Raw genomic sequence first — 72,089 nt, 5'->3', positions numbered from 1 at the left:
CATTTACAGGGGCCAGTTTAGAATTGCAGTCTCCCATAGGTGTTCTTTGAGAGTGGTTTTGAAAGTGGGCAGTGATTCACATTCCTTTACAGCTGTGGGTAGGGCGTTCCACATTGATGTGGCATAATTGCTAAACGTGTTTAGTCCCTTGTTTGAGCCGAATCTGGGTTTAACATGATTTGTGGAGCTCCCTCTGGTGTTGTGATCGTGGTATTCACTGACCTTTGGGAAGTATTTTGACATGTACATGGGTACCTTGGTCGTGTAGTGTATCTTGTACACCAGGCCCATTGCAAGTTGCTGTACTCTGTCGTCTACTCTAAGCCATCCTAGGTTGTCAAAGTGGGCAGGGGTGAGGTGGGTTCTAGGAGTCAGGTCAAGCAGTAGTCTGACCAGTTTGTTTTGAGATGTTTGTAATTTTGTTTTTAGCGCCTTTGAGGTGCTTTGGTACCATGAGGTGCAAGCATAGTCGTAGTACCCTTGAATGAGTGCTCCTGCCAGAGTCTTCAGGGTATTCTTGTTTACCAGAGAGGAGATCCGGTACAAGAATCTAGTTAGTTGGTTGACTTTTTTTATTACATTGGTTGCCATTTTGTCACAGGAAAGATTAGCCTCTAGGATGGAACCCAGGTAGGTAATTTCATCTTTCCTTGTGACAATATTGTCACCCACTGTAACTGAGAAGCCGTCGGTCTTGTTGAGTTTGTTATTTGAACCGAAGAGAATGGACTCTGTTTTGCCCATGTGTAATGATAGTTTGTTGTCGGCGAGCCATATGCAGATTTTGCCTAGTTCTGAGCTGAGGGTTTTTTCAACCTGTAACTTGTTCTTGTCAGAGACCAGCAGGGCTGAGTCGTCCGCAAACAGGAACAAGTTGCAGTCACAAGCTGACGACATGTCATTTGCATAAATTAGGAAATTAGATTAATAGGAAACAGGCACTGGAGGAAATCAGAATGTTGATGCAACATTCTGATCTCCTCCAGTGCCTGTTTCCTATAAATGTTGTGCTCAGTCAGGGGGGTTAGATCATTGGTCTCTCTCTAAGACAGTGGTTCTCAAACCTGTTCTGTCAGGCCCCCCTTTGGAGGACCAAAATGTTTTGGGCCCCCCCTCGCCCCAACAAAATAGTCATGAAATGGACCAAGTTTAAATTGATTGAAATAACATCAATATCATTAGCTTTCAAATTGTGCGACCACTTAACAATAACATTCAGTAACAATAACCAAAAACTGAGGGGAAAAAATTATGAAATGTGTAATCCCTTTGTTCGAATAATAACATATATAACATACGGTTATCCTATAACTATAGTTATATGAGTATAGCGAGCGCTCTGCACTCTAGTGGAACTATCCCTTTATCAATCTAATACTGAATAATTTTTCTACACATGTACACACCCATCCGCCTGGCCACACCCACATCCGCTCCTCTACATAAGCGGGGTCGTGGCCATACTAACAGCTCCTTCCCTATTTTCACCACCGTAGAAGTGACTGTATACACCACTTTGAGTTTAGTGCCGAAATAGTTGTTGGAAAGGAGCTACGTTGACATTGTATCTTTGTTTTTCTCTCTCTCGCAATTTTACGAGAAAAACTAAAGAGATAATGTTTAGACCTTCGGAGGGTTTAGACGCTCGCAACGTCACCCTTCACCAGCGCTTCACCATCGCCGCGTCCTACGTGTGTCGTGGGGCGTCTCTGGCTCCGCGGTCGTGGCAGCCAGATATGCCTGGGCGGCGCCCGGTGGTGAGTTTGCCTCGCCGAGGGGCTTTTGAGCCTCCATCTCCTGTGAGATGGCCTGGTTCCGGCCCTGGTTCCCCCGCCAGTGGACAGTCGGCCGATAGGCCGACAGCTCCTCTGGTGGCAGGGGATTTGCGACGCAGACTCTTCGCCTCGGGGTCGTGGCCAGCCATACTAACAGCTCCTTCCCAAGTCTTTCACCACAGAAGGCGAAGACCACAGGGTCCTCAGTGAGTCAGTGCAGAGCGCTCGCTATACTCATATAACTATGGTTATAGGATAACCGTATGTTATATTATCGTATAGCTTACGCTCTGCACTCTAGTGGAACACAGGAGTTGAGCAGAGCGGAAGCTCGACAAATGTACCCACTGAGGCCCCCCACAACCATCAGAACTGGGGAGGACCCCAGCCCCCGGACCCCCCTAGAGGGGGACGGGAGGGAATCGGATCCGACTGTGTGAAGAGGGGTTAGCACCTCAACGCACAGGGTGAGCAGATCGTGGGACTTACCTTCACACAGAAGGACCCGCGACCACTCAGGCGCGCATCCCACATGCCACTAGGGAACGAACGGGAAGGGAAAAAAACCTGTTACAGCCCCTAACATCACGGGGTCAAAGGTCAAGAACCCAACCCTGTGGCAAGGCCATAGCAGCGGAGCGCGGAGGAGGACCCAGCCCCAGGAACAGCCTGAGGGCCAGGACCCCCCGGAAAGGGGGCCTGGTGAGGCCAACGATGCTGTAGCATCGAGACCCCACCAGACGGTCACTAGTAGTGACACCACCCCCCACATCGCCAGTGTATCGGACAGGGCCCAATCCAAGAGCAGGCCCTTCCCCCCTACAGCACGCCGCCCTGAAGCACTCCACAGAGGCTACACCCCCACAACACTGTGGGGCCAGTCGGCGCACTGGGGAGACAACCCCCAAGAGGTTGATCCCTCAATCCCGGCAACAGGCCAAGAGCATAACTTGACCTGCGCCCGGAGCACTGCGGACTAGACAGGCGCCTAAGGGGTCTACTGTGAAACAGTACCCCGGCGGAAGGGGCGTTCGGTATGCTGTGCACCATGTCACAGCCTCCACAAAACCCGACCCCCTAGAGAGGTCGAGGTCCATGAGAAGGCTGACACGATTGGCAGACGTCATGAAAAGTGCGGGGGCACACTCGCAGGCAGACAGGGTCAAGCCCGGCCTAAACCCGAGAGTCGACTCTGCTACCAACACACCGGGGAATCAACCACCCCCCTATGTTTAGTTTAACAGGAGGCGGCTGTCGGCGGTTAGGTGGTGTAGCGGAGATTGCGTTCATCACCAACCCCGGAGCTGTGAGCTGGATTCGCCTGTTCGAATCCAGCTCACAGCTCCGGGGTTGTCACCAGCTTGGCTGGCCGTTCACACTAATACAATTGGCTGTATTAGAGGGTGGGAGAAGCTGGCGGGGTGGGTCCGGGTCGTTGTAAACAGCGACTCCTACAGTTCGGTCGGGGCGCCTGCTAAGCGTGGATAGGACCTGAGTGGGATAGTGTGATCCTTCCACACGCTACGCCCTCTCAGGGAGGATCCGCGCTGCCAGGTGAAAAGAAGCGGTTGATTGGCTGGACGTGTGTCGGAGGAAGCACGTGATAGCCTCCACTCTCCCAGATGATCTGACTGTGGGGGGTAAGTGCGCAGCGACCAGGAAGGGGTTGGGAATTGGCATACGACTAACATTGGGATGGGAGAAAAGCGGAGGAAAATGGAGGGGGAAAAAGATCAATACAAAAAAAAAAAAATTACCATTGATGTGTTTTGGGTCTCGACGTGTACATGGCGCTGGCCCTGGGTGCTTACAGTATGGAACCACGCATGGGCTGGCACGCCTTGGTTGCTCATTATAAAAACTGCGTTTCGAACAGGCGAATCCAGCTCACAGCTCCGGGGTTGGTGACGAACGCAATCTCCGCTATGGCACCTAACCGCCCTATCAATGGTAGTGATGCACCGATGTGAAAATTGTGGCCGATACCGATAACCGATATTAATATTGCTGTTCTGGCCGATACCGATATTTACCGATGTCGATATCTCTGTATAGAAAACACTTTTTTATGATAATCAAATAAAGAGCTATTTTCCAAAACGCATAATTTTTTTACCTTTGTAACTTATTTTCAGAAATGACTGATATTTTGAAACTATTTAAGGCCAAAACATGTAAAAAGAAAAAAAAAAGATTAAATTTTTTTTTTTTTTTTTTTTAATATCGGCCCTATCTTGATATCGGTCCGATACCGATGTGTAAAAAAACTGCCATATCGGCCGATATTATATCGGCGGCCGATATATCGTGCATCACTAATCAATGGTAATTCTAACAAGAAACCAGATAACGTTCCCTCCAACGCCGCCTGGGACGAGCGGCAGGAAGCTGGCCAAAAGACACAGATATGGGTCCCATATGACACGTCTGAGGGAAAAAACCCTGTCAACACTGCTCTGTATAAAAGAGAGGAGACCGGGAACCCCCAGAGAGACCTCCCACATGAGTAAAATTGAAAAGATATATGTAAACATTGAGCCACGTGACCAAAAGCTCAACACATATGCAATAGAGAGCAGAGCAGAAAACAACAGTTTTCAACGCACCGCATAACTCAATCTTGACAATGACAGTGGTCCACAACATGGAGCCTGAAAAGAACTCACGGAAGTCTCATGACCAATAGAAACGCGCCCAGTGACGTATTCTATGGCCGGGGAAATTCCGTGACCCACCTGCCCAAATATGGCGTGGGACCAGGGAACTCCCTCCCCCCCCCCTCTCCCCACCCTGTGACTCGCTGACCCGACAGCGTGACAGGAAAACCGAAGAACAGGAGGTCCAACCCCCTGGCCAATCAGTAAAAAGGGGGGGAGGGGTTTATCAGTTCACCCCCTCATGACCCCATACCCCGGATACGATGAGCGCATGATACCAGTTATCTAGCATGCTACATGAAAAAGCGTATATCCTCTGGGATAAGCTCAACCATTGCACGCCAGCCACAGACGATAAACTCGTTTGTGAAAAAACTGGTTTTTATACAAGGCTTTAGGCTCATGTGCGAAAACGTCACCCGTGTTTTCATACTTCACCAAGTAAAGAGAAACAACAGACGTTTAAAGAGAGGGTCAAAGACCTCGGTACAAGCTACATATGTGATTACTTCTGTAGGCTAACACTCTAACCTAGTTGTGGACTCAATGCCATGTTTCCCAAACGTAACAGAATACACACAACCCCCTCAGATAAAAAAGGTAAAGTTCACTCTTACTACTGCAAGAAGAACGCCGTCTTCTTCATGATGAGGCAAGACAAGTCTTTCGACCGAGTGCTAGCCACAGGCCTTGCTAAGCACACATGTATAGCGACCAGAACAGAATTTTCAAGAAAACTGTCCTACTCCCTAAGCCAGGGGTCAGCAACCTTTTTGACATGAAGTGCCAGTTTGAAATATAGTTGTAACTAGTGTGCCACCAAAAAACTAACCGGGAGGTTTAGACAGACAAACACACAAATCCGTGACAAACAAGGACGACTGCTCACCACCAAGGAAGAACAACACCAAAGGTGGACTGAGCACTTTAGGGAGCTCCTCAACAGAGAGCCCCCTGTCCAAGAGGTGGAGATTCCGCCAGCTGCACACATGCTGGAGATCAACTGTGCCCCCCCAACAAGATATGAGGTGAAAAAGGCTATCAATGCATTGCGACGTGACAAGGCAGCAGGGCCAGATGACATTCCAGCAGAAGCTTTAAAGCAGGGGTGTACAGTGCGACATATATATCGCACGTGCTACAGCAACAGCTGTCTGTGCGATGGATGGATTTACTTCAGTAGCACTGGTGCGATAGGGATTTGGTTCATATAGATACTCTTATTTTGAAAATCCTGTAGCGGGTCTCATTTCTGCCCACGCGCAGCTCCAGCTAGGCTCCGAAAGCTAGCAACGTTCAGGTGCATATGATACTCTTATTTTGAAAAAACTCTTGTGACAACTCAACGAGTCGTATCCGCCCTATCCGTGCTTCTGCAAGGAGCAGCGCGTTGGTCGGTTGGTGCGCACTGCTGCGTTAACACAGCAGTGCGCCTACACGTCCCGAAATAAGTCCGTGGTGTTTTTTCTTTCTCGCAACGGGTCAAATGCATCTACATGTTTTGCACCGTCGCCATTCCTTTATGCGCACATCGCCCGAAATTAACGTTTATGTACCATTACAATCACTACAACGTTAGCAAGCTAACAAGCTAATCCTGATCAGAGGCGCAGAGCCAGCAGACACAGTGTGGAAAGGGAAATGGGGGGGCACTCTCTCCCCTTCCCTGTGTGTGTGTGTTCGTGCGTGCGTTTGGAAAGACGATGAAGTCACTAGTCAGGACTCAGGACAGGAGTATATTATAGTAAACTGAGGATGGACAGATAATGATGATATTCAAATATAAACAAGTTTCGAGAGGAGTGGAAGTTTGAAGACAGACTAGACTACAATATGATGCGGGGGTGGTGAGTTGAAACAGTGTGTGTGAATGAATGAATGAAAACTTTATTTAACAGATTGCAGAATGGGTACAGTACGGCTCAATACACACAATTGTTAAGGGGATGCAGACCAGAGAAAGACGTTTGTCTTGTTTACATCAGGGTCCCCCATTGTGTGTGTGTGTGTGTGTGTCCCAACCGACCCCACTTCTATGTTTCAATAAATTATTTGCATTTAAAACTATTAACGCTGACTCATTCCTTCAGTCCACTCAAAATTATGCTAATATTCCTTATGTTGTTTATGATATTAATTGAAAATAGCATATGAGAGTATCATAGTAATAATAACACATGGCGATATACTAAATGACAGCCAAACATGGCACTGCAACTAAATAACACAAATACAATAGGCACATTTGTGACTGTTACAAATATAACACGTTTTATACTTGTGCTACAAGATTTTGGCCTGTGCTACAAAACTATCAACCTCTGTAGCACCAGTGCTATGTGCAAAAAAAGTTAACGTACAGCCCTGCTTTAAAGGCAGACGTTGAAACCTCAGCCACCATGCTACACCAGCTGATCAAAAGGATCTGGGAGAAAGAAGGAAATGTACCAACAGACTGGAAGGACGGCTCATTGCTATTATACCCAAGAAAGGAGACCTTAAAAACTGCAACAACTATCGTGGGATTATGTTGCTCTCAACACCAGGCAAAGTTTTCAACCGCATTATCTTGGACAGACTGCGAAAAGGGGTCGATGATGAACTGAGAGAAAACCAAGCCGGTTTCAGGAACGGTAGATCGTGCACTGACCAAATTGCCACCCTCAGGATCATCATCGAGCAATCCATAGAATGGCACGCACCTGTCTATGTCAATTTCATAGATTTTGAAAAGGCATTCGATAGTGTAGACCGCGAGCTGCTTTGGAAACTCATGGCACACTATGGAATCCCTAAAAAATACATCAGCATAATCAAGAACATGTATCAGGACATGAAATGCCAAGTGTTACATAACGGATGTGCACAAGAACACTTCAAAGTGCTCACCGGCGTGAAACAGGGCTGCCTACTTTCCCCCTTCCTCTTCCTCCTATGCATCGACTGGATCATGAGGCAAACCACAACCAATAAAAAGACTGGCATCCAGTGGAGTCTAACGGAGCACCTCAAAGACCTGGACTTTGCGGATGACATTGCACTACTCTCACACAACCATCAACAGATGCAAGACAAAACCCAGCTGCTAGAAACAACTGCAGCTGGACTTGGGCTCAAAATAAATGGACAAAAAACTCAAGTAATCAGAGTCAATAATAAAAGCACAAACCCCATAACCATCGGGGGCCAGACACTGGAAGAGGTTGACAAATTCACATACTTGGGTAGTGTTATAGCTGTTGATGGCGGGACTGAGGAAGACGTAAGGGCAAGAATAGGAAAAGCAAGAGCAACATTCAACATGTTAAACAAGATATGGAAAACCCGAAACATCAAACTCAACACCAAGCTCAAAATCTTCAACTCCAATGTCAAATCCATTCTGCTATATGGCTCTGAAACCTGGAAAACCACCACTAACATCAACAATAAACTGCAGACCTTCATCAACCATTGTCTGAGACGTATCCTCAGGATCTTCTGGCCAAACACAATCACCAACATCAAGCTGTGGGAATGCACCAAGCAAGAATCAGTGGAGGTCCAGCTGACCAGGAGAAAATGGAGCTGGATTGGGCACACACTTCGAAGACACAAAACCGCAATAACCAAACAGGCATTAACCTGGAACCCACAAGGCAAGCGAGGCAGAGGAAGACCCAAAAACACCTGGAGAAGAGACACTGAGCAGGAACTCAAGACGAGGGGGCTGACGTGGAAACAGCTGGAGAGGATGGCGCAAGACAGACGGGGGTGGAAACTTTTCATCAATGGCCTATGTTCCGAAAGGAATAAAAAGGCCTAAGTAAGTAAAGTAAAGTAAGTGTGCCTGTGCCATATCAACAATATTCCATGCATCGTAATTTTTTTTCATAATCAGGTATTTTTAATGATAATTTTTACATTATTACATCATTATTGTTATTGTTATTATTAACAATATTATTATGATGGTTGTATCAACCCTAAATCTGAGTTGGGGCGGGGGTGCAATGCAGACAAACAGTTTTGCTTTACTGAGCTCCGTTATCTGGGGGCTGTAGTTGGTCACTTTAAGATGCACACGGGAGCATCTTTTAATCCAGCTGTTTGCTGTTCTCTGATATTTCGTTGATGCGTCGCTCGACACTTCGAGCTGACATGGGGATATCTTTTATCCTTGATTTGATTGTCTCTTTGTTTGGCAAGCCTTCAAACAAAACATCTGAGCTACAGAGAAAAGCCTCCTTGATATACTCGCCATCAGTGAATGGCTTTCCACATTTCGCAATGCAATGAGCAATGCGATAGCTTGCTTCAGTTGCGTGGGTTTTTAGCAGTCGTGAATACTTTGAGGGTGCTGGCTTGCTTTCCATACCTGGCCACGGCACGTTTAATCGATTCTGCCTTAACTTTTTTGATGCTTCGTCTCAAAATGGCGTTTCACACCTGACGTTCTGCAAACTACATTTTCTAAACATAAAGTACACACAGCACGGTCCTTCTGACACACAAACCCGTAGTCGTCTGTCCACGAGGGCTGGAATGCCCGAATTTCCTTTGCTTTAACTTTCTTAGCGGGGGTTGCCATCATGAAAGACAGCACATACAGAATGCAACCGCAGCACTGTGTGATTACCTGGGAACTGCGCGCGGGCGCGGGAGGCCAGCTGACTGCTGACAGCTGAGCACCATGGGAACAGCTGTATAGCTGTCATAGGGGTGTGCAAAACAGTCGACTTACAAAAAAGAACCTGTGGGAGGATTTCAACAAGATAAATGCGACAACAGTGCAAAATATTTCACTATAATATTTCAAAGTAAAAAAAAAAAAAAAAGTATATATATATATTTTTTTTTATGCTGCCCCCTGTGCCAATGAAAATGCCCCCACGTGCCTATGCGGGCACGCGTGCCTAGGGTTGCCTACCCCTGCCCTAAGCAAACACACAACCCCACAGCTAGCTGAGGGTTATACATCGTATCCCCAATATATAGTGAATAAACACACATTTTGTAACAAAAACCAGTCCCTCACCAGGAGGGACTTTTTTATTTATTAACAAAATCATATGTTGGGGGGGGGGGGGGGGAAGAGGATAGGGGTAAACAGGGGAGTCACTAGCGGCGCCTGCCGCGTGCAGAGCGCTGCTTTCCCCCACGGGGAGCCGGCCCGGAGGAACGGTTCTGGGGAGCCTGGTCACGACGATCCCTACCGTTACCTCCGGGCGTGAGGCGGCTGGCTGCAGCAGACGAGGCACTCCCTCCACTCCTGGCCTTCTTCGCCGAAGGTCCAGCAGTGGTGGCGGAGGCAACGGTCGCTGTCCTCTGCCGGCGTTGCTTCTTCCGGACATCACCGGTGGCATCGGGTCGGGGGAAATGGGGCTGGAGCACGGAGCGCTCCTCCTCCATCTCCCTGCAGGCTGCCGTCATCTGTTGCATGGCCGACCCGAATAGCCCAGCATCGGAGAGGGGGGCCGTGAGCAGCGGAATCCTCCTCTGGTCCGGCACTCGCGCCTGCTCCAGCCAAAGATGGCGCTGGCGGCTATCGCCTGCAGCTGGGTTAGGTGCAGGATGGCTCCAGCCGCCTAGGCGTGAAGGTATCGTTGATGGTCATCCAATACCGACCCGCCCGCCATCAGCCTCGACATGTAGCGCGCTAGCTCTGAGTCGCGGCGATGTACACCTGTTAGCCAACTGCCTAGCCCATTTCTTAACGGCTCCCACACCATTTCGGGAGAAAGTATGGATGCCATCGGGCTATCAAGTCGAGGCACCCCGTCCTTTAGCCCCTGGACCAAACCCACCACCCGCGTGACTGGCACGTAGGCGGGGGTAAGGCCAACAATGAGGGAGATTACCTGTCCCTGTGTCACGGCCTCCATCGCTGGGAAGAATGGGCAGACAACGCCTGTCTCTCTCACAGGTCGACGTTGCGATAGATGACCTATCATGTCATCAGGAACAGGTGCCGGCAGTGGCTGCGGCAACGCCACGCCATTAGCGGCTGCGGCGGCCGCCATGAGCTCGGGGAACAAGGCAAGCAACTTAGCCACGCCACGCTCAGCTTCTTCCCCCATGCCATCAGAGCCATGAACAATGTACATTGAGTGCTCAGAACATTGAACTGTCCACACACAAGCACACATGAACACACACACGACACGCACACTGTGCACGCTCACACACGAGCAGCCACTTAACACTTTAACATGAGCGGGCACACACTCATGTCGCACACACGCACACTTATGGCCAAAGGAAAGGACACTTTAAATTAGAATAACAGGAACAGTGTATTGCACTACCAAAGCTAACTAGCATGTCACACATGCGCTGTAAATAACTATGTACAGATACCGAGATGTCACTCCATGTTACCTGCTATCTGTTACTGCACAATGTTGTTTCTTCTTTTGATTCTATTATATGTACCACTGTATTGCACATCGTTGCGGGCAAGACCACCCGCATTTCATTGTATACCTGTATGCCGTGACAATTAAAACTCTTGACTTGACTTGACTTGACTTGACTTAGCGGCTGCGGCGGCCGCCATGAGCTCGGGGAACAAGGCAAGCAACTTCCCTTGCGTACCTCCCTCCACGTCCCTCGCGTACGGGAGGCTGCCTCGGGCGTCACCATCCGACGCGGCAGATAGCTGGGCATCTTGTCTCGGGGTCGGAGGTTCTAACTAACCCTGGAGTACAAGGGACCCCAAGGAGACGCAACACTCCCTGCCACTCCCCGAGGGGGAGAGTGATACGCCTCTACCGGGGCTTCGAACAAGAGAGCTCTCGCCCCCTCCATGTAATCCTCAGTCTCCATCGGAAATGGAGACGAGGCAAGAGAACTCTTGTCCGGCTCCAACACAACATCAAAGCCAGGCCGTTCGCCCCTGCAGCTCGCCGCCCTACGACGAGAGCAAGCTGAGGCAAAGAGTCTGCATCGCAAATCCCCTGCCACCAGAGGAGCTGTCGGCCTATCGGCCGACTGTCCACTGGCGGGGGAACCAGGGCCGGAACCAGGCCATCTCACAGGAGATGGAGGCTCAACAGCCCCTCGGCGAGGCAAACTCACCACCGAGCGCCGCCCAGGCATATCTGGCTGCCACGACCGCGGAGCCAGAGACGCCCCACGACGCACGGAGGACGCGGCGATGGTGAAGCGCTGGTGAAGGGTGACGTTGCGAGCGTCTAAACCCTCCGAAGGTCTAAACATTATCTCTTAGTTTTTCTTGTAAAATTGCGAAAGAGAGAAAAACAAAGATACAATGTCAACGTAGCGCCTTTCCAACAACTATTTCGGCACTAAACTCAAAGTGGTGTATACAGTCACTTCTACGGTGGTGAAAATAGGGAAGGAGCTGTTAGTATGACCACGACCCCGCTTATGTAGAGGAGCGGATGTGGGTGTGGCCAGGCGTGTGTACATGTGGAGAAAAATTATTCAGTATTAGATTGATAAAGGGATAGTTCCACTAGAGTGCAGAGCGTAAGCTATACGATAATATAACAAAACAGTTCAATAGACACTCGAACTGTGTGTTTTTATTTTATTGAGAGAAATCTTGCCAAGAATGAGATAAGCTTCATCGTATTTTCTTGACTTGAAAAAAGATTATATATACTATGTAAATCAATATCTTCCTTTTGAAGAAATCAGGATTGTTAAAGCTAATTAGTAATTATTAGCCTAATCCATGTAAAAAAGATAGCCTATAGTAAATGTACACACACACAGACACACACACACACACACACACACAAAACACTAAATTAAATTCAAATAATTGGACGTACAGAGAGTGAGAGGGAGAGAAAGAGAGAGAGAGAGACAAAAGTTATCAAATGCGACTAGTGAAGCACGCACTGTCGAGTCCTGGCTTTAAAAAATTAAATGTATTTAGTAGGGATGGGTACCTTTCACATTTGAACCGATACGGTACCGGTACCGGTACCTGTGAATCGATACCGGTACCCAACGGTACCTTTTTTCGGTACTTTAGTCTCAAGAAATTTAATTTACCTACCTCAGTCGTGAAAAAAAATCCAAACTTCAAATAACTACAATTTCTACAGTTTTCGGCTTGCCATTGCTCCGACTGCTTTGTTGTTGAATCAAGTCAAATCCTAGGTAAGCATATATTGTGCGTGTGAACGTTGACATGAAAAAAAAAAAGGTAAAAAAAAAAGATTATTTTTTATTTTTTTCTGTATCTCACTTGAATCGATACTCGGTAGTACCGACGTGTTTCGGTTCGGTACCTCAAAAGTACCGAATTCGGTACCCATCCCTAGTATTTAGGCAGAATCACAAACAGTGGTGGAGAAGTTATTTATATTTTGAACGTGATTTATTCATTTCGCACTAGTTAGAAGATGACATGTTGCGCATTTCCACAGCAAGACCTATACGCTGTCATGTATCTGTATTCCCCCATAACATGTGGCTTGACATTACAGATTGGTTTCCCATCCGTGGCCAGTGATCTACGATGACCGAACAGAGGCTCCTGCGTATACTGGAGGGTATGGTTGGTGACGACGTGAAGACGTTCCAATGGTACCTCACTCTGGAGGACATATTGGAGGGTTTTGAACCCATTCCCAGGGGCCTAATGGAGGGAGCGAAACGGCGCGACACAGTGGATGCAATGGTGGACAGATACCTCGAAAAAGGGGCTGTGACTATCACTATTGCGATTCTGAAGAAGATGGGCCACCACAATGCTGCAGATAAATTAAATGCATACAAAGGTGTGTGACCTAGAGGTACAAATGTTCTCTATAGATTTAGTATTATAGCAGTACAATTATCTTCTTATGAGGGATGCACCGATATCGGTGTCGGATATAGGGCCAATACTAGGCTAAAAGGTATAGTAGGTATCAGGAGAATTTCCTCAATAGTAAAACCTGATACAGTATACCAAGAGAAACATTTAAAGGTGCTACAGATAACATTAATTTGTATGTAGATTAATCATTTTTCTTTTCTAAATAATACTCCCACAGAGCTTTTAGAAAGGTGCAGAATAAAAGTATTGCTTTTTCTCCAAATAAATTATTGATTTATGTATTTATCATTAAAAATAATTTGGCGGGTCCAAAATGAATGTTGTTTACATGCGTGCATGTATCCCCTATTCCCCTCCCTACTTCCTCTTTCCCCACGTGGAATGCACCTGATCTGCAGATAAACATGCTTCTATAGTTGAGACGTGCTGGAGCTCCAGTAGTGGGACATCTAGTGGCTCATTGTTATCTATAGCACCTTTAACAAGTCAGAGAAATAAAAAGGAAAGTCACTTGATTCTCTACATTTTTGACACAAAAAAAAAAAAAAGGGCATTCGTTATCCTGAATGCGGTCATTTGTTGTCAAAGCGAGTGGCGCTCGTCTTCGTATATGAAATTCAAGTTTAGTTCTCAGAATGGGAATCGGCTGTTTGGTGCATCCCTACTTCTTACAGATGATATTTAGCCTATAGACTCTGCAGGTCAGACAGGGCTGTTCTTTTTTTCCTCAAGAGTCATTTCATGTACCAGGCTCTATTTCTCCATGTCTGATGCCCCGTTTCTGTCCCTTCCCCTCCAGATGGACAGGCAGCCGTGGGAGGAGGAGACGCCGGCTCCTCTTCTGCTCCTCGTCCTCCTGCTCCTCCCTCAATCTCTGCTCAGAGTGGTGCAAAGGTCGCTGCTCATCAGATGACTGGCAACACTTTTAATGGACCGGTTACCTTCACTAGTTAACTAGTTAACTGCAGCAGGACACCAGCCAAATCATTGATGCAAATGTAGTGTTGGCAAATTGTTAGAGAATAATAAGTAACTTCATTTTAAAAAAATTTTTATGATCTCAGATTTATTATAATGTAATACTTTTTTTCTACACATATCATACAGATTTTGGCCGTTTATCATGCACATCTTGTCTTTATCTGTTTTGAGCAGTTCTTACGTACTTTCCTCTCGTCTATTTCAAATAAAACCTTTTACTTATTAAACTTAAAAAAAAAAAAAAAAAAAATCGTATTAGTTTGTGTGACACAGAGAATCCAAACACAGTATCTATACTTCATTAACTGAAGTCAATGGGGGGCAAAATAAAAACAGCAAAACTATATTAGATTAGATTGAAATGTATTGCCATCATACAGCACAAGTACAGTACAACGAAAAGAAGTTGGCATCTAACTGCAGAGAGCAATATTATACAATGTACAAGTGATTAAACTGGAATATATATAAATGAGTACTACTGAGTAATAGTGCTAATCTGATGCATGTGCAGTGTTACAGTATTATTATGTACAATGATTCAAGTATAAATACACTATGGTAGTAGCCATACTGGCCAGTGGTTAGCGCTAAATACAATGTTATCTATATAGCACCTTTAATTATGTAAAATGTTGTCATCATGTTTTCTCATGCATTTACCTCTAGCAGTTTTTTTGTATTGTATATTTTTAGGCATATATGTTTCAATGTTTGGGTATGCTTATTGCTTGTTTTTATGATACCTGGCCGTCGCCTCGTTTGAAACAAATAACATTTACATTTACATTTAGTCATTTAGCTGACGCTTTTATCCAAAGCGACTTACAAGTTCTGTACGACAAGCCATCAGGAAGGGCACAACTCTATCAGCTGAGTAACAATAAAGCATTAACATTGGCATGGTGTACCTTTCTGTGCTTATTCATCCACAATCTATAGCTCAACATGAAAATATTCCCAATTAATCATAAAAAAATATTGCGATTTTGTGCAAAAATGGAAAGCTTTTCAATTTCCATGCAGCAGAATTGTTACAATAGCCGATAATCCATTTTCCCAATGATAAATCCCTATTCTCGAAGTCAACTTCCTGTCTGTTGTTGCTAGGCAACTGCAGCGTGGGGGGAAACTGCCCCGCCTGGTACATTGTGTACGGTTCATTTAGTGCAGAAACGGATCGTTAAAGCGTCAAATTAAAGACAATCAAGCGGAATTTTCTTCAGTCCTTCACAATGCCAAAGAGCTGCTGTGTTACGCGTTGTACTAATGACAAAAACAGAAATCCAAATCGCAAGTTTTATACCATCACAGAGGAAAAAGTGGCTGGTGGCTAACGTTCGGCTAACTCGCTCTGTTGTGGTCGTGGTAGCTACATGCTAAGCTAACGTTAATTACATAATATCGAACCGATAGGAGCTTATCTTATCTAATCTTACGTTGATGTTTGATCGGGTAGTGGCACACGTGGTACCACCACGTAAGATTAGATAAGATAAGCTCCTATCGGTTCGATATTATGTAATTAACGTTAGCTTAGCATGTAGCTACCATGACCACAACACAGAGCGAGTTAGCCGAACGTTAGCCACCAGCCACTTTTTCCTCCGTGATGCATCAGCTGGTATTATATAAAACTTGCGATTTGGATTTCTGTGTTTGTTATTAGTACAAAACGTAACACAGCAGCTTCAATTTGGGTATTCGAGAGATGGCCATGTCTGCAGGTGTTTTGTATGGACATTATGTCAAGTCAATCAGGGGGAGATCTTTGACTCATATCTCACCTTAGAATCACCAGAAAGGCTTTCGAAATAGTGAAATGCCATGTTGGCCTCAATATTTTCAAAACAAATCGTATGAAAATGTTATGAAATGAACAAGAATGTGATAAAACATGTAATAAAAACGGACCTCAACGCATGCATTTGATGGTAGAAATCCGTATGGTCCCCCTATACCAAGATGGCGGCGGTCTCGTGACACCAGAGTGTCTTCGAGAATACGGGTGGAACAACCAGTGACGTCAGACTATACCTCCCTATTCAGAATGGCTTGTTTCAGTAGAGGGCGTTTTTGTTTCAGCTGAACTGCAGAAACGGGACGTGGTACAGATTTCACATTTTGTCAGTGTTGGTACAACCCCACATGGCTGCTTTTTAAATGGTAAATGGCTGCTTTTTTATATAGCGCTTTTATCCAAAGCGCTTTACAATTTGTTCCTCACATTTACCCATTCATTCACACATTCACACACCGACGGCGGAGGCAACCATGCAAGGTGCCAACCTCCGACCATAAGGTGGTCTCAATGACCCTGTCATCGATGCTGCCCTCTACTAGACAAAAATGTCAAATGTCCTTCCGAAATTGGAAATCCATTGACCCAGCCACCATGACCACAGACCTCCAACGCATCACCTGCCCAGCCTCTGCAACAATGGATGAACTAGTAGAGCACTACAACTCATCCCTGAGCAGTGTCTTTGACCTTCATGCCCCTGTCAAGACACGTGAGGTCAATTTTAAACGCTCCGCCCCCTGGTTCACACAGGAACTGAGGAAAATGAAAAGAGCTGGTCGTGCCCTGGAACGTCGACTCAGACACTCTGGACTCACTGTCCACAAACTGGCTTTCCGTGACCATCAAAAGGTGTACTGCAAGTCCCTGAAAGATGCACGGTCAAACTTCTACTCCAACCTCATCAATAAAAACACTGGCAACTCTAAGCAGCTTTTTTCCACCATAAATCACCTACTGAAGCCACAACCATCCTCATCCACTGAAGCTACAGAAGAGCAATGCAATAACTTTATGGACTTTTTCAGATCTAAAGTAAACAACATCCGCTCTCTGATGCCCAGCTCTTCCTCTCTGTTTCCCCCTGCCTCTAACCCACCACCTGAGAGCTTGCCATCTCTCCCATGTTTCACTGAGGTTCAGCAGAGCCACATTGAAAAAACACTCAGAGGAATGAAACCATCCACCTGCACCCTGGATCCCATTCCAACTGCCCTGCTCAAATCAAACATCCCCAGCATCAGCCCAATCATCACCCAGGCTGTTAACCTCTCCCTTCAAACTGGCCATATCCCATCCACCCTCAAAGTTGCCATCATCAGCCCCCTCCTAAAGAAGCCCACCCTGGACCCGGAGGTTCTTGCCAACTACAGGCCTATTTCGAACCTTTCCTTTCTATCCAAGGTTTTGGAAAAGGTAGTTGCCTCCCAGCTCCAGGACCACCTTAAAAATAACACCCTGTTCGAGAAGTTCCAGTCAGGCTTTCGCTCATCCCACAGCACGGAAACAGCTCTGCTCAGGGTGACGAATGACCTCCTAATGACCGCTGACGCAGGATCACCATCACTCCTCATCCTCCTCGATCTGACGGCGGCGTTTGACACTGTGGACCACACCATCCTCCTGGAGCGCCTCCACAACACTGTTGGACTGTCGGACCATGCACTACAGTGGTTCCAGTCCTACCTCTTAGGCAGGACAGAATATGTCTCACTGGGAGGACACAAGTCCAGGCTGCTCGAGGTCACCTGTGGTGTTCCGCAGGGGTCGGTTCTTGGTCCCATTCTATTCATCACCTACATGCTCCCCCTCGGTCGTGTCATCGGCAGACATGGAATGTCTTTCCACTGTTATGCCGATGACACACAACTCTACATAAAAACGGCCCCACACCCCTCTGCAGCCCTGTCATGCCTCACCACCTGTCTTGGGGAGATAAAGGCATGGATGAACAGCAACTTCCTCCAACTAAACAGCAAGAAAACCGAGGCACTCCTAATTGGCACCCCTCACCAGGTTCAGTCTTCACCCATATCACATCTCACCTTTGACGGCCAGGTAATCCCCCTCTCCCCCTCAGTCACAAATCTGGGGGTTCGATTTGACCCCCACCTGACCTTCAACACCCACATAAAACACCTCTGCAAGACCTCATTCTATCACCTAAAAAACATATCAAAACTCCGTCCCATTCTAACCCTGTCAGATGCAGAGAAGCTTGTCCATGCCTTTATCTCCTCAAGACTGGACTACTGTAACGGACTCTTCATCGGGATTCCTGGCAAGAGCATCCAAAAGCTGCAATACATCCAGAACAGCGCTGCCAGGATCCTGATGAGAGTCCGTAAACACGATCACATAACCCCCATCCTTCACTCACTACACTGGCTCCCCGTCTCATCCCGGATCAACTACAAAATCCTTACGATCACCCATAACTGCATAAACGGACACGCACCCCTCTACCTTCAGGAACTCATCACTCCACAATCCTTCACCCGCACCCTCAGATCCGCAGGTAGCCTGCTCCTTCAGGTCCCCAATACCCGGCTCTGCACCATGGGTGACCGAGCCTTCTGCACGGCTGCACCACGCCTGTGGAACAGCCTCCCCATCCAGCTGAGGGCACCACAGAGCCTGGACTCTTTCAAAGCAGGCCTGAAAACCTATCTGTTCAAAAAGGCCTTTGACTGTTAGCTTTTTATTTAAATTTTATTGCGCTTTGTTTTTAAATTGTCTGTTTATACTATGTTTTTAATTAACTATGTTCTATTTTTATTCTGTATTTTATTTTATTTGTTTTACTAATAACTATTTTATTCTATTTTTTTTTAACTGTTTTAACCATGTAGTGTAGCACTTTGGGATCCCAGTGAACAAAAAGTGCATTACAAATCCAATCTATTATTATTATTATTATTATTAGCAATTAGGGTTTAAATGTCTTGCTCAACTCAAGGACACATTGACATGCTACCCGGGAGGAGCGGGAATCGAACCGGGAACCTCCGGATTGCCAGACGACTGCTCTCCAGTCCCGAGCCACTGTCGCCCCCACATGATGATGATGAATATAGTTTTGATGATGAATAGTTTATTTTCAGTCTTTGTTTACAGATCAATCAAAAACACACTTGTGTGGACTTTCAAAAGAAAAGAAAAATAATAATAAAAATAATAATAATAATAATAATAATAATAATAAATAATAATCACAAATGTACATATTCAAAGTAAGCTCACACACAAAATCCAAACTCAATGACCGAAAAAAGGAATAGGCTGAAGATTGCTTGAAAACAATGCAAAACACTGGAAAATGCAATTTTTTACAATATGGGACCTTTAAAAGAAAAGATAAAGTATAATATGATGGCCCTGTTTGTTTTGGGGAAATGAGAAGAGTGTGTCACAAATCATAATTAGTTTGAGATTTCAAAGTAAAAAGAAAAAAAATAAGGTGAATGGGATGAATGCAGTTTTGATTAACATTTCCCAGTAAGTGTAGGCTACTAACTTGACATGTACTGTATCTTTATTTGTAAACTATTGCTTCCCAATCCCAACCCATGCATGCCAGAGTATTGGCATTCCTTAAAGGGGAACTATCTTATAAATGGCCTTTTTCAGTGTTTAGCATTGTTTCCTAGCTATGTGGACTTATATTAATATGATCTATGTCTCTAATTCTCATATTGGCGCATTCTTCCAATTCTCCTCTCACAATATTCACCCTCACTGAACTGAGTCATGTGAAAATGTGCTGATTTGTGATGTCAGAAAGACACCGCTGCATGATAATGTTCAGGCGCCGGCGCCGCGGCGCAGTGGTTTAGGTGGCCAGGCTCAAAACGGCTTGAGATCTTGAGGTAGAAAAATGCTGTTTTTGAGGACTTGATTAGAAATACAAAACAATGAATTAAAAAATATATATAATTACAGAGGTGTTCCATAAACTCACAGGAATTGTGTAAAAGTGCCCAAATAGTGAAAGAAATAGTAAAATAGTTCCCCTTTAATAAATGCATTTAATCTTCTTATATAGTTTAGGTCATGCATGATATATAGTCAACAGCTATGTTCTTGGTCATTAATATAGATGCTTTCTTGAATCCTACATCAAATTAGCCCAAATCAATGCAGCCTAAATATTGAAGGGGCATTTCACCAACAACAAATAAAGCAATGCTAACATTAATTTGGCACATAATCTCGCTCGCGCATATCCCAAAATTGTCTTCCATGAATGCATTTTGAACAAATGAGTTTGAACTTGTCCTCCATGAAATGTCAACCGTGGGTGCTGAACGCTTAATTGTGTTGTATTAATTACAGTTCGATGAGCTGTTTGTGGGAGGATAGACCACTGCGTTACATTGAGCTCATGGGAGAGAGAGAGGGGAGAAAATGAATGAATGTGGATGAGACATCATGAGAGCCTTAGCATTAAGTGGTTGTTTGTATCTACGGCTGTGAGGGTGCTGCTGCACATGATCCAATAGACTTGTATACTGTGGTATATTTTTGAAGGCTATTAGACAAATAACACCAGTTATTATGGCACATATTAATTTCTATAAGTCTCCTGAATGCGGAGAGACCAGTCCATCGGCACGCGCAGATTGCGCACAGAGTCTCTCTGGATTGTCAATCTTCCACATTTCTCCAATAGTATGCAACTGCAGAGCCTCAGAGCGAAGACCGGCGGCGTCAATACTTTTACCAACGGATTTCCAGTTCCGCGTGCGCGTTCTGCGATCTGATTGGCCACTGACGTTTCTGGTCGTGTGACATGTGCGGCCAATCGTGTGCCGCCTGTTTCTTTCACCGGTTAAGCTTAGGCACTCTTTCGAAGTTGGTTAAGGTTAGAGTTTGTCTTGGAGCAGGGCGATAGAACACCAGCCCTGATTCCAAACTCTAACCTTAACCAACTTCGAAAGAGTCGCCTAAGCTTAACCAGTGATAAACTAGGCGTTAGGTAGTTTGCATGCCGTTCGAGGCGGAAATGGGCAAAGACACAGGCGTCACGCGATTGGGCGCACATGTCACATGACCAGAAACGTCAGTGTCCAATCAGATCGCACCAGAAACGTCAGTGGCCAATCAGATCGCAGAACGTGAACGCGGAACTGGAAATCCGTTGTTAAAAAAATAGACGCAGACCGGCGGTCTGGCGACCGCTCAGCAGCGCCTCCCACCCAATGGCTGAATTGGAGTATTGCACTTCGTCGCACTGTGAGCTGTATGAGTAAATTAACTATACTTTTGCTCACACAATATCTTAACTGTACTGTACCCATTCTGCAACCTGTTAAATAAAGTTTTCAATCAATCAATCCTATATTTATATTCATTTGGCGCTAAGATGGCGGCGGTCTCGTGACCCAATTCAGCCATTGGGTGGTCTACAAGATACACTACACGACCAAGGTACCCATGTACATGTCAAAATACTTCCCAAAGGTCAGTGAATACCACGACCACAACACCAGAGGAAGCTCCACAAATCATGTTAAACCCAGATTCGGCTCAAACAAGGGACTAAACACGTTTCGTAATTATGCCACAACAATGTGGAACGCCCTACCCAAAGCTGTAAAGGAAAGTGAATCCCTGCCCACATTCAAAACCGCTCTTAAAGAGCACCTACGGGAGGCTGCAATTCGAAACTGGCCACCGTAAATGCCCAAAACCCCCACCACCTCCTAATAGACAGTCTCCTCCCCACCGCATGTATATATTCCCTCCCCGCCGTATGTATATTTCCCTCCCACCCACCCACCCCCTCCTAATGTACAGTCCCCTCCCCATCATATGTATATACTCTGTCAGGATCTAGGGGTAACAGTACTGTATATTTGAATACCGCTTATGTCACAAATGTATCAGTACTAAATACCTATATGTCCCTATGCCATAAATGTCATGTATGTTGTGTATGTCATAAATGTCTATATGAATTGAAAATGGGGGACCCTGATGGAAACAGGACAAACGTCTTTCTCAGGTCTGCATCCCCTTAACAATTGTATGTATTGAGCCGTACTGTATTGTACCCATTCTGCAATCTGTTAAATAAAGTTTTCATTCATTCATTCATTCACATCAGGGTCCCCCATTTTCAATTCATCATATGACATACAGATAGACAGTACTGCTACATCTATACATTTATGACATACCAGATCTACAAATACAGTACTGTTTGTGATACAAAAAGGGTCTAAAAAAGAGAGTATACATTTGAGGGGGAAGAAACTGTACATTGGAGGAGGTTGGGTAGGTTGGATGGGGAAACTGTACATTGGAGGATGTTGGGGGGGGGCATGTGGTAAACAAAAAATCTGGTATGTCATAAATGTATAGATGTAGCAGTACTGTCTATCTGTATGTCGTGTATATGTCATATATGTCTATATGAATTGAAAATGGGGGACCCTGATGTAAACAAGACGAAAGTCTTTCTCTGGTCTGCAACCCCTTAACAATTGTGTGTATTGAGCTGTACTGTACTGTACCCATTCTGCAATCTGTTAATAAACTTTTCAATCAATCAATCAATCAATTAATCAATCAAGAAGTCGGACTCTCCCTAGCACACTGCACATGTCCCCCGGCCCCGGGCCCCCCTGTCCCTCCCTCCCTATAGAGGAAAGTTCGCCCCTGCAGGAAGCATTATTAGTTCCGTATCTTAGCGTGTTTATGTAACTGTATGTCTGTCTGTGTAACTCACTTTCGTTTTGGACTCAACGAGACTGCGCTGTTGTATATTTCACGTTTGAACAGACATGGCCAAAACCGCCCATGCCTTTATAGTGGAGGCATTGGAAGACTTGAGCGACGGGGACCTGAAAAGATTTCGGAACAAACTGATCGATCGCAGAGAGGAACCACGCGTGCGTCGCAATGCGGTCCAGGACGCTGATTGCCTGGATCTCGCCGATAAACTGGTTCAAGTCTTCACTGAACCCCGTGCCATTCAAGAGACCGTCAAGCTACTGGCGGCGATCGGCTGCAACAACAATGCAAAGGAACTGGAGTCAAAGTTGTCGACAGCAGGCAAGTTTTACTATATGAAAATAAATAATAGGTGGTGGCTATTTTTTTTGCCTCTACTCAAAGTTTATTAAACGAGCAGCAAAGCGCGCTCTTCACTATGAATTGAAAATGGGGGACCCTGATGTAAACAAGACAAACGTCTTTCTCTGGTCTGCATCCCCTTAACAATTGTGTGTATTGAGGTGTACTGTATTGTACACATTCTGCAATCTGTTAAATAAAGTTTGCATTCATTCATTCATTCATTCAGCTATATGAGATAATTATTTAGAATTAGACCTATTTATTTTGCCTTGGAAATTATGTGACCAGGGCCGCAGGCACGATATGAAAAGTACAGGTTCATACATTTTGAATTAGACTCGGGAAATGTGGCTTCGGTCCAATAAGTGTAATAATGAGCCCCAAAATCAATCAAATCTCTCTCTCTCCTCTCCATCATTTAGGTTACTCGCGCTCAATTTTATTAAAGCTTTTTTGTCGATGCACAATGTTTAGATTTGTTTATTTGACAAATAGTACACCATAAACGAGTAAAAAAAAAAAAGAAAAAAAAAGGGAACTTGTTACTGGTTTGGCTCCTCGGCTTTGAAGCAGCGAAATCAATGAGACAGTTCCCACTTCCCCCCCACAATTTGCCTCATGCATGAGAATAGGCGTAGCCTACCTACATTGACTTGCATGTTATCTCTGGTGCAGTAGGCCTATGTAATTAGGCGCCGGTTACACCTTTCGTTTCATTGTCAGATGAGTTTCGCCGCAACGTGGCAGCCTCGAGTCACACTTTCGTTTTTGTCACCTAAGGTAGCCTACTTTAAAACGTGGGGCTTCTTCAGCCCTCTTCAGAATCATAAGTGTCAAATGTAAGTGTCAAATTTCCCACGGGATAATAAAAGTATTTCTAATAAAAGTATTTCTATAAAATTGGACTCTTTAGAAGAACGCGCCCACTTAATTCAGAATTGGGCTAAAGTAAGCTTAGTTTACTACTACAGCATGCAAATTAACTAACCTACACAGATATTATTTAACATTGACGTCATCATCATACCCTTGAATGGGCTTACGGTAACTGATTCTGTATAAAATGTACAAGGTATACAATTCTAAAATTAGACGTTTCAGGGAGTCAATAAGCCGAATGAGCTATAAAATGTTTTAAACATTAGTTAAAACAGTCACAAGTTGACACAGTGATTGGAAATCATACACTTAAATTCAGTAAATGTTGGAAGAACTTTAGAGTGTTACCAGCGAGTCGCTAGAACAAGTCAAACAAGTTCCAAGATTCCGAACTAACAACATTTTTTTCCCCCTCTTTTTCCCCGGACCTTTTTTGAGGGCACTCCATCCACCTTCCCCCGCTCTTCGGGGGACAACTTTATTATTTATTATACGTTTTAACTATTTACAGTACAAAATTAAATAAAAACTGTAGTAAAATAAGAAAAATATTAAAAAATAGTACTGGGCTAAAAGGTATAGTAGGTATCAGGAGAATTTCCTCAATAGTAAAACCTGATACAGTATACCAAGAGAAACATTTAAAGGTGCTACAGATAACATTAATTTGTATGTAGATAAATCTTTTTTCTTCTTCTAAATAATACTCCCACAGAGCTTTTAGAAAGGTGCAGAATAAAAGTATTGCTTTTTCTCCAAATAAATGATTGATTTATGTATTTATCATTACAAAATAATTTGGCGGGTCCAAAATGAATGTTGTTTACATGTTGCGTGCATGTATCCCCTATTCCCCTCCCTACTTCCTCTTTCCCCACGTGGAATGCACCTGATCTGCAGATAAACATGCTTCTATAGTTGAGACATGCTGGAGCTCCAGTAGTGGGACATCTAGTGGCTCATTGTTATCTATAGCACCTTTAACAAGTCAGAGAAATAAAAAGGAAAGTCACTTGATTCTCTACATTTTTGACACAGAAAAAAAAAAAGGGCATTCGTTATCCTGAATGCGGTCATTTGTTGTCAAAGCGAGTGGCGCTCTTCTTCGTATATGAAATTCAAGTTTAGTTCTCAGAATGGGAATCGGCTGCTTGGTGCATCCCTACTTCTTACAGATGATATTTAGCCTATAGACTCTGCAGGTCAGACAGGGCTGTTCTTTTTCCCCTCAAGAGTCATTTCATGTACCAGGCTCTATTTCTCTGTGTCTGATGCCCCGTTTCTGTCCCTTCCCCTCCAGGTGGACAGGCAGCCGTGGGAGGAGGAGACGCCGGCTTCTCTTCTGCTCCTCGTCCTCCTGCTCCTCCCTCAATCTCTGCTCAGAATGGTGCAGTCGTCGTTGCTCATCAGATGACTGGCAACACTTTTAATGGACCGGTTAACTTCACTTCTGCACCAGGACACCAGCCAAATCATTGATGCAAATGTAGTGTTGGCAAATTGTTAGAGAATAATAAGTAACTTAAATTTTTTTCTTTTTTTTAATGATCTCAGATTTATTATAATGTAATACTTTTTTCTACACATATCATACAGATTTTGGCCGTTTATCATGCACATCTTGTCTTTATCTGTTTTGAGCAGTTCTTACGTACTTTCCTCTCGTCTATTTCAAATAAAACCTTTTACTTATTAAACTTAAAAAAAAAAAAAAAAAAAAAAGTCGTATTAGTTTGTGTGACACAGAGAATCCAAACACAGTATCTATACTTCATTAACTGAAGTCAATGGGGGGCAAAAGAAAAACAGCAAAACTATATTAGATTAGATTGAAATGTATGGCCATACAGCACAAGTACAGTACAACGAAAATAAGTTGGCATCTAACTGCAGAGAGCAATATTATACAATGTACAAGTGATTAAACTGGAATATATATAAATGAGTACTACTGAGTAATAGTGCTAATCTGATGCATGTGCAGTGTTACAGTATTATTATGTACAATGATTCAAGTATAAATACACTATGGTAGTAGCCATACTGGCCAGTGGTTAGCGCTAAATACAATGTTATCTATATAGCACCTTTAATTATGTAAAATGTTGTCATCATGTTTTCTCATGCATTTACCTCTAGCAGTTTTTTTGTATTGTATATTTTTAGGCATATATGTTTCAATGTTTGGGTATGCTTATTGCTTGTTTTTATGATACCTTGGCCGTCGCCTCGTTTAAAACAAATAACATTTACATTTACATTTAGTCATTTAGCTGACGCTTTTATCCAAAGCGACTTACAAGTTCTGTACGACAAGCCATCAGGAAGGGCACAACTCTATCAGCTGAGTAACAATAAAGCATTAACATTGGCATGGTGTACCTTTCTGTGCTTATTCATCCACAATCTATAGCTCAACATGAAAATATTCCCAATTAATCATACAAAAACATCGCGAAATTTTATTTCAACCAAATTTTTTTAAACAATAATGTTAGTGATAGAAGGGAACTCATTTTGTGCAAAAATGGAAAGCTTTTCAATTTCCATGCAGCAGAATTGTTACAATAGCCGATAATCCATTTTCCCAATGATAAATCCCTATACGGGTGGAACAACCAGTGACGTCAGACTATACCTCCCTATTCAGAATGGCTTGTTTCAGTAGGGGGCGTTTCTGTCTCAGCTGAACTGCAGACGTGGTACAGATTTCACATTTTGTCAGTGTTGTTGGTACAACCCCACATAGCTGCTTTTTAAATGGTAAATGGCTGCTTTTTTATATAGCGCTTTTATCCAAAGCGCTTTACAATTTGTTCCTCACATTTACCCATTCATTCACACACTGACGGCGGAGGCAACCATGCAAGGTGCCAACCTGCTCATCGGGAGCAATTAGGGGTTAAATGTCTTGCTCAACTCAAGGACACATCGACATGCTGCCCGGGAGGAGCGGGAATCGAACCGGGAACCTCCGGATTGCCAGACGACTGCTCTCCAGTCCTGAGCCACTGTCGCCCCCACATGATGATGATGAATATAGTTTTGATGATGAATAGTTTATTTTCAGTCTTTGTTTACAGATCAATCAAAAATACACTTGTGTGGACTTTCAAAAGAAAAGAAAAAAAAAAAATAATAATAATAATAATAATAATAATAATAATAATAATAATAATAATAATAATAATAATAATAATAATAATAATAATAATAATAATAATAATAATAATAATAATAATAATAATAATAATAATAATAATAATAATAATAATAATAAATAATCACAAATGTACATATTCAAAGTAAGCTCACACACCAAATCCAAACTCAATGACCGAAAAAAGGAATAGGCTGAAGATTGCTTGAAAACAATGCAAAACACTGGAAAAGGCAATTTTTTACAATATGGGACCTTTAAAAGAAAAGATAAAGTATAATATGATGGAGGTTTTGTATCAGGTTTTTATTATCAATTACTAACGTCCTCGTATGAAACCCTCCAACTAGACTCTGTCTGGAGGAGGGATATACCAGACCTGGAAAGTGACTTTGATTGGCAAGAAGCATGGGCAAATGTCCGTCTCACATCAAGGAACCCGGACCATCAACAAATCAATCTTAACTATATTCACAGGACATACTTGACTCCTATAAGGCTGAACAGAATGGGCCTTAAACAAGACTCAAAATGCTCCCAATGTACAAATGGAGACGAAGGGACATTTATGCACATGTATTGGGACTGCCCACCAGTTAAGACATTCTGGAAAGATGTGACCCAACAATTATCAAAACTCGTATCTTGGAATATACCAGTACACCCCTCTGTATTACTATTGAATGATGTTTTTGAGTTTACAGTAAATCCACAGCTAAAGAGATTGGTTTTATCGGGTATCACAGTAGCTAAAAAACTGATCGCATCACGCTGGTTTCAACCGGAAAAAATGTGCCGGAAGGTTTGGTCTCTTACATATCTCGATGTGATTTATCAAGAAATATCTACAGCAAGAATTCTGGGTCTCAACGAATCCAAAATGTCAATGTGGTTAGAAGTGGTGGAGAGAATAAAAGCTAGCTTATAATGGTAGTGTCTGGTTAGGAGTGAGGGATAATGGAGGTACTATCCAAGGAGGGGTCCGGGAGGGGGGGGTTCGAGCTGGAGCATATGTGTGTAGGGTTTTAGAAAATAGGTATTAGGGGTTTATCCTGTATAAGGCATTTGTATAATTGGTAATTTCGTTGGATATACACTATATACGTTAAAATATTATTATAGACTTTTTTTTGTTTTCTGTTTCTGTACTTGCATGTCATTTTAGCCACCTTGACTGTTAGTTTCATTATGCATTATGTGTTGAGTACTGACTTTTAATAATTTTTGTTTTGCAATAATAAAAAAAAATAAAAAAAAATATGATGGCCCTGTTTGTTTTGGGGAAATGAGAAGAGAGTGTCACAAATCATAATTAGTTTGAGATTTCAAAGTAAAAAGAAAAAAAATAAGGTGAATGGGATGAATGCAGTTTTGATTAACATTTCCCAGTAAGTGTAGGCTACTAACTTGACATGTACTGTATCTTTATTTGTAAACTATTGCTTCCCAATCCCAACCCATGCATGCCAGAGTATTGGCATTCCTTAAAGGGGAACTATCTTATAAATGGCCTTTTTCAGTGTTTAGCATTGTTTCCTAGCTGTAAAGAGTGTAGCTGTTACATACACTGCCCCTCACACACAATGGGAGGTCAGATTGAAATGTTATTATGTTAAGATGCCAGCTTTTTTATTAGCAGATATTTGTGCCATTCGATGTGGCCTAAACTTGGTAATGATTTGTTTGTATTTATTTATTTTTTTGTATTTATTGGTTTAAAATACAGAGACAGTGCATATTAAGGAACATTTGACTGTAAATATGCCAGTTTAGCCAAGTTGGCTAATTTTCAACTGTAGTCTCTGGGGCAGGTGACATGAGCACAACAATAATTAAAACATAGTACAATAATTAAAACACAGTAGGAATCAATATAGGTTACAATACACTAAAATACATACAAATAAATACATTAAAATACAACCCCTCAGTTAAAAAACATAGTACAATAATTAAAACACAGTAGGAATCAGTATAGGTTACAATACACTAAAATACATACATTAAAATACAACCCCTCAGTTAAAATGGTCGCACACTTGACCATCTCTCAACCATGATTTTAAGTTAGTTTTAAATGAGATGTAACTTTGATACTCCCTGAGCCGTGTTGGCAGACTGTTCCAGGTGTGGGCTGCTCTCACGGAAAAGGCTGTCTGACTAAAAGCAGACCTCCTGTTTGGGACTACACAGTCCCCTCTGACTACAGACCTGGTATATCTATCAGCAGATGCTTTCTGTTTTATGAAAGTACAGAGTGGAGGAGCCAAGCCATGTAGGATTTTATAGGTAAGGCAGGCATCTTTGAATTTGACAAGATTGTCCCAGCTCAGTAGGTTCTGGTTTGCTATGCTATAACAATGGTGGTGGCTGTTTGTTTTCCTGTCCAGAACTTTCACAGCCTGATGGTAAACTACCTGTACAGATCGTAATGTTGTACAGGAGGCTTGTGTCCAGCTAGTCAGACAGTATGTTAAGTGTGACATAATAATGGCATTAAAATACAGTGCTGCTGCTTTTGTTGACAGAGAGTTTCTGATGTGACGGAAGTTTGATAAGTGAAACTTTGCATTGTTTACTACCGATTTGATTTGTTTTTTAAATGTAAGATTGGAGTCCATTTTTATCCCAAGGTATCTATATTCGGATACAACTGTCAACCTTTCTCCTCTGACATAGACATCAGGTGAGACAGTATTCATCAGCCTCTTTGTAAAAAACATGCAAACAGTCTTTTTGGTGTTGAGTTTAAGAGGTGCCTTGCAGCATATGGAGTAAGTTTGTCAGTTTACTTAGTTATGTAGTCAGTTTGACTGTGGGTGGTATAGTAGCTGCTTACTGAGTTACAAGAGTAGTGCTGTTTTGAGCTATATAAGATACGCCCTGTAAATTACATCACACACTACCCCCGCACAGTATCTAAAATAAAGCATCTGCATCACAATACCCTTCTGTTTACAGACCAGTCAACAGCATGACAATCAACCATTCAGCTTTCTGCCCATCTTCTCTCTCTCTCTCTCCCTCCACCTCTCCCCCCCCCCCACACACACACACATTATCCACATTCCTCTCCCTTCTAGAGAAAGAAAACCAACACCATTTTCAGATATTGTAGGATGCATTTATTTAGTAATCTTTGTTTATTTTGGACCAGGATGTTGCTTAGTGAGCTGAAACACAGGTCAAGCTCTGGCACATAGTGCACCCTTCTAGCACAGTGTCCAACAAAAGAAGTTCCACATGATACAAAATTATTATTTCCTAATTTCAATTCACGCAGCTCTTTAATAGTAATAGACCAGCTCCATGAGTTTCAATGTACAGTAGATGAATGGTTGCTGTTTAGGTCAGTCAGAATACACCCTCTGTGTTATTGCCGTTTGTCAAGGAAGGCTCCTGTTACTGATACTGGATCAGAGGATATTGATATGAAAGAAGCTGTATTGAAAGGAAATCCATATTAAAGAGGTGTTTTGGCGGCTGAGGGGCGCAGATTCTAGGTTGAGATAATGGGAGACTGGAAAGGGAGGGGAGATAAGACGCATTAGGATTTAGCCTAGCCAAAGGCCTTAGACAGACTCCACCCAAACACGCTTCACATTCTCTCTCTCTCTCTCTCTCTCTCTCTCTCTCTCTCTCTCTCTCTCTCTCTCTCTCTCTCTATCTCTTTCTCTCTATCCCTCTATCTATGTCTCTTTCTCTCTATCCCTCTCTCGCGCCCCCTCTCTAAAATAAACACACACACATTGTCCTCTTGTTTACAGTAAGGGTGACATGGTGTTAGGGGGTAGGTATTTGTGTGCACGCCCCCCCATTGCATTCCTGGTCGGATCAGTGCAGTCGGGCACGACCCAGGCCCTCCCAACGCCTTGAAGCTCAAAACACTTGGCCTCCCCTGCAAAGCCTTGACGCTCAAAACCCTTTACTCTCCAGCACTAACAGCAATACTCACTCACAGACACTTGACATCATGCAACCGATGCAGAGCTATGGTGGCATCTGTGAATTGTTGAGAGTGCAGAAGAAAACCTCTCTGAGAGAGAGATGGAACGCCTGCAGCTATGAAGTTCTATAGCGGAAGGCCTCGTTCAGCTCCTACTCTTTGAAGTGCGATGGAGGGAGGTGTGTTTGTGTGCGCGCGCATGTGTGTGTGTGTGGTGTGTGATTCTTTTAGGTTTGCAGTATGTATCTGCCTCTCATTAGGCCTGCCGCGATAAGCAATAAATCGATTAATTGCCGCGATAATTAAAATGAATGCAATGATTTTGACGGGCGCGATTAATTGCTATTTGCGCGTTTGTTTTAATGAGGCGGACCCAGTGCCCCTTGTCAGTCACTGTCCGTGTTGGGAGGCGGGCCGCTGGCTTTACTACAGAGCACAGCACAGTTACAGCACGTTACTCATACAAACAGAGTAAACACAGTTTTCAATCAATCAATCAATAACAACATTAACGAGACCCTCGTTGTGTCTATTCTGCTAACGCTAACGTTACCTCTCATTGTGTCTATTCTACAAGCGATAACGTTAGCTAGGCTGTCTATGCTAACGTTAACGAGCATTAGGCTAACAAGCTGTAACGTTACCAGTCGCGTCTATTTGCTAACGTTAGCATTAGGTAATAACCGGTTTAAAATGGATGGTGATTACCTCACGTTGTGTCTATTCTACTAGCATTAACGTTACTCATACAAACAATCAATAGCGAGTTATATTGATCACGCTATGTACGATAGCCATGCTAAAACGCTAGCACAACATTAGCACCTAACCTAACAACAAGCCTTAACAAGTCAGCGATCTTTTTGCGAGACTAAACTCTCCGCTCGGTGGCAAATTGTGTTGATGTCGGTTTTGTTTAATCAATAAATGAGGCAGAATACACAGTGACTGTATCCTTTGTTTATTGCACTTGTGCCTGCTGCAAACATAATGATTATGAAATCCTAGAGACGCGTCTCTATTCAGTGGTCTGCAGTGTTTCACGTGACGTGACTTTTCTGGTACCCAAAAAGTACCTGAAATAATCACAACAATACTTCCGGTCCGGTCGGTGGGCTTCAAAATAAAAGTCTTAAACACCGGAAAAGACGGAGCGGTGGGCTTCAAAATAAAAGTTTTGGGAAATAAATTTCTCCAAAAAAAAATTCTCTAACCGGTCGCAATAATATCGCTTATCGCGATATTTTCGGGGGCAATTAATCGCCCAGCAAAATGTGTTATCGTGGCAGGCCTACCTCTCATTATAACATGAATACAGTCCCCTCTATAGGCCTGCATGATCCTTACACATCAAAGCCACGCTGTGGTCTTCAAAGGGTTAGAATGCATCACTTGTCTTCTTTGTCAGAACTTAATGTCAGCACTACGGGCCACAGTGCTGTGTTAGGCCATGGTTAGACTGGTGTTTTTGTGGCGTTTTTTTATACGTTTTTGAATACGTTTCATGTCCCTATTACACAGAAATGCGTTTTTTTGGCGTTTTTTTGTGGATACGGCTGAAACGCTAAATTGTGTTTGCGTTTTGGAGAACCGCTAAAAAACGCGCCGACAACAGCGTGTAGTCTGCATGAGCCGTTGTTGCGAAAACGCCCATGCGCAGTAGATACCATCTGCGTGCCCTTCCGGTGACAACAGAGTGTGTGTGTGTGCACACAGCAGCATCACACCTGGACATGTGAACTATGTGAGAATGCTGTTCATCGACTACAGCTCAGCATTCAATACCATAGTCCCCTCCAAACTCATAGCCAAGCTCAGGGACCTGGGCTTGAACTATGACCTCTGCCAGTGGGTCTTGGACTTCCTGACGGGCAGACCCCAGGTGGTAAGAGCAGGCAACTGCACCTCCTCATCCATCACGCTCAACACAGGGGCCCCCCAGGGCTGTGTTCTGAGCCCCCTCCTCTACTCCCTGTACACACATGACTGCGTAGCACAGCGGAACAACAACACCATCATCAAATTTGCTGATGACACAGTAGTGGTGGGCCTGATCTCTGCCACAGTGGTGTCAGGAGAACTGCCTCTCCCTGAACATCAGCAAAACAAAAGAGATGATTGTGGACTTCAGGAGGTCGGGGGTCAAGGACTACAGCCCCCTCAGCATCGACGGGGCACCGGTTGAGAGAGTGAACAGTTTCTTTCAAGTACCTCGGAGCCCACATATCCGAGGATTTGACATGGACCACACACATTGACAGTGTTGTGAAGAAGGCACGACAACGCCTCTACTTCCTCAGGCGCCTAAGGAAGTTCCAAGTCAGTCAGAAGATCCTTAGGAACTTCTACTCATGTACAATAGAGAGCATCCTGACTGGCAACATCACCTCCTGGTTTGGGAATAGCACTGCACAAGACCGTAGCAGACTACAAAGAGTGACACGTTCAGCCGAACGCACAATTGGAGGGGGGCTTCCCACCCTCCAGAACATTTACAACAAGCGGTGCAAGGGGAAGGCTAAGAGAATTATTAAGGACTCGAGCCACCCGAACAACTGCCTCTTTGAACTGCTGCGGTCAGGCAAGCGATACCGGAGTCTTAAGGCGAGCACAGAAAGACTCAGAAGAAGCTTCTATCCCCAGGCCATCAGGCTGCTAAATGAACAATAAACACTATGCAACAACCATCAAATGCACACAGCACACACACCCACACGCACACACTCACTTAAACAAACAACACACTGCAGCACCCACTCTCCACACTTTAGATCACACAAACACACTTTATATTTATTGATAAAGGATTTGCACTACAACTCGTAAATTGTAAATTGTACCTAAATTGCACCTCATCCCATTTCTGCCTTGCACTATATAGTATAGTATTGTATATTAGTACACTGCACAGTATTGTATATTATATGGTAACTCAGTTACGTCTATTCTGCATCGAACATTGTACATATGTCTATACTGAACACTGTGACCTCTTTTTTTTCTTTTACTTCTAATTTACATGCTATACTATGTTATTTTATTTCATACTTATCTTGTCTTGCACAGTCTCTGGGGCGTAACAGTAAGAAGCATTTTGTATAAAAGTATTCTGTACTTCTGTATGACAACTATTAAAGAAACTTGAAACTTGAAACTTGGGACAGAGGCAGAGCTGTCCCAAATAGCTGCAGCTACCATGTGTTGTCAAGTTATTGTTATAAGGATCCCAGTCCAAGCTACAGTCTGCATTCCCTTAACAATTGTTTGTATTGAGCCGTATTGTATTGTACCCATATGCAATATGTTAAATAAAGTTTACATCCATTCATTCTGCTAGCATTACCGATTGCATGAGCAGCTGGCTAACGTGAGCTATCAGATCCTGTTAGCTCAAAGCTCCTCTTTCAACTTAACAAGCATTAAACAAAATGGCCCAGTCATCTATTCACCTTTGTTTAATACACACAGCGTTGTCTCTAATGTTATCTAACTACTGATAGCTCTCGATATCATCAGTTTGGTGCTGGCTAAATAGCGTGAGCTAACGTTAGCTTCTAGCCACAATTCTATACTGTTATAATGGCATACTCCATTGACGTTAGCATGCAGCTAACAATGCTACCGATCTTTTTTTAGACTAAACTATCCGCTCTTGGTGGTCACTTGTGTTGATGTTAGTTTTGTTTCATCAACAAATGACAGGCAGAACACACAGTGAATGTATCCGTTTTGTTTATTGCACTTTTATTAGGCTTTGCTGAAAAAGAATTGCTGCATTGAGTAAATAGGCAAGATGGTGGCGCCCATAGGCGTCTGCCTTGTTGACATTTTCTTTGCTGGAGCTACCAGGAAGTGTATTGGCACATTCAAGTTCTGATTGGTTGAAATTGCCTTCATTTTCGCCACCTACTGCCACCTACTGCTTTGGCAGTGTACTACATCAGTATGCTCAGGTGACAAAAACAAACAAAAAACGAAAGTGTGACTCGAGGCGCAGGACGTCGCGGCGAAACGCGTATGACAATGAAACGAAAATGAAACGAAAGGTGTAACCGCAGCCTTAGTAGAGGACAGACAGTTCAGTGTTGTGTTAGCAGAGGACAGACAGTTCAGTGTTGTGTTAGCAGAGGACAGACAGTTCAGTGTTGTGTTAGCAGAGGACAGACAGTTCAGTGGTGTGTTAGCAGAGGACAGACAGTTCAGTGTTGTGTTAGCAGCAGAGGACAGACAGTTCAGTGTTGTGTTAGCAGCAGAGGACAGACAGTTCAGTGTTGTGTTAGCAGCAGAGGACAGACAGTTCAGTGTTGTGTTAGCAGCAGAGGACAGACAGTTCAGTGTTGTGTTAGCAGAGGACAGACAGTTCAGTGTTGTGTTAGCAGAGGACAGACAGTTCAGTGTTGTGTTAGCAGCAGAGGACAGACAGTTCAGTGTTGTGTTAGCAGCAGAGGACAGACAGTTCAGTGTTGTGTTAGCAGAGGACAGACAGTTCGGTGTTGTGTTAGCAGCAGAGGACAGACAGTTCAGTGTTGTGTTAGCAGAGGACAGACAGTTCAGTGTTGTGTTAGCAGAGGACAGACAGTTCAGTGTTGTGTTAGCAGAGGACAGACAGTTCAGTGTTGTGTTAGCAGAGGACAGACAGTTCAGTGTTGTGTTAGCAGAGGACAGACAGTTCAGTGTTGTGTTAGCAGAGGACAGACAGTTCAGTGTTGTGTTAGCAGCAGAGGACAGACAGTTCAGTGTTGTGTTAGCAGAGGACAGACAGTTCAGTGTTGTGTTAGCAGAGGACAGACAGTTCAGTGTTGTGTTAGCAGAGGACAGACAGTTCAGTGTTGTGTTAGCAGAGGACAGACAGTTCAGTGTTGTGTTAGCAGAGGACAGACAGTTCAGTGTTGTGTTAGCAGAGGACAGACAGTTCAGTGTTGTGTTAGAGGACAGACAGTTCAGTGTTGTGTTAGCAGAGGACAGACAGTTCAGTGTTGTGTTAGCAGAGGACAGACAGTTCAGTGTTGTGTTAGCAGAGGACAGACAGTTCAGTGTTGTGTTAGCAGAGGACAGACAGTTCAGTGTTGTGTTAGCAGAGGACAGACAGTTCAGTGTTGTGTTAGCAGAGGACAGACAGTTCAGTGTTGTTAGCAGAGGACAGACAGTTCAGTGTTGTGTTAGCAGAGGACAGACAGTTCAGTGTTGTGTTAGCAGAGGACAGACAGTTCAGTGTTGTGTTAGCAGAGGACAGACAGTTCAGTGTTGTGTTAGAGGACAGACAGTTCAGTGTTGTGTTAGAGGACAGACAGTTCAGTGTTGTGTTAGCAGAGGACAGACAGTTCAGTGTTGTGTTAGCAGAGGACAGACATTTCAGTGTTGTGTTAGCAGAGGACAGACAGTTCAGTGAGAGTATTGGCATTCCTTAAAGGGGAACTATCTTATAAATGGCCTTTTTCAGTGTTTAGCATTGTTTCCTAGCTATGTGGACTTATATTAATATGATCTATGTCTCTAATTCTCATATTGGCGCATTCTTCCAATTCTCCTCTCACAATATTCACCCTCACTGAACTGAGTCATGTGAAAATGTGCTGATTTGTGATGTCAGAAAGACACCGCTGCATGATAATGTTCAGGCGCCGGCGCCGCGGCGCAGTGGTTTAGGTGGCCAGGCTCAAAACGGCTCGAGATCTTGAGGTAGAAAAATGCTGTTTTTGAGGACTTGATTAGAAATACAAAACAATGAATTAAAAAATATATATAATTACAGAGGTGTTCCATAAACTCACAGGAATTGTGTAAAAGTGCCCAAATAGTGAAAGAAATAGTAAAATAGTTCCCCTTTAATAAATGCATTTAATCTTCTTATATAGTTTAGGTCATGCATGATATATAGTCAACAGCTATGTTCTTGGTCATTAATATAGATGCTTTCTTGAATCCTACATCAAATTAGCCCAAATCAATGCAGCCTAAATATTGAAGGGGCATTTCACCAACAACAAATAAAGCAATGCTAACATTAATTTGGCACATAATCTCGCTCGCGCATATCCCAAAATTGTCTTCCATGAATGCATTTTGAACAAATGAGTTTGAACTTGTCCTCCATGAAATGTCAACCGTGGGTGCTGAACGCTTAATTGTGTTGTATTAATTACAGTTCGATGAGCTGTTTGTGGGAGGATAGACCACTGCGTTACATTGAGCTCATGGGAGAGAGAGAGGGGAGAAAATGAATGAATGTGGATGAGACATCATGAGAGCCTTAGCATTAAGTGGTTGTTTGTATCTACGGCTGTGAGGGTGCTGCTGCACATGATCCAATAGACTTGAATACTGTGGTATATTTTTGAAGGCTATTAGACAAATAACACCAGTTATTATGGCACATATTAATTTCTATAAGTCTCCTGAATGCGGAGAGACCAGTCCATCGGCACGCGCAGATTGCGCACAGAGTCTCTCTGGATTGTCAATCTTCCACATTTCTCCAATAGTATGCAACTGCAGAGCCTCAGAGCGAAGACCGGCGGCGTCAATACTTTTACCAACGGATTTCCAGTTCCGCGTGCGCGTTCTGCGATCTGATTGGCCACTGACGTTTCTGGTCGTGTGACATGTGCGGCCAATCGTGTGACGCCTGTTTCTTTCACCGGTTAAGCTTAGGCACTCTTTCGAAGTTGGTTAAGGTTAGAGTTTGTCTTGGAGCAGGGCGATAGAACACCAGCCCTGATTCCAAACTCTAACCTTAACCAACTAGAAAGAGTCGCCTAAGCTTAACCAGTGATAAACTAGGCGTAAGGTAGTTTGCATGCCGTTCGAGGCGGAAATGGGCAAAGACACAGGCGTCACGCGATTGGGCGCACATGTCACATGACCAGAAACGTCAGTGTCCAATCAGATCGCACCAGAAACGTCAGTGGCCAATCAGATCGCAGAACGCGAACGCGGAACTGGAAATCCGTTGTTAAAAAAATAGACGCAGACCGGCGGTCTGACGACCGCTCAGCAGCGCCTCCCACCCAATGGCTGAATTGGAGTATTGCACTTCGTCGCACTGTGAGCTGTATGAGTAAATTAACTATACTTTTGCTCACACAATATCTTAACTGTACTGTACCCATTCTGCAACCTGTTAAATAAAGTTTTCAATCAATCAATCCTATATTTATATTCATTTGGCGCTAAGATGGCGGCGGTCTCGTGACCCAATTCAGCCATTGGGTGGTCTACAAGATACACTACACGACCAAGGTACCCATGTACATGTCAAAATACTTCCCAAAGGTCAGTGAATACCACGACCACAACACCAGAGGGAGCTCCACAAATCATGTTAAACCCAGATTCGGCTCAAACAAGGGACTAAACACGTTTCGTAATTATGCCACAACAATGTGGAACGCCCTACCCAAAGCTGTAAAGGAATGTGGATCACTACCCACTTTCAAAAACACTCTCAAAGAACACCTTCGGGAGACTGCAATTCGAAACTGGCCCCTACAAATGTCCTAACCCAGTTGTACAGTAAATTACCAAGTATGGCTTTGTCAGTATTCCAATGTACAGTGTACAGTGTGTCCCCCCTACCCCAACCCCCCCCCACCCAACCCCACCTACCCAACCTCCCCCAATGTCCAGTTTCTACGTCAAATGTATATACACTCATTTTCTGGACACTTTTTGTATCACAAACAGTACTGTATTTGCAAATCTGGTATGTCATAAATGTATAGATGTAGCAGTACTGTCTATCTGTATGTCATGTATGTCATATATCTATTATGATGAATTGAAAATGGGGGACCCTGATGTAAACAAGACGAAAGTCTTTCTCTGGTCTGCATCCCCTTAACAATTGTATTGATTGATTGATTGATTGATTGATTGAAAACTTTATTAACAGATTGCAGAATGGGTACAATACAGTACAGCTCAATACACACAATTGTTACGGGGATGCAGACCAGAGAAAGACTTTCGTCTTGTTTCCACCAGGGTCCCCCATTTTCAATTCATCAGGACATATATGACATACATGACATACAGATAGTCAGTACTGCTACATCTATACATTTATGACATACCAGATTTGCAAATACAGTACTGTTTGTGATACAGAAGGAGTCAAGAAAAGGGAGTATATACATTTGACGTAGAAACTGTACATTGGAGGAGGTTGGGTGGGGGGGGTTGGGTACACTGGGATATTGACAACCATACTGGGTAATTTACATTGGATTGATTGATTGATTGATTGAAAAGTTTATTAACAGATTGCAGAATGGGTACAGTACAGTACATCTCAATACATACAATTGTTAAGGGGATGCAGACCAGAGAAAGACTTTCGTCTTGTTTCCACCAGGGTCCCCCATTTTCAATTCATCATAACATATATGACATACATGACATACAGATAGACAGTACTGCTACATCTATACATTTATGACATATCAGATTTGCAAATACAGTACTGTTTGTGATACAAAAGTGTCCAGAAAAGGAGTGTATATACATTTGGCGTAGAAACTGTACATTGGAGGAGGTTGGTGGGGTGGGGTTGGGTGGGTTGGGTGAGGGCTGTACATTGGAGGTGGGTGGGGGGGGGGGGGGGGGGGGGGTTGGGTAGGGGACACACACACATTTTACACTGTACATTGGAATGTTGACAAAGCCTTACTTGGTCATTTACTGTACAACTAGGTTAGGACATTTGTAGGGGCCAGTTTCGAATTGCAGTCTCACGTAGGTGTTTTTTGAGAGTGTTTTTGAAGGTGGGTAGTGATTCACATTCCTTTACAGCTTTAGGCAGGGCGTTCCACATTGATGTGGCATAATTGCGAAACGTGTTTAGTCCCTTGTTTGAGCCGAATCTGGGTTTTACATGATTTGTGGAGCTCCCTCTGGTGTTGTGATCGTGGTATTCACTGACCTTTGGGAAGTATTTTGACATGTACATGGGTACCTTGGTCGCGTAGTGTATCTTGTAGACCAGGCCCATTGCAAGTTGCTGTACTCTGCCGTCTACTCTAAGCCATCCTAGGTTGTCAAAGTGGGCAGGGGTGAGGTGGGTTCTAGGAGTCAGGTCAAGTAGTAGTCTGACTAGCTTGTTTTGAGATGTTTGTAATTTGTTTTTTAGTGCCTTTGAGGTGCTTTGGTACCATGAGGTGCAAGCATAGTCGTAGTACCCTTGAATGAGTGCTCCTGCTAGAGTCTTCAGGGTATTCTTGTTTACCAGAGAGGAGATCCGGTACAAGAATCGCGTTCGTTGGTTGACTTTTTTTATTACATTGGATGCCATTTTGTCACAGGAAAGATTAGCCTCTAGGATGGAACCCAGGTAGGTAATTTCATCTTTCCTTGTGACAATATTGTCACCCACTGTAACCGAGAAGTCGTCAGTCTTGCTGAGTTTGTTATTTGAACCGAAGAGAATGGACTCTGTTTTGCCCATGTGTAATGATAGTTTGTTGTCGGCGAGCCATATGCAGATTTTGCCTAGTTCCGAGCTGAGGGCTTTTTCAACCTGTAACTTGTTCTTGTCAGAGACCAGCAGGGCTGAGTCGTCCGCAAACAGGAACAAGTTGCAGTCACAAGCTGACGACATGTCATTTGCATAAATTAGGAATAGTAGCGGTCCTAGTATGCTTCCTTGTGGAACACCACAGCTCACTGTGAGGGGGGGGGATAGGGTACCGTTTACTTCCACCATCTGTTCCCTCCCCTCCAGGTAGGATTGTATCCAGCTCACTGATAAACTATCAAAACCAATTGCTTTTAGCTTGTCAATCAGAATGGTGTGATTGACAGTGTCGAAGGCCTTTTGTAGGTCCAGCATGACCATGCCGCAGTATTTGCCCGCGTCCACCTCTTGTTTGATGTGGTCGTTCAAGTAGAGAAGGCATGTGTCAGTGGAGTGGGATGTTCTGAAGCCAGATTGGAATTCGTAGATTAGATTTTTTTCCGCGAGGTATTTTTCGATCTGTATGTATTGAGTTGTACTGTACTGTACCCATTCTGCAATCTGTTAATAAACTTTTCAATCAATCAATCAATCAATCAATCAATCAATCAATTAATCAATCAAGAAGTCGGACTCTCCCTAGCACACTGCTGTCTGGCCAGGCGCGCGATCCCGCTAGGAACCCGTGCGTGAAATTCGTGCGCGTTCAATGTGCCCGAGCCGTCAGACCGCCGGTCCTGAGAGCGCCGCTCTGCGGCTCTGCAGTTGCATACTTCTCCATTTCTGTCAAGAAGTTTTCCGGAAACTTTAAATCGAAACTAACATCTACTCGCTGCAGTTGTGCGTCTGCGTCATCATCTGGAGATTGTGGTAGTAGCGTCGTGTACTTTTAACAAGTAAGTATATTTCCCCCTCAAACTGCTCTAATATTAGTAGTGCTCTATTGTGGTAATGGATGCACTATAATAATACTTTACGCAGCGCGCATAAGAGAGCGCGTTGGAGAGCCCGTGATTGGAGGCTTTTTTTTAATTGTTGTGTAGCCATATTGTATTTGTCAAGGATTTTCATAGTGTGTTTTGTTCTAAAACAAGCTTAGATCTAGCCTTATGCGCATTTTAAATGTTATTATGACTCTTTATGAGTTCTGTGTTGCCTGACCTGTCTAGCCTATAGGTACTAACAGTACACTGATCTACCCATTTCCTTGGCCAGCCTATATTTTGTATTCAACCATATATCTGTGTAATAACCATTCTTACACCAGGCTGTTGATTGATTGATTGAAAACTTTATTAACAGATTGCAGAATGGCTGGGTACAATACAGTACAGCTCAATACACACAATTGTTAAGGGGTTGCAGACCAGAGAAAGACTTTCGTCTTGTTTACATCAGGGTCCCCCATTTTTTATTCATCAGGACATATATGACATACATGACATACAGATAGACAGTACTGCTACATCTATACATTTATGACATACCAGATTTGCAAATACAGTACTGTTTGTGATACAAAAAGAGTCCAGAAAAGAGAGTATATACACATTTGACGTACAAACAGTACATTGGAGGAGGTTGGGTAGGTGGGGTGGGGGGGGGGGGCTGTACATTGGAGGTGGTTGGGGGGGGGGGGGGTTGGGTAGGAGGGGTGGGTGGGGAACACTGTACAACTGTACAAGCAAAACTGTACATTGGAATATTTACAAAACCATACTTGGTCATTTACTGTACATTGGAGGGGGTTGGGTTAGGACATTTACAGGGGCCAGTTTAGAATTGCAGTCTCCCATAGGTGTTCTTTGAGAGTGGTTTTGAAAGTGGGCAGTGATTCACATTCCTTTACAGCTGTGGGTAGGGCGTTCCACATTGATGTGGCATAATTGCTAAACGTGTTTAGTCCCTTGTTTGAGCCGAATCTGGGTTTAACATGATTTGTGGAGCTCCCTCTGGTGTTGTGATCGTGGTATTCACTGACCTTTGGGAAGTATTTTGACATGTACATGGGTACCTTGGTCGTGTAGTGTATCTTGTACACCAGGCCCATTGCAAGTTGCTGTACTCTGTCGTCTACTCTAAGCCATCCTAGGTTGTCAAAGTGGGCAGGGGTGAGGTGGGTTCTAGGAGTCAGGTCAAGCAGTAGTCTGACCAGTTTGTTTTGAGATGTTTGTAATTTTGTTTTTAGCGCCTTTGAGGTGCTTTGGTACCATGAGGTGCAAGCATAGTCGTAGTACCCTTGAATGAGTGCTCCTGCCAGAGTCTTCAGGGTATTCTTGTTTACCAGAGAGGAGATCCGGTACAAGAATCGAGTTTGTTGGTTGACTTTTTTTATTACATTGGTTGCCATTTTGTCACAGGAAAGATTAGCCTCTAGGATGGAACCCAGGTAGGTAATTTCATCTTTCCTTGTGACATATATTGTCACCCACTGTAACTGAGAAGCCGTCGGTCTTGTTGAGTTTGTTATTTGAACCGAAGAGTTCAACTATCTCATTTAGACATTCCCCTCCCCCTTCTCCCAAATCCTGTGACCCCTCCCCCTCTCCCCAATCCTGTACCCCCCCCCCCCCCCCTGTGAACTGGAATGTTGTTGGGAGGAGTCTTAGAGTCATATAGTTCACAGGGGGGGGATACAGGATTGGGGAGAGGGGGGGGGGGGGGGCACAGGATTGGGGAGAAGGGGGAGGGGAATGTCTAAATGAGATAGTTGGGGAATGAATCATTATATTATTCCACAGTACCCATTCTGCAATCTGTTAATAAACGTTTCAATCAATCAATCAATCAATGGGTACAGTACAGTACAGCTCAATACACAATTGTTAAGGGGATGCAGACCAGAGAAAGACTTTCGTCTTGTTTACAAATATGCATATGGCTCGCTGATAACAAACTATCATTACACATGGGCAAAACAGAGTCCATTCTCTTCGGTTCAAATAACAAACTCAGCAAGACCGACGGCTTCTCAGTTACAGTGGGTGACAATATTGTCACAAGGAAAGACGAAATTACCTACCTGGGTTCCATCCTAGAGGAAAATCTTTCCTGTGACAAAATGGCATCCAATGTAATAAAAAAAAGTCAACCAACGAACTAGATTCTTGTACCGGATCTCCTCTCTGGTAAACAAGAATACCCTGAAGACTCTGGCAGGAGCACTCATTCAAGGGTACTATGAATATGCGTGCACCTCATGGTACCAAAGCACCTCAAAGGCGCTTAAAACAAAATTACAAACATCACAAAACAAACTGGTCAGACTACTACTTGACCTGAACCCCAGAACCCACCTCACCCCTGCCCACTTTGACAACCTAGGATGGCTTAGAGTAGACGACAGAGTACAGCAACTTGCAATGGGCCTGGTCTACAAGATACACTATACGACCGGGGTGCCCATGTACATGTCAAAATACTTCCCAAAGGTCAGTGAATACCACAACCACTACACCAGAGGAAGCTCAACAAATCATGTTAAACCCAGATTCGGCTCAAACAAGGGACTAAACACGTTTCGCAATTATGCCACAACAATGTGGAACGCCCTACCCAAAGCTGTAAAGGAAAGTGAATCCCTGCCCACATTCAAAACCGCTCTTAAAGAGCACCTACGGGAGGCTGCAATTCGAAACTGGCCACCGTAAATGCCCAAAACCCCCACCACCTCCTAATAGACAGTCTCCTCCCCACCGCATGTATATATTCCCTCCCCGCCGTATGTATATTTCCCTCCCACCCACCCACCCCCTCCTAATGTACAGTCCCCTCCCCATCATATGTATATACTCTGTCAGGATCTAGGGGTAACAGTACTGTATATTTGAATACCGCCTATGTCACAAATGTATCAGTACTAAATACCTATATGTCCCTATGCCATAAATGTCATGTATGTTGTGTATGTCATAAATGTCTATATGAATTGAAAATGGGGGACCCTGATGGAAACAAGACAAACGTCTTTCTCAGGTCTGCATCCCCTTAACAATTGTATGTATTGAGCCGTACTGTATTGTACCCATTCTGCAATCTGTTAAATAAAGTTTTCATTCATTCATTCATTCACATCAGGGTCCCCCATTTTCAATTCATCATATGACATACAGATAGACAGTACCGCTACATCTATACATTTATGACATACCAGATCTACAAATACAGTACTGTTTGTGATACAAAAAGGGTCTAAAAAAGAGAGTATACATTTGAGGGGGAAGAAACTGTACATTGGAGGAGGTTGGGTAGGTTGGATGGGGAAACTGTACATTGGAGGATGTTGGGGGGGGGGCATGTGGTAAACAAAAAATCTGGTATGTCATAAATGTATAGATGTAGCAGTACTGTCTATCTGTATGTCGTGTATATGTCATATATGTCTATATGAATTGAAAATGGGGGACCCTGATGTAAACAAGACGAAAGTCTTTCTCTGGTCTGCAACCCCTTAACAATTGTGTGTATTGAGCCGTACTGTACTGTACCCATTCTGCAATCTGTTAATAAACTTTTCAATCAATCAATCAATCAATCAATCAATCAATCAATTAATCAATCAAGAAGTCGGACTCTCCCTAGCACACTGCACATGTCCCCCGGCCCCGGGCCCCCCTGTCCCTCCCTCCCTATAGAGGAAAGTTCGCCCCTGCAGGAAGCATTATTAGTTCCGTATCTTAGCGTGTTTATGTAACTGTATGTCTGTCTGTGTAACTCACTTTCGTTTTGGACTCAACGAGACTGCGCTGTTGTATATTTCACGTTTGAACAGACATGGCCAAAACCGCCCATGCCTTTATAGTGGAGGCATTGGAAGACTTGAGCGACGGGGACCTGAAAAGATTTCGGAACAAACTGATCGATCGCAGAGAGGAACCACGCGTGAGTCGCAATGCGGTCCAGAACGCTGATTGCCTGGATCTCGCCGATAAACTGGTTCAAGTCTTCACTGAACCCCGTGCCATTCAAGAGACCGTCAAGCTACTGGCGGCGATCGGCTGCAACAACAATGCAAAGGAACTGGAGTCAAAGTTATCGACAGCAGGCAAGTTTTACTATATGAAAATAAATAATAGGTGGTGGCTATTTTTTTTGCCTCTACTCAAAGTTTATTAAACGAGCAGCAAAGCGCGCTCTTCACTATGAATTGAAAATGGGGGACCCTGATGTAAACAAGACAAACGTCTTTCTCTGGTCTGCATCCCCTTAACAATTGTGTGTATTGAGGTGTACTGTATTGTACACATTCTGCAATCTGTCAAATAAAGTTTGCATTCATTCATTCATTCATTCAGCTATATGAGATAATTATTTAGAATTAGACCTATTTATTTTGCCTTGGAAATTATGTGACCAGGGCCGCAGGCACGATATGAAAAGTACAGGTTCATACATTTTGAATTAGACTCGGGAAATGTGGCTTCGGTCCAATAAGTGTAATAATGAGCCCCAAAATCAATCAAATCTCTCTCTCTCCTCTCCATCATTTAGGTTACTCGCGCTCAATTTTATTAAAGCTTTTTTGTCGATGCACAATGTTTAGATTTGTTTATTTGACAAATAGTACACCATAAACGAGTAAAAAAAAAAAAGAAAAAAAAAAGGGAACTTGTTACTGGTTTGGCTCCTCGGCTTTGAAGCAGCGAAATCAATGAGACAGTTCCCACTTCCCCCCCACAATTTGCCTCATGCATGAGAATAGGCGTAGCCTACCTACATTGACTTGCATGTTATCTCTGGTGCAGTAGGCCTATGTAATTAGGCGCCGGTTACACCTTTCGTTTCATTGTCAGATGAGTTTCGCCGCAACGTGGCAGCCTCGAGTCACACTTTCGTTTTTGTCACCTAAGGTAGCCTACTTTAAAACGTGGGGCTTCTTCAGCCCTCTTCAGAATCATAAGTGTCAAATGTAAGTGTCAAATTTCCCACGGGATAATAAAAGTATTTCTAATAAAAGTATTTCTATAAAATTGGACTCTTTAGAAGAACGCGCCCACTTAATTCAGAATTGGGCTAAAGTAAGCTTAGTTTACTACTACAGCATGCAAATTAACTAACCTACACAGATATTATTTAACATTGACGTCATCATCATACCCTTGAATGGGCTTACGGTAACTGATTCTGTATAAAATGTACAAGGTATACAATTCTAAAATTAGACGTTTCAGGGAGTCAATAAGCAGAATGAGCTATAAAATGTTTTAAACATTAGTTAAAACAGTCACAAGTTGACACAGTGATTGGAAATCATACACTTAAATTCAGTAAATGTTGGAAGAACTTTAGAGTGTTACCAGCGAGTCGCTAGAACAAGTCAAACAAGTTCCAAGATTCCGAACTAACAACATTTTTTTCCCCCTCTTTTTTCCCCGGACCTTTTTTGAGGGCACTCCATCCACCTTCCCCCGCTCTTCGGGGGACAACTTTATTATTTATTATACGTTTTAACTATTTACAGTACAAAATTAAATAAAAACTGTAGTAAAATAAGAAAAATATTAAAAAATAGTACTGGGCTAAAAGGTATAGTAGGTATCAGGAGAATTTCCTCAATAGTAAAACCTGATACAGTATACCAAGAGAAACATTTAAAGGTGCTACAGATAACATTAATTTGTATGTAGATAAATCTTTTTTCTTCTTCTAAATAATACTCCCACAGAGCTTTTAGAAAGGTGCAGAATAAAAGTATTGCTTTTTCTCCAAATAAATGATTGATTTATGTATTTATCATTACAAAATAATTTGGCGGGTCCAAAATGAATGTTGTTTACATGTTGCGTGCCCCTCCCTACTTCCTCTTTCCCCACGTGGAATGCACCTGATCTGCAGATAAACACGCTTCTATAGTTGAGACATGCTGGAGCTCCAGTAGTGGGACATCTAGTGGCTCATTGTTATCTATAGCACCTTTAACAAGTCAGAGAAATAAAAAGGAAAGTCACTTGATTCTCTACATTTTTGACACAGAAAAAAAAAAAGGGCATTCGTTATCCTGAATGCGGTCATTTGTTGTCAAAGCGAGTGGCGCTCTTCTTCGTATATGAAATTCAAGTTTAGTTCTCAGAATGGGAATCGGCTGCTTGGTGCATCCCTACTTCTTACAGATGATATTTAGCCTATAGACTCTGCAGGTCAGACAGGGCTGTTCTTTTTCCCCTCAAGAGTCATTTCATGTACCAGGCTCTATTTCTCTGTGTCTGATGCCCCGTTTCTGTCCCTTCCCCTCCAGGTGGACAGGCAGCCGTGGGAGGAGGAGACGCCGGCTTCTCTTCTGCTCCTCGTCCTCCTGCTCCTCCCTCAATCTCTGCTCAGAATGGTGCAGTCGTCGTTGCTCATCAGATGACTGGCAACACTTTTAATGGACCGGTTAACTTCACTTCTGCACCAGGACACCAGCCAAATCATTGATGCAAATGTAGTGTTGGCAAATTGTTAGAGAATAATAAGTAACTTAAATTTTTTTCTTTTTTTTAATGATCTCAGATTTATTATAATGTAATACTTTTTTCTACACATATCATACAGATTTTGGCCGTTTATCATGCACATCTTGTCTTTATCTGTTTTGAGCAGTTCTTACGTACTTTCCTCTCGTCTATTTCAAATAAAACCTTTTACTTATTAAACTTTAAAAAAAAAAAAAAAAAAAATCGTATTAGTTTGTGTGACACAGAGAATCCAAACACAGTATCTATACTTCATTAACTGAAGTCAATGGGGGGCAAAAGAAAAACAGCAAAACTATATTAGATTAGATTGAAATGTATGGCCATCATACAGCACAAGTACAGTACAACGAAAAGAAGTTGGCATCTAACTGCAGAGAGCAATATTATACAATGTACAAGTGATTAAACTGGAATATATATAAATGAGTACTACTGAGTAATAGTGCTAATCTGATGCATGTGCAGTGTTACAGTATTATTATGTACAATGATTCAAGTATAAATACACTATGGTAGTAGCCATACTGGCCAGTGGTTAGCGCTAAATACAATGTTATCTATATAGCACCTTTAATTATGTAAAATGTTGTCATCATGTTTTCTCATGCATTTACCTCTAGCAGTTTTTTTGTATTGTATATTTTTAGGCATATATGTTTCAATGTTTGGGTATGCTTATTGCTTGTTTTTATGATACCTGGCCGTCGCCTCGTTTAAAACAAATAACATTTACATTTACATTTAGTCATTTAGCTGACGCTTTTATCCAAAGCGACTTACAAGTTCTGTACGACAAGCCATCAGGAAGGGCACAACTCTATCAGCTGAGTAACAATAAAGCATTAACATTGGCATGGTGTACCTTTCTGTGCTTATTCATCCACAATCTATAGCTCAACATGAAAATATTCCCAATTAATCATACAAAAACATCGCGAAATTTTATTTCAACCAAATTTTTTTAAACAATAATGTTAGTGATAGAAGGGAACTCATTTTGTGCAAAAATGGAAAGCTTTTCAATTTCCATGCAGCAGAATTGTTACAATAGCCGATAATCCATTTTCCCAATGATAAATCCCTATACGGGTGGAACAACCAGTGACGTCAGACTATACCTCCCTATTCAGAATGGCTTGTTTCAGTAGGGGGCGTTTCTGTCTCAGCTGAACTGCAGACGTGGTACAGATTTCACATTTTGTCAGTGTTGTTGGTACAACCCCACATAGCTGCTTTTTAAATGGTAAATGGCTGCTTTTTTATATAGTGCTTTTATCCAAAGCGCTTTACAATTTGTTCCTCACATTTACCCATTCATTCACACACTGAATAATAATAATAATAATAATAATAATAATAATAATAATAATAATAATAATAATAATAATAATAATAATAATAATAATAATAATAATAATAATAATAATAATAATAATAATAATAATAATAATAATAATAATAATAATAATAATAAATAATCACAAATGTACATATTCAAAGTAAGCTCACACACCAAATCCAAACTCAATGACCGAAAAAAGGAATAGGCTGAAGATTGCTTGAAAACAATGCAAAACACTGGAAAAGGCAATTTTTTACAATATGGGACCTTTAAAAGAAAAGATAAAGTATAATATGATGGAGGTTTTGTATCAGGTTTTTATTATCAATTACTAACGTCCTCGTATGAAACCCTCCAACTAGACTCTGTCTGGAGGAGGGATATACCAGACCTGGAAAGTGACTTTGATTGGCAAGAAGCATGGGCAAATGTCCGTCTCACATCAAGGAACCCGGACCATCAACAAATCAATCTTAACTATATTCACAGGACATACTTGACTCCTATAAGGCTGAACAGAATGGGCCTTAAACAAGACTCAAAATGCTCCCAATGTACAAATGGAGACGAAGGGACATTTATGCACATGTATTGGGACTGCCCACCAGTTAAGACATTCTGGAAAGATGTGACCCAACAATTATCAAAACTCGTATCTTGGAATATACCAGTACACCCCTCTGTATTACTATTGAATGATGTTTTTGAGTTTACAGTAAATCCACAGCTAAAGAGATTGGTTTTATCGGGTATCACAGTAGCTAAAAAACTGATCGCATCACGCTGGTTTCAACCGGAAAAAATGTGCCGGAAGGTTTGGTCTCTTACATATCTCGATGTGATTTATCAAGAAATATCTACAGCAAGAATTCTGGGTCTCAACGAATCCAAAATGTCAATGTGGTTAGAAGTGGTGGAGAGAATAAAAGCTAGCTTATAATGGTAGTGTCTGGTTAGGAGTGAGGGATAATGGAGGTACTATCCAAGGAGGGGTCCGGGAGGGGGGGGTTCGAGCTGGAGCATATGTGTGTAGGGTTTTAGAAAATAGGTATTAGGGGTTTATCCTGTATAAGGCATTTGTATAATTGGTAATTTCGTTGGATATACACTATATACGTTAAAATATTATTATAGACTTTTTTTTGTTTTCTGTTTCTGTACTTGCATGTCATTTTAGCCACCTTGACTGTTAGTTTCATTATGCATTATGTGTTGAGTACTGACTTTTAATAATTTTTGTTTTGCAATAATAAAAAAAAATATGATGGCCCTGTTTGTTTTGGGGAAATGAGAAGAGTGTGTCACAAATCATAATTAGTTTGAGATTTCAAAGTAAAAAGAAAAAAAATAAGGTGAATGGGATGAATGCAGTTTTGATGAACATTTCCCAGTAAGTGTAGGCTACTAACTTGACATGTACTGTATCTTTATTTGTAAACTATTGCTTCCCAATCCCAACCCATGCATGCCAGAGTATTGGCATTCCTTAAAGGGGAACTATCTTATAAATGGCCTTTTTCAGTGTTTAGCATTGTTTCCTAGCTATGTGGACTTATATTAATATGATCTATGTCTCTAATTCTCATATTGGCGCATTCTTCCAATTCTCCTCTCACAATATTCACAGTGGTGGTGGGCCTGATCTCTGCCAACGACGAGAGGGCCTACCTGGAAGAGGTCAAGGTCCTGGCGGGATGGTGCCAGGATAACAGCCTCTCCCTGAACGTCAGCAAAACAAAGGAGATGATTGTGGACTTCAGGAGGTCGGGGGTCAAGGACTACAGCCCCCTCAGCATCGACGGGGCACCGGTTGAGAGAGTCAACAGCTTTAAGTACCTCGGAGCCTACATATCCGAGGACTTGACATGGACCACACACATTGACAGTGTTGTGAAGAAGGCACGACAACGCCTCTACTTCCTCAGGCGCCTAAGGAAGTTCCAAGTCAGTCAGAAGATCCTTAAGAACTTCTACTCATGTACAATAGAGAGCATCTTGACTGGCAACATCACCTCCTGGTTTGGGAATAGCACTGCACAAGACCGAAGCAGACTACAAAGAGTGACACGTTCAGCCGAACGCACAATTGGAGGGGGGCTCCCCACCCTCCAGAACATTTACAACAAGCGTTGCAAGGGCAAGGCTAAGAGAATCATTAAAGACTCCAGTCACCCGAACAACTGCCTCTTTGAACTGCTGCGGTCAGGCAAGCGATACCGGAGTCTCAAGGCGAGCACAGAAAGACTCAGAAGAAGCTTCTATCCCCAGGCCATCAGACTGCTAAACGAACAATGAACACTACACAACAACAACCACCAAACGCACATAGCACACACATCCACACGCACACACTCACTTTAAACAGACACACTGTAGCACCCACTCCACACACTTTATAGCACACACCCACTTTAAACAAACACACTGTAGCACCCACTCCCCACACTTTATATTTATTGATGAAGGATTGCACTACAACTCGTACACCTTACTGTAAATTGTACCTAAATTGTACCTCATCCCATTTCTGCTTTGCACTATATAGTACTGTACATTAGTACACTGCATAGTATTGTATATTATATGGTAACTCAGAACATTGTACATATGTCTATACCGAACACTGTGACCTCATTTTCTTCTTCTAAACTACATGCTATACTATGTTATTTGATACTATCTTGTCTAGCACAGTCTCTGGAGCTTAACAGTAAGAAGCATTTTGTATGAAAGTATTCTGTACTTCTGTATGACAACTATTAAAGAAACTTGAAACTTGAACTTGAAACTCACTGAACTGAGTCATCTGAAAATGTGCTGATTTGTGATGTCAGAAAGACACCGCTGCATGATAATGTTCAGGCGCCGGCGCCGCGGCGCAGTGGTTTAGGTGGCCAGGCTCAAAACGGCTCGAGATCTTGAGGTAGAAAAATGCTGTTTTTGAGGACTTGATTAGAAATACAAAACAATGAATTAAAAAATATATATAATTACAGAGGTGTTCCATAAACTCACAGGAATTGTGTAAAAGTGCCCAAATAGTGAAAGAAATAGTAAAATAGTTCCCCTTTAATAAATGCATTTAATCTTCTTATATAGTTTAGGTCATGCATGATATAGTCAACAGCTATGTTCTTGGTCATTAATATAGATGCTTTCCTGAATCCTACATCAAATTAGCCCAAATCAATGCAGCCTAAATATTGAAGGGGCATTTCACCAACAACAAATAAAGCAATGCTAACATTAATTTGGCACATAATCTCGCTCGCGCATATCCCAAAATTGTCTTCCATGAATGCATTTTGAACAAATGAGTTTGAACTTGTCCTCCATGAAATGTCAACCGTGGGCGCTGAACGCTTAATTGTGTTGTATTAATTACAGTTCGATGAGCTGTTTGTGGGAGGATAGACCACTGCGTTACATTGAGCTCATGGGAGAGAGAGAGAGGGGAGAAAATGAATGAATGTGGATGAGACATCATGAGAGCCTTAGCATTAAGTGGTTGTTTGTATCTACGGCTGTGAGGGTGCTGCTGCACATGATCCAATAGACTTGTATACTGTGGTATATTTTTGAAGGCTATTAGACAAATAACACCAGTTATTATGGCACATATTAATTTCTATAAGTCTCCTGAATGCGGAGAGACCAGTCCATCGGCACGCGCAGATTGCGCACAGAGTCTCTCTGGATTGTCAATCTTCCACATTTCTCCAATAGTATGCAACTGCAGAGCCTCAGAGCGAAGACCGGCGGTGTCAATACTTTTACCAACGGATTTCCAGTTCCGCGTGCACGTTCTGCGATCTGATTGGCCACTGACGTTTCTGGTCGTGTGACATGTGCGGCCAATCGTGTGACGCCTGTTTCTTTCACCGGTTAAGCTTAGGCACTCTTTCGAAGTTGGTTAAGGTTAGAGTTTGTCTTGGAGCAGGGCGATAGAACACCAGCCCTGATTCCAAACTCTAACCTTAACCAACTTCGAAAGAGTCGCCTAAGCTTAACCAGTGATAAACTAGGCGTTAGGTAGTTTGCATGCCGTTCGAGGCGGAAATGGGCAAAGACACAGGCGTCACGCGATTGGGCGCACATGTCACATGACCAGAAACGTCAGTGTCCAATCAGATCGCACCAGAAACATCAGTGGCCAATCAGATCGCAGAACGCGCACGCGGAACTGGAAATCCGTTGGTAAAAAAATAGACGCAGACCGGCGGTCTAGCGACCGCTCAGCAGCGCCTCCCACCCAATGGCTGAATTGGAGTATTGCAATTCGTCGCACTGTGAGCTGTATGAGTAAATTAACTATACTTTTGCTCACACAATATCTTGACTGTACTGTACCCATTCTGCAACCTGTTAAATAAAGTTTTCAATCAATCAATCCTATATTTATATTCATTTGGCGCTAAGATGGCAGCGGTCTCGTGACCCAATTCAGCCATTGGGTGGTCTACAAGATACACTACACGACCAAGGTACCCATGTACATGTCAAAATACTTCCCAAAGGTCAGTGAATACCACGATCACAACACCAGAGGGAGCTCCACAAATCATGTTAAACCCAGACTCGGCGCAAACAAGGGACTAAACACGTTTCGTAATTATGCCACATCAATGTGGAACGCCCTACCCAAAGCTGTAAAGGAATGTGAATCACTACCCACTTTCAAAAACACTGCAATTCGAAACTGGCCCCTACAAATGTCCTAACCCAGTTGTACAGTAAATTACCAAGTATGGCTTTGTCAGTATTCCAATGTACAGTGTACAGTGTGTGTCCCCTACCCCCCCCCCCCCCCACCCAACCCCACCTACCCAACTTCCCCCAATGTCCAGTTTCTACGTCAAATGTATCACTCTTTTTCTGGACACTTTTTGTATCACAAACAGTACTGTATTTGCAAATCTGGTATGTCATAAATGTATAGATGTAGCAGTACTGTCTATCTGTATGTCGTGTATATGTCATATATGTTGATGAATTGAAAATGGGGGACCCTGATGTAAACAAGACGAAAGTCTTTCTCTGGTCTGCATCCCCTTAACAATTGTGTGTATTGAACTGTACTGTACTGTACCCATTCTGCAATCTGTTAATAAACTTTTCAATCAATCAATCAATCAATCAATTAATCAATCAAGAAGTCGGACTCTCCCTAGCACACTGCTGTCTGGCCAGGCGCGCGATCCCGCTAGGAACCCGTGCGTGAAATTCGTGCGCGTTCAATGTGCCCGAGCCGTCAGACCGCCGGTCCTGAGAGCGCCGCTCTGCGTCTCTGCAGTTGCATACTTCTCCATTTCTGTCAAGAAGTTTTCCGGAAACTTTAAATCGAAACTAACATCTGAATTAGGTAGGAGTGGGGGGGGGGGGGTTGGGTAGGAGGGGTGGGTGGGGACTGTACATTGGAGGTGGTTGGGTGGGTGGGGGGGGGGGGGGGGGCATTTACATTTTACATTTTACATAGCATTTACATTTTAGTAATTTAGCTTGACTCTTTTATCCAAAGCGACTTACAAGTTGTGTACAAGTCAGCAGGAATTCGGGTGCGACTCTGGACTTTCAGAGTAAAATTAACAGTAAAATTGTTCTTCGAACTTGGGTGCTACAGTCTTGAGTGCATAGTAGTTTAGACATAATTAGCATATAGTTAGTAATATAGGCAAGGGAGATCACTATAGCAGAGTACTAGTAAAAGACGGTACAACGGTTAAGTTGTTCTTTTCACACCAAACTCAATTCCGATTCGTGTCATATAGGCTATTTGTTGTATTGTGTTGTTTGTATTTGTTGTTGTAAGTCTTATTAGCGCATTCAGTTTGTCAGTCACACACACACACACACACACACACACACACACACACACACACACACACCAGGACACAGAGAGAGAAGTCCGATGAGGAAGCAGTGGGTGGAGTTTTCGACCAAACGTGTGGAATTCAGTCATAATATAATAATAGGCATTAGTCCCCTGAAGGCGGAGAGACCAGTCCATCGGCACTTTTACGCACCTACTCCCAACCTCCGCACGCGCAGATTGCGCACAGAGTCTCTCTGCATTTCAGTCAAGAAGTTTCCCGGAAACTTTAAATCGAAACTAACATCTACTCGCTGCAGTTGTGCGTCTGCGTCATCCTCTGGAGATTGTGTAGCGTCGTGTACTTTTAACAAGTAAGTATATTTTCCCCTCAAACTGCTCTAATATTAGTAGTGCTTTATTGTGAATGAATGAATGAATGAAAACTTTATTTAACAGATTGCAGAATGGGTACAATACAGTACGGCTCAATACATACAATTGTTAAGGGGATGCAGACCTGAGAAAGACGTTTGTCTTGTTTCCATCAGGGTCCCCCATGTGGTAATGGCGGCACTATAATAGGCACTTTACGCAGCGCGCGTAAGAGAGCGCGTTGGAGAGCCCTTGATTGGAGACTTTTTTTATTGTTGTGTAGCCATATTGTATTTTTCAAGGATTTTCATAGTGTGTTTTGTTCTAAAACAAGCTTAGATCTAGCCTTATGCGCATTTTAAATGTTATTATGACTCATAATAATATTTATAATAATTTATGAGTTCTGTGTTGCCTGACCTGTCTAGCCTATAGGTACTAACACTAACAGTACACTGATCTACCCATTTCCTTGGCCAGCCTATATTTTGTATTCAACCATATATCTGCGTAATAACCATCTTACACCAGGCTGTTGATGCAACATTCTGATTTCCTCCAGTGCCTGTTTCCTATAAATGTTGTGCTCAGGGTGGGCGGCTACATGGCTTAGTGGGCAAGGCGCTCGCCACGAATGACGGAGACGCTGGGCTTGCCTGTTCGAGCCCAGCGCTCCACATTGCTTTCAGTTTAGCTGGTCATTCATACTAATACACATTGGCCGTATTAGGGGGTGGGAAACTGATGGGTGGGGATCGGGCGTTGTGGACAGCGACTCCTACAGGTCGGTTGGTGCGCCTGCGCAGTAGAATCAGGAAGTGTCGGGGGCAGCGTGAGCCTCCCACGCGTTACTCCTCGCCACTGAGAGATCGAGCTGCGCAGGTGAAAAGATGCGACTGCTGTTACCTCAAGTACCGGAGGGGACTTGTGCTATGTATGACTTAGTCCACATTGCAGCCGGCTTGTGGGAGGCAAGAAACAGCGTTCGTGACAGGGGAGGGTTGAATTGGATGATACGAAATTGGGATGGGAGAAAATATAGAAAATGGGAGAAAAAGTGGATAAAAAAAAATGTTGTGCTCAGTCAGGGGGTTTAGATCATTGGTCTCTCTAAGACAGTGGTCCTCAAACCTGTTCTGTCAGGCCCCCCTTTGGAGGACCAACATGTTTTGGGCCCCCCCCCCCTCGCCCCAACAAAATAGTCATGAAATGGACCAAGTTTAAATTGATTGAAATAACATCAATATCAAATTGTGCGAGTCCCACTTAACAATAACATTCTGTAACAATAACCAAAAACTGAGGGGAAACAATTATGAAATGTGTAATCCCTTTGTTCGAATAATAACATATATAACAAAACAGTTCAATAGACACTCGAACTGTGTGTTGTTGTTTTTTTATTGAGAGAAATCTCACCAAGAATGAGATAAGCTTCATCGTATTTTCTTGACTTGAAAAAAGATTATGTAAATCAATACCTTCCTTTTGAAGAAATCAGGATTGTTAAAGCTCATTAGTAATTATTAGCCTGCCCTAATCCATGTAAAAAGATAGCCTATAGTACATTCACACACACACACACACACACACACACACACACACACACACACACACACACACACACACACACACACACACACAAAACACTCTCAATTAAATTCAAATCATTGAACGTACAGAGAGTGAGAGAGAGAGAGACGAAAGTTATCAAATGCGACTATAGTGAAGCACGCACTCAGCTGCTTTAAAAAAAATTGATTTAGGCAGAATCACAAACAGTGGTGGAGAAGTTATTTATATTTTGAACGTGATTTATTCATTTCGCACTAGTTAGATGACATGTTGCGCATTTCCACAGCAAGACCTATATACGCTGTCATGTATCTGTATTCCCCCATAACATGTGGCTTGACATTACAGATTGGTTTCCCATCCGTGGCCAGTGATCTACGATGACCGAACAGAGGCTCCTGGCTATACTGGAGGGTATGGTTGGTGACGACGTGAAGAAGTTCCAATGGCACCTCACTCATTCAACATGGGAGGGTTTTGAACCCATTCCCAGGGGCCTAATGGAGGGAGCGAGACGGCGCGACGACACAGTGGATGCAATGGTGGACAGATACCACGAAGAGGGGGCTGTGACTATCACTATTGAGATTCTGAAGGAGATGGGCCACCACAATGCTGCAGATAAATTAAAGAAGGGAACCAGAGTGACCAGAGGTACAAATGTTCTCTATAGATTTAGTATTATAGCAGTACAATTATCTTCTTATGAGGGATGCACCGATATCGGTGTCGGATATAGGGCCATATAGGCTAAAAGGTATAGTGGGTATCAGGAGAATTTCCTCAATAGTAAAACCTGATACAGTATACCAAGAGAAACATTTAAAGGTGCTACAGATAACATTAATTTGTATGTAGATTAATCATTTTTCTTTTCTAAATAATACTCCCACAGAGCTTTTAGAAAGGTGCAGAATAAAAGTATTGCTTTTTCTCCAAATAAATGATTGATTTATGTATTTATCATTAAAAAATAATTTGGCGGGTCCAAAATGAATGTTGTTTACATGGTGCGTGCATGTATCCCCTATTCCCCTCCCTACTTCCTCTTTCCCCACGTGGAATGCACCTGATCTGCAGATAAACATGCTTCTATAGTTGAGACATGCTGGAGCTCCAGTAGTGGGACATCTAGTGGCTCATTGTTATCTATAGCACCTTTAACAAGTCAGAGAAATAAAAAGGAAAGTCACTTGATTCTCTACATTTTTGACACAGAAAAAAAAGGGGCATTCGTTATCCTGAATGCGGTCATTTGTTGTCAAAGCGAGTGGCGCTCGTCTTCGTATATGAAATTCAAGTTTAGTTCTCAGAATGGGAATCGGCTGCTTGGTGCATCCCTACTTCTTACAGATGATATTTAGCCTATAGACTCTGCAGGTCAGACAGGGCTGTTCTTTTTTTCCTCAAGAGTCATTTCATGTACCCGGCTCTATTTCTCCATGTCTGATGCCCCGTTTCTGTCCCTTCCCCTCCAGGTGGACAGGCAGCCGTGGGAGGAGGAGACGCCGGCTCCTCTTCTGCTCTTCGTCCTCCTGCTCCTCACTCAATCTCTGCTCAGAATGGTGCAGTCGTCGTTGCTCATCAGATGACTGGCAACACTTTTAATGGACCGGTTAACTTCACTTCTGCACCAGGACACCAGCCAAATCATTGATGCAAATGTAGTGTTGGCAAATTGTTAGAGAATAATAAGTAACTTCATTTTTTTTTTTTTTTTATGATCTCAGATTTATTATAATGTTATACTTTTTTTCTACACATATGATACAGATTTTGGCCGTTTATCATGCACATCTCGTCTTTATCTGTTTTGAGCAGTTCTTACGTACTTTCCTCTCATCTATTTCAAATAAAACCCTTTACTTATTAAACGTTAAAAAAAAAATCGTATTAGTTTGTGTGACACAGAGAATCCAAACACAGTATCTATACTTGATTAATTGAAGTCAATGGGGGGCAAAAGAAAAACAGCAAAACTATATTAGATTAGATTTAAATGTATTGCCATCATACAGCACAAGTACAGTACAACGAAAAGAAGTTGGCATCTAACTGCAGAGAGCAATATTATACAATGTACAAGTGATTAAACTGGAATATATATAAATGAGTACTACTGAGTAATAGTGCTAATCTGATGCATGTGCAGTGTTACAGTATTATTATGTACAATGATTCAAGTATAAATACACTATGGTAGTAGCCATACTGGCCAGTGGTTAGGGCTAAATACAATGTTATCTATATAGCACCTTTAATTATGTAAAATGTTGTCATCATGTTTTCTCATGCATTTACCTCTAGCAGTTTTTTTGTATTGTATATTTTTAGGCATATATGTTTCAATGTTTGGGTATATGCTTATTGCTTGTTTTTATGATACCTGGCCGTCGCCTCGTTTAAAACAAATAAAGCATTAACATTGGCATGGTGTACCTTTCTGTGCTTATTCATCCACAATCTATAGCTCAACATGAAAATATTCCCAATTAATCATAAAAGAATATTGCGAAATTTTATTTCAACCAAATATTTTTAAACAATAATGTTAGTGATAGAAGGGAACTCATTTTGTGCAAAAATGGAAAGCTTTTCAATTTCCATGCAGCAGAATTGTTACAATAGCCGATAATCCATTTTCCCAATGATAAATCCCTATATACGGGTGGAACAACCAGTGACGTCAGACTATACCTCCCTATTCAGAATGGCTTGTTTCAGTAGGGGGCGTTTCTGTCTCAGCTGAACTGCAGAAACGGGACGTGGTACAGATTTCACATTTTGTCAGTGTTGTTGGTACAAGTTAACCCACATAGCTGCTTTTTAAATGGTAAATGGCTGCTTTTTTATATAGCGCTTTTATCCAAAGCGCTTTACAATTTGTTCCTCACATTTACCCATTCATTCACACACTGACGGCGGAGGCAACCATGCAAGGTGCCAACCTGCTCATCGGGAGCAATTAGGGGTTAAATGTCTTGCTCAACTCAAGGACACATCGACATGCTGCCCGGGAGGAGCGGGAATCGAACCGGGAACCTCCGGATTGCCAGACGACTGCTCTCCAGTCCCGACCCACTGTCGCCCCCACATGATGATGATGAATATAGTTTTGATGATGAATAGTTTATTTTCAGTCTTTGTTTACAGATCAATCAAAAACACACTTGTGTGGACTTTCAAAAGAAAAGAAAAAAATAATAATAATAATAATAATAATAATAATAATAATAATAATAATAATAATAATAATAATAATAATAATAATAATAATAATAATAATAATAATAATAATAATAATAATAATAATAATAATAATAATAATAATAATAATAATAATAATAATAAATAATCACAAATGTACATATTCAAAGTAAGCTCACACACCAAATCCAAACTCAATGACCGAAAAAAGGAATAGGCTGAAGATTGCTTGAAAACAATGCAAAACACTGGAAAAGGCAATTTTTTACAATATGGGACCTTTAAAAGAAAAGATAAAGTATAATATGATGGAGGTTTTGTATCAGGTTTTTATTATCAATTACTAACGTCCTCGTATGAAACCCTCCAACTAGACTCTGTCTGGAGGAGGGATATACCAGACCTGGAAAGTGACTTTGATTGGCAAGAAGCATGGGCAAATGTCCGTCTCACATCAAGGAACCCGGACCATCAACAAATCAATCTTAACTATATTCACAGGACATACTTGACTCCTATAAGGCTGAACAGAATGGGCCTTAAACAAGACTCAAAATGCTCCCAATGTACAAATGGAGACGAAGGGACATTTATGCACATGTATTGGGACTGCCCACCAGTTAAGACATTCTGGAAAGATGTGACCCAACAATTATCAAAACTCGTATCTTGGAATATACCAGTACACCCCTCTGTATTACTATTGAATGATGTTTTTGAGTTTACAGTAAATCCACAGCTAAAGAGATTGGTTTTATCGGGTATCACAGTAGCTAAAAAACTGATCGCATCACGCTGGTTTCAACCGGAAAAAATGTGCCGGAAGGTTTGGTCTCTTACATATCTCGATGTGATTTATCAAGAAATATCTACAGCAAGAATTCTGGGTCTCAACGAATCCAAAATGTCAATGTGGTTAGAAGTGGTGGAGAGAATAAAAGCTAGCTTATAATGGTAGTGTCTGGTTAGGAGTGAGGGATAATGGAGGTACTATCCAAGGAGGGGTCCGGGAGGGGGGGGTTCGAGCTGGAGCATATGTGTGTAGGGTTTTAGAAAATAGGTATTAGGGGTTTATCCTGTATAAGGCATTTGTATAATTGGTAATTTCGTTGGATATACACTATATACGTTAAAATATTATTATAGACTTTTTTTTGTTTTCTGTTTCTGTACTTGCATGTCATTTTAGCCACCTTGACTGTTAGTTTCATTATGCATTATGTGTTGAGTACTGACTTTTAATAATTTTTGTTTTGCAATAATAAAAAAAAATTAAAAAAAAAAATGATGGCCCTGTTTGTTTTGGGGAAATGAGAAGAGTGTGTCACAAATCATAATTAGTTTGAGATTTCAAAGTAAAAAGAAAAAAAATAAGGTGAATGGGATGAATGCAGTTTTGATTAACATTTCCCAGTAAGTGTAGGCTACTAACTTGACATGTACTGTATCTTTATTTGTAAACTATTGCTTCCCAATCCCAACCCATGCATGCCAGAGTATTGGCATTCCTTAAAGGGGAACTATCTTATAAATGGCCTTTTTCAGTGTTTAGCATTGTTTCCTAGCTATGTGGACTTATATTAATATGATCTATGTCTCTAATTCTCATATTGGCGCATTCTTCCAATTCTCCTCTCACAATATTCACAGTGGTGGTGGGCCTGATCTCTGCCAACGACGAGAGGGCCTACCTGGAAGAGGTCAAGGTCCTGGCGGGATGGTGCCAGGATAACAGCCTCTCCCTGAACGTCAGCAAAACAAAGGAGATGATTGTGGACTTCAGGAGGTCGGGGGTCAAGGACTACAGCCCCCTCAGCATCGACGGTGCACCGGTTGAGAGAGTCAACAGCTTTAAGTACCTCGGAGCCTACATATCCGAGGACTTGACATGGACCACACACATTGACAGTGTTGTGAAGAAGGCACGACAACGCCTCTACTTCCTCAGGCGCCTAAGGAAGTTCCAAGTCAGTCAGAAGATCCTTAAGAACTTCTACTCATGTACAATAGAGAGCATCTTGACTGGCAACATCACCTCCTGGTTTGGGAATAGCACTGCACAAGACCGAAGCAGACTACAAAGAGTGACACGTTCAGCCGAACGCACAATTGGAGGGGGGCTCCCCACCCTCCAGAACATTTACAACAAGCGTTGCAAGGGCAAGGCTAAGAGAATCATTAAAGACTCCAGTCACCCGAACAACTGCCTCTTTGAACTGCTGCGGTCAGGCAAGCGATACCGGAGTCTCAAGGCGAGCACAGAAAGACTCAGAAGAAGCTTCTATCCCCAGGCCATCAGACTGCTAAACGAACAATGAACACTACACAACAACAACCACCAAACGCACATAGCACACACATCCACACGCACACACTCACTTTAAACAGACACACTGTAGCACCCACTCCACACACTTTATAGCACACACCCACTTTAAACAAACACACTGTAGCACCCACTCCCCACACTTTATATTTATTGATGAAGGATTGCACTACAACTCGTACACCTTACTGTAAATTGTACCTAAATTGTACCTCATCCCATTTCTGCTTTGCACTATATAGTACTGTACATTAGTACACTGCATAGTATTGTATATTATATGGTAACTCAGAACATTGTACATATGTCTATACCGAACACTGTGACCTCATTTTCTTCTTCTAAACTACATGCTATACTATGTTATTTGATACTATCTTGTCTAGCACAGTCTCTGGAGCGTAACAGTAAGAAGCATTTTGTATGAAAGTATTCTGTACTTCTGTATGACAACTATTAAAGAAACTTGAAACTTGAACTTGAAACTCACTGAACTGAGTCATCTGAAAATGTGCTGATTTGTGATGTCAGAAAGACACCGCTGCATGATAATGTTCAGGCGCCGGCGCCGCGGCGCAGTGGTTTAGGTGGCCAGGCTCAAAACGGCTCGAGATCTTGAGGTAGAAAAATGCTGTTTTTGAGGACTTGATTAGAAATACAAAACAATGAATTAAAAAATATATATAATTACAGAGGTGTTCCATAAACTCACAGGAATTGTGTAAAAGTGCCCAAATAGTGAAAGAAATAGTAAAATAGTTCCCCTTTAATAAATGCATTTAATCTTCTTATATAGTTTAGGTCATGCATGATATAGTCAACAGCTATGTTCTTGGTCATTAATATAGATGCTTTCCTGAATCCTACATCAAATTAGCCCAAATCAATGCCTGGTCTGGACTTTGATAACTGGGGACGTTTATTTCAGACACTCCTCTTCCCCGTATTCAGGCATGCAGTGGTGGTCAAACGCGGTTAAACGCCGTTTAGGCTACGTCACTGAGGCAGAAGTGCGCGCATCCTATTATTCTGCAAAGTCTAGGTGATAAGTGCCGGCCGGGGTATACGGCGTGACGACACAAAAATGACTCGTCGCGCCGTATACCCCGGCCGGCACTTATCACCTAGACTGTGTGTGTGTGTGTGTGTGTGTGTGTGTGTGTGTGTGTGTGTGTGTGTGTGTGTGTGTGTAGGTGTGTGTGTGTGTGTGTGTGTGTGTGTGTGCGTGTGTGTGTGTGTGTGTAGGTGTGTGTGTGTGTGTTATGTGACAAAAGACCGCCCGTCTCGTCCCCAGCTCCGCCTCATGAAAGAGGAGAGAGACGTGTATGCGCGTGCGCGTGGCGTTTGGCCTTGGCCCATATTACGACTGCACCACTGCCCGTATTAGAGGAGATTAATTTTATCCTGGTTAAAACAGTACACTTATCAATTCCACCATAGACATATATATTGTTTGGTAATTTTCAAAGACAAACACACCGCTTCTTTTATTATTGTTTGTACCTTCTATTATACCTGAAAAAGACTTTATCAGATTAATTACAATCATAGGGTTATTGTCATTTCTAATTCAAAACATAATCTACATAGGCTAAACAATTCTTGTATCGTTTGATCATCCTCATTACCTGTTCTTATAATCAGAGAGAACGTTATGTTTATTTATATGTACTTTACATTTTAGACTATAAATATTTAGTATCCTTTTAATCTTCTAAATGAATGCCAAATCATGCCATAGATATTGACTCGTTTGCCTATAATGCATAGATAATTTAAGACACTTTTCAGTAATTTAAGGAGTGCGGCCTCCTGTATGATTTTCATCCTGCTCCGTCTCAGTATATCTGTTTGAAAAGAGATAAGATCACCCTTCCTCCTTTAAACCGTGGTGCTGTGTGTAGTCATAAAATACCTTAACACTTACAAACACGTTTTTCTGCCGGTCTCAGCTTATTTGAAGGCTAGAGGGGGACATGTCCCCCGGCCCCGGGCCCCCCTGTCCCTCCCTCCCTATAGAGGAAAGTTCGCCCCTGCAGGAAGCATTATTAGTTCCGTATCTTAGCGTGTTTATGTAACTGTATGTCTGTCTGTGTAACTCACTTTAGTTTTGGACTCAACGAGACTGCGCTGTTGTATATTTCACGTTTGAACAACAGACATGGCCAAAACCGCCCATGCCTTTATATTTGAGGCATTGGAAGACTTGAGCGACGACGCACGTGCATACATAGGGGTGAAGGGGTGCCCGGGCACCTGCCTTTTTCGTTTCTCATTAGAAAGTGCCCTTTTTATGCCACCCTCTTTTTTTTTTTTTTTTTTTTTTTACAGTTGCACATATATATATACTGCCCTGCCCTTCCAAATGAAAGATGTCACGATAGAATCTAAATATTAGGTAAAGAAAGAGAGAGAAATGCCACCCCTCTCGTAAATAATAGGTCCTTCCAGCCAACATGTAAACCGCGCAGGGCCAGCAGTGCACTGAACAGGAAATTGATATCCAGCTGTTGTTGAGCTCACGGTGCCCTCACACTCGAGTCGAGACCTCTTTTTTTACAGTTACTATTTCAACTAAAACAAAGCAAGAGTACACATCAGGTAAGGTATTTGCCCAACAAAATAAAATGTCGGGTTTGCAGTGCACTGTATATTTTCGTGAAACACGTCGCCAGCCCCTCCCTGTCTGCTGCTGCTAGTGCAGGAAAATCACGGAGCATATCTCTCTCTCTCTCTCTCTCTCTCTCTCTCTCTCTCTCTCTCTCTCTCTCTCTCTCTCTCTCTCTCTCTCTCTCTCTCTCTCTCTCGCAGCTGTTGATCTGGAGCGCATATTGTGTTATTAAAGGGACACTATGTAGTTTTGGTGACATCTATCGGTGAAACTGAATGTACCATGATATACTTGTATTAACCCCAAAAATTGCGCTCGCGCCCGCGCTCGCATTACATTTACTAATTTATGCCCTTTTATGATTTCAGGCACCTGCCTTTCTAAGGTCTTGTACACGTCCCGGAGCAACGTGGACCTGAAAAGATTTCGGAACAAACTGATCGATCGCAGAGAGGAACCACGCGTGCGTCGCAATGCGGTCCAGAACGCTGATTGCCTGGATCTCGCCTATAAACTGGTTCAAGTCTTCACTGAACCCCGTGCCATTCAAGAGACCGTCAAGCTACTGGCGGCGATCGGCTGCAACAACAATGCAAAGGAACTGGAGTCAAAGTTATCGACAGCAGGCAAGTTTTACTATATGAAAATAAATAATAGGTGGTGGCTGTTTTTTTTGCCTCTACTCAAAGTTTATTAAACGAGCAGCAAAGCGCGCTCTTCACTATGAATTGAAAATGGGGGACCCTGATGTAAACAAGACAAACGTCTTTCTCTGGTCTGCATCCCCTTAACAATTGTGTGTATTGAGGTGTACTGTATTCATGTACCCATTCTGCAATCTGTCAAATAAAGTTTGCATTCATTCATTCATTCATTCAGCTATATGAGATAATTATTTAGAATTAGACCTATTTATTTTGCCTTGGAAATTATGTGACCAGGGCCGCAGGCACGATATGAAAAGTACAGGTTCATACATTTTGAATTAGACTCGGGAAATGTGGCTTCGGTCCAATAAGTGTAATAATGAGCCCCAAAATCAATCAAATCTCTCTCTCTCCTCTCCATCATTTAGGTTACTCGCGCTCAATTTTATTAAAGCTTTTTTGTCGATGCACAATGTTTAGATTTGTTTATTTGACAAATAGTACACCATAAACGAGTAAAAAAAAGAAAAGAAAAAAAAAGGGAACTTGTTACTGGTTTGGCTCCTCGGCTTTGAAGCAGCGAAATCAATGAGACAGTTCCCACTTCCCCCCCACAATTTGCCTCATGCATGAGAATAGGCGTAGCCTACCTACATTGACTTGCATGTTATCTCTGGTGCAGTAGGCCTATGTAATTAGGCGCCGGTTACACCTTTCGTTTCATTGTCAGATGAGTTTCGCCGCAACGTGGCAGCCTCGAGTCACACTTTCGTTTTTGTCACCTAAGGTAGCCTACTTTAAAACGTGGGGCTTCTTCAGCCCTCTTCAGAATCATAAGTGTCAAATGTAAGTGTCAAATTTCCCACGGGATAATAAAAGTATTTCTAATAAAAGTATTTCTATAAAATTGGACTCTTTAGAAGAACGCGCCCACTTAATTCAGAATTGGGCTAAAGTAAGCTTAGTTTACTACTACAGCATGCAAATTAACTAACCTACACAGATATTATTTAACATTGACGTCATCATCATACCCTTGAATGGGCTTACGGTAACTGATTCTGTATAAAATGTACAAGGTATACAATTCTAAAATTAGACGTTTCAGGGAGTCAATAAGCCGAATGAGCTATAAAATGTTTTAAACATTAGTTAAAACAGTCACAAGTTGACACAGTGATTGGAAATCATACACTTAAATTCAGTAAATGTTGGAAGAACTTTAGAGTGTTACCAGCGAGTCGCTAGAACAAGTCAAACAAGTTCCAAGATTCCGAACTAACAACATTTTTTTCCCCCTCTTTTTTCCCCGGACCTTTTTTGAGGGCACTCCATCCACCTTCCCCCGCTCTTCGGGGGACAACTTTATTATTTATTATACGTTTTAACTATTTACAGTACAAAATTAAATAAAAACTGTAGTAAAATAAGAAAAATATTAAAAAATAGTACTGGGCTAAAAGGTATAGTAGGTATCAGGAGAATTTCCTCAATAGTAAAACCTGATACAGTATACCAAGAGAAACATTTAAAGGTGCTACAGATAACATTAATTTGTATGTAGATAAATCTTTTTTCTTCTTCTAAATAATACTCCCACAGAGCTTTTAGAAAGGTGCAGAATAAAAGTATTGCTTTTTCTCCAAATAAATGATTGATTTATGTATTTATCATTACAAAATAATTTGGCGGGTCCAAAATGAATGTTGTTTACATGTTGCGTGCCCCTCCCTACTTCCTCTTTCCCCACGTGGAATGCACCTGATCTGCAGATAAACACGCTTCTATAGTTGAGACATGCTGGAGCTCCAGTAGTGGGACATCTAGTGGCTCATTGTTATCTATAGCACCTTTAACAAGTCAGAGAAATAAAAAGGAAAGTCACTTGATTCTCTACATTTTTGACACAGAAAAAAAAAAAGGGCATTCGTTATCCTGAATGCGGTCATTTGTTGTCAAAGCGAGTGGCGCTCTTCTTCGTATATGAAATTCAAGTTTAGTTCTCAGAATGGGAATCGGCTGCTTGGTGCATCCCTACTTCTTACAGATGATATTTAGCCTATAGACTCTGCAGGTCAGACAGGGCTGTTCTTTTTCCCCTCAAGAGTCATTTCATGTACCAGGCTCTATTTCTCTGTGTCTGATGCCCCGTTTCTGTCCCTTCCCCTCCAGGTGGACAGGCAGCCGTGGGAGGAGGAGACGCCGGCTTCTCTTCTGCTCCTCGTCCTCCTGCTCCTCCCTCAATCTCTGCTCAGAATGGTGCAGTCGTCGTTGCTCATCAGATGACTGGCAACACTTTTAATGGACCGGTTAACTTCACTTCTGCACCAGGACACCAGCCAAATCATTGATGCAAATGTAGTGTTGGCAAATTGTTAGAGAATAATAAGTAACTTAAATTTTTTTCTTTTTTTTAATGATCTCAGATTTATTATAATGTAATACTTTTTTCTACACATATCATACAGATTTTGGCCGTTTATCATGCACATCTTGTCTTTATCTGTTTTGAGCAGTTCTTACGTACTTTCCTCTCGTCTATTTCAAATAAAACCTTTTACTTATTAAACTTAAAAAAAAAAAAAAAAAAAAAGTCGTATTAGTTTGTGTGACACAGAGAATCCAAACACAGTATCTATACTTCATTAACTGAAGTCAATGGGGGGCAAAAAAAAAACAGCAAAACTATATTAGATTAGATTGAAATGTATGGCCATCATACAGCACAAGTACAGTACAACGAAAAGAAGTTGGCATCTAACTGCAGAGAGCAATATTATACAATGTACAAGTGATTAAACTGGAATATATATAAATGAGTACTACTGAGTAATAGTGCTAATCTGATGCATGTGCAGTGTTACAGTATTATTATGTACAATGATTCAAGTATAAATACACTATGGTAGTAGCCATACTGGCCAGTGGTTAGCGCTAAATACAATGTTATCTATATAGCACCTTTAATTATGTAAAATGTTGTCATCATGTTTTCTCATGCATTTACCTCTAGCAGTTTTTTTGTATTGTATATTTTTAGGCATATATGTTTCAATGTTTGGGTATGCTTATTGCTTGTTTTTATGATACCTGGCCGTCGCCTCGTTTAAAACAAATAACATTTACATTTACATTTAGTCATTTAGCTGACGCTTTTATCCAAAGCGACTTACAAGTTCTGTACGACAAGCCATCAGGAAGGGCACAACTCTATCAGCTGAGTAACAATAAAGCATTAACATTGGCATGGTGTACCTTTCTGTGCTTATTCATCCACAATCTATAGCTCAACATGAAAATATTCCCAATTAATCATACAAAAACATCGCGAAATTTTATTTCAACCAAATTTTTTTAAACAATAATGTTAGTGATAGAAGGGAACTCATTTTGTGCAAAAATGGAAAGCTTTTCAATTTCCATGCAGCAGAATTGTTACAATAGCCGATAATCCATTTTCCCAATGATAAATCCCTATACGGGTGGAACAACCAGTGACGTCAGACTATACCTCCCTATTCAGAATGGCTTGTTTCAGTAGGGGGCGTTTCTGTCTCAGCTGAACTGCAGACGTGGTACAGATTTCACATTTTGTCAGTGTTGTTGGTACAACCCCACATAGCTGCTTTTTAAATGGTAAATGGCTGCTTTTTTATATAGCGCTTTTATCCAAAGCGCTTTACAATTTGTTCCTCACATTTACCCATTCATTCACACACTGACGGCGGAGGCAACCATGCAAGGTGCCAACCTGCTCATCGGGAGCAATTAGGGGTTAAATGTCTTGCTCAACTCAAGGACACATCGACATGCTGCCCGGGAGGAGCGGGAATCGAACCGGGAACCTCCGGATTGCCAGACGACTGCTCTCCAGTCCTGAGCCACTGTCGCCCCCACATGATGATGATGAATATAGTTTTGATGATGAATAGTTTATTTTCAGTCTTTGTTTACAGATCAATCAAAAATACACTTGTGTGGACTTTCAAAAAAAAAAAAAAAAAAAAAAAAAAAAAAAAAAAAAAAAAAAAAAAAAAAAAAAATAATAATAATAATAATAATAATAATAATAATAATAATAATAATAATAATAATAATAATAATAATAATAATAATAATAATAATAATAATAATAATAATAATAATAATAATAATAATAATAATAATAATAATAATAATAATAATAATAATAATAATAATAATAATAATAATAAATAATCACAAATGTACATATTCAAAGTAAGCTCACACACCAAATCCAAACTCAATGACCGAAAAAAGGAATAGGCTGAAGATTGCTTGAAAACAATGCAAAACACTGGAAAAGGCAATTTTTTACAATATGGGACCTTTAAAAGAAAAGATAAAGTATAATATGATGGAGGTTTTGTATCAGGTTTTTATTATCAATTACTAACGTCCTCGTATGAAACCCTCCAACTAGACTCTGTCTGGAGGAGGGATATACCAGACCTGGAAAGTGACTTTGATTGGCAAGAAGCATGGGCAAATGTCCGTCTCACATCAAGGAACCCGGACCATCAACAAATCAATCTTAACTATATTCACAGGACATACTTGACTCCTATAAGGCTGAACAGAATGGGCCTTAAACAAGACTCAAAATGCTCCCAATGTACAAATGGAGACGAAGGGACATTTATGCACATGTATTGGGACTGCCCACCAGTTAAGACATTCTGGAAAGATGTGACCCAACAATTATCAAAACTCGTATCTTGGAATATACCAGTACACCCCTCTGTATTACTATTGAATGATGTTTTTGAGTTTACAGTAAATCCACAGCTAAAGAGATTGGTTTTATCGGGTATCACAGTAGCTAAAAAACTGATCGCATCACGCTGGTTTCAACCGGAAAAAATGTGCCGGAAGGTTTGGTCTCTTACATATCTCGATGTGATTTATCAAGAAATATCTACAGCAAGAATTCTGGGTCTCAACGAATCCAAAATGTCAATGTGGTTAGAAGTGGTGGAGAGAATAAAAGCTAGCTTATAATGGTAGTGTCTGGTTAGGAGTGAGGGATAATGGAGGTACTATCCAAGGAGGGGTCCGGGAGGGGGGGGTTCGAGCTGGAGCATATGTGTGTAGGGTTTTAGAAAATAGGTATTAGGGGTACTGACTTTTAATAATTTTTGTTTTGCAATAATAAAAAAAAATTAAAAAAAAAAATGATGGCCCTGTTTGTTTTGGGGAAATGAGAAGAGTGTGTCACAAATCATAATTAGTTTGAGATTTCAAAGTAAAAAGAAAAAAAATAAGGTGAATGGGATGAATGCAGTTTTGATTAACATTTCCCAGTAAGTGTAGGCTACTAACTTGACATGTACTGTATCTTTATTTGTAAACTATTGCTTCCCAATCCCAACCCATGCATGCCAGAGTATTGGCATTCCTTAAAGGGGAACTATCTTATAAATGGCCTTTTTCAGTGTTTAGCATTGTTTCCTAGCTATGTGGACTTATATTAATATGATCTATGTCTCTAATTCTCATATTGGCGCATTCTTCCAATTCTCCTCTCACAATATTCACAGTGGTGGTGGGCCTGATCTCTGCCAACGACGAGAGGGCCTACCTGGAAGAGGTCAAGGTCCTGGCGGGATGGTGCCAGGATAACAGCCTCTCCCTGAACGTCAGCAAAACAAAGGAGATGATTGTGGACTTCAGGAGGTCGGGGGTCAAGGACTACAGCCCCCTCAGCATCGACGGTGCACCGGTTGAGAGAGTCAACAGCTTTAAGTACCTCGGAGCCTACATATCCGAGGACTTGACATGGACCACACACATTGACAGTGTTGTGAAGAAGGCACGACAACGCCTCTACTTCCTCAGGCGCCTAAGGAAGTTCCAAGTCAGTCAGAAGATCCTTAAGAACTTCTACTCATGTACAATAGAGAGCATCTTGACTGGCAACATCACCTCCTGGTTTGGGAATAGCACTGCACAAGACCGAAGCAGACTACAAAGAGTGACACGTTCAGCCGAACGCACAATTGGAGGGGGGCTCCCCACCCTCCAGAACATTTACAACAAGCGTTGCAAGGGCAAGGCTAAGAGAATCATTAAAGACTCCAGTCACCCGAACAACTGCCTCTTTGAACTGCTGCGGTCAGGCAAGCGATACCGGAGTCTCAAGGCGAGCACAGAAAGACTCAGAAGAAGCTTCTATCCCCAGGCCATCAGACTGCTAAACGAACAATGAAC

General features: G+C 42.3%; 3 protein-coding genes across 4 annotated transcripts in view; all 3 read left to right on the top strand.

The window, feature by feature from the left end:
• The window catches only part of LOC311231550 (pyrin domain-containing protein 1-like), a 26,728-nt gene extending 1,077 nt beyond the window's left edge, over positions 1-25,651 (top strand). Inside the window, exons 2-3 of one of the 2 annotated variants that reach the window (XM_084318172.1) lie at positions 22,780-23,052; positions 25,256-25,651. In XM_084318172.1, the coding sequence (XP_084174298.1) occupies positions 22,782-23,052; positions 25,256-25,434 (450 nt within the window). In that variant the 5' untranslated portion in view covers positions 22,780-22,781 and the 3' untranslated portion in view covers positions 25,435-25,651. Of the gene's footprint in view, positions 1-12,876; positions 13,171-14,010; positions 14,384-22,779; positions 23,053-25,255 lie in introns of those variants that run through there. The other variant, XM_084318173.1, reaches the window with a different exon arrangement.
• Positions 25,652-41,372: 15,721 nt separating this feature from the next.
• On the top strand, positions 41,373-48,133 carry LOC311232281 (apoptosis-associated speck-like protein containing a CARD). The gene is made up of 3 exons (XM_084319027.1): positions 41,373-41,408; positions 45,284-45,556; positions 47,747-48,133. The coding sequence occupies exons 2-3, from the start codon at positions 45,286-45,288 to the stop codon at positions 47,923-47,925; spliced, it is 450 nt and encodes a 149-aa protein (XP_084175153.1). The 5' UTR covers positions 41,373-41,408; positions 45,284-45,285; the 3' UTR covers positions 47,926-48,133.
• Positions 48,134-55,322: 7,189 nt separating this feature from the next.
• On the top strand, positions 55,323-59,454 carry LOC311231441 (caspase b-like). The gene is made up of 3 exons (XM_084318021.1): positions 55,323-55,491; positions 57,416-57,721; positions 58,546-59,454. The coding sequence occupies exons 2-3, from the start codon at positions 57,448-57,450 to the stop codon at positions 58,722-58,724; spliced, it is 453 nt and encodes a 150-aa protein (XP_084174147.1). The 5' UTR covers positions 55,323-55,491; positions 57,416-57,447; the 3' UTR covers positions 58,725-59,454.
• The last annotated feature ends 12,635 nt before the right edge of the window (positions 59,455-72,089 follow it).

The sequence above is a fragment of the Notolepis coatsorum genome, assembly GCF_963971535.1.
Source record: "Notolepis coatsorum genome assembly, chromosome: 7".
NCBI classification, from domain to species: domain Eukaryota; kingdom Metazoa; phylum Chordata; class Actinopteri; order Aulopiformes; family Paralepididae; genus Notolepis; species Notolepis coatsorum.
The sequence above is the reverse complement of the archived record's forward strand: the minus strand, read 5'-3'. Positions and strand labels throughout refer to the sequence as shown.

Excerpts from the sequence above, each read along its gene's own strand:
- LOC311231441 (XM_084318021.1), top strand. The coding sequence starts at position 57,448 with ATGACCGAACAGAGGCTCCTGGCTATACTGGAGGGTATGGTTGGTGAC. Across the intron at positions 57,722-58,545 it reads GGGAACCAGAGTGACCAGAG|GTGGACAGGCAGCCGTGGGA; the intron begins GTACAAATGTTC and ends CTTCCCCTCCAG.
- LOC311232281 (XM_084319027.1), top strand. The coding sequence starts at position 45,286 with ATGGCCAAAACCGCCCATGCCTTTATAGTGGAGGCATTGGAAGACTTG. Across the intron at positions 45,557-47,746 it reads GTCAAAGTTATCGACAGCAG|GTGGACAGGCAGCCGTGGGA; the intron begins GCAAGTTTTACT and ends CTTCCCCTCCAG.